Source organism: Dendropsophus ebraccatus, chromosome 4, assembly GCF_027789765.1.
Source record: "Dendropsophus ebraccatus isolate aDenEbr1 chromosome 4, aDenEbr1.pat, whole genome shotgun sequence".
In the NCBI taxonomy this organism is placed as follows: Eukaryota; Metazoa; Chordata; class Amphibia; order Anura; family Hylidae; genus Dendropsophus; species Dendropsophus ebraccatus.
The window spans coordinates 23,374,780-23,446,868 of NC_091457.1; the positions used below are offsets into that span (position 1 = coordinate 23,374,780).

A 72,089-nucleotide genomic window follows, 5' to 3' on the forward strand; every position below is an offset into this window, starting at 1 on the left:
CAAAAAAGGTTACAATAAACCAGCAATAAGATACCATGTCGGTATAACCATTGCAACTAAGTATTACCGGCTTCTAAGACTTAGATCAGCCGTGAGAACTAAAGGGGAAGAGAGAAGAGAAAGAAGAGTAGAATATGGAAAGGGTTGTAAGCAGAGCGAAGTCTAGGCTCAAGGCTACCACACAACTAGCCAACAGAACTAAAAAGATCAAGTCAGCCAAAAAGGGGAGAAACAGTGAAGAAGAGAGAGAGAGAGGTTGAGGAAGAGAAAAGGGAAAGAGAAAGAAAAAAAAAAGGGGGGGGGGGGGGAGGACGGGGGAGGAAAGCCTCTATAACCAGTCTGAAGGTCTGAAGGTGGTCCCTGGAACTATCCATCCGGCTGTAAGGCACCCTCTGTGCGCCGTGACCCTCCAGCAGGAAGCCTCAGGCCTCCCAACTGTCCCGCTATGTCTCCCTTAAGGTACCAGTCAGTGTGCCTGTATGGACTCACAAAAGTGTGTACCTGTTTAGTCGTAAAGTGTGTCAATAAAAAGGTTTTCCATTTACTGAAAAACCTTTTAGCATGTTTTTCCGTATTCCGGTCTGCCTCTAGCCTGTCAGCGGCCAAAAACAGTTTCAGATCCTCAATGACCCCTGACACAAATGGCACCTTGGGGCGGATCCATTCTCGTAAAAGGACTCTTTTGGCTATAAGCAAGATTGCATGGACAAGAGCCGTGACCGATTTCAGGCCAGAGACATCAGCTACCGACGTGTCAATGCATTGGAAGACAAAGGGCAAGGGCTCTAGCGGAAATTTGAGCTTCCAATGCCTGTCAACATAATTCACCACTTCCTTCCAGAAGGTTTGGGAATGGGTACAGGACCACATGCCGTGCCAAAAATCGGCCACCTGCGCCTTGCATTTAGGACAATGCAGTATCCTATTTGGAAACAAAGGTGTGGCCGGCAGATCAAATGCGAAGTATGCTAGGTGCATGACCTTAAAGAAGGTCTCCCTCCATACTTCGCACACAACATGTTTCCTGACCCTGTTCCAACCCTCTAAAATTTGATCTCTGGGGTCTTGATCTGTTTTATCGCTAAGAAATGTCGCTGATCTAGGTTGTATTTTGCTTGGACCTCTAGTTCATTGAGCCATCTCTTGTCAGTGTCATGCATCAGGTCCTTGGCCGACGTTACCCCTCTTACCCTCCAAACAGAAAAGAGGGCATTTTCTCTCCCCTGAGGGAACTCTGGATGCCCCCAAGGCACCAATCGTTTGGACATAAGAAAAGATAGCCCCAAAATTTTCCACACCGCTTTCCATGCCAACACCGTGTCCCGGATGATCAAGGATTTCCGGAGAAGGGGAGGTAGTAGGGGGATCTTAGTATGTAAACAAGAGACTAGGTTCCAAGGCACTGCCAATTCTGATTCCAGCAATAGATTAGAAAAATTGCTAATGTGGATCCAATCCAGGACGTGTCTCAATAGGCAAGCTAGATTGTATCCTCTAATATTCGGGAAGTTGACCCCCCCATCAAAGCGGGATAACATTAGTTTCTGCAGGGCTATGCGCGACCATTTGCCACCCCATATGTACTTAGTAAAGGCTGAGTTAAGTTTTTTGATGTCATTGTGTTTGAGCAAAAGTGGGATGGTTTGTAGCGGGTACAGTAGCTTAGAAAAACTGAGCATTTTTACCAAATGACATCTGCCTAGAAAAGAAATGGGCAAATGAAACCATCTATTTAGCTCTCCACAAATCTTTTCAATCAGAGGGGGATAATTCAGATTATATAAGGAGTGGGGGTCTGCCCCTATCTTGATGAAGTAGGTGATTTGTGGCTTCACTAACAGACCAACTGACGCCCAAAAGGCAGCAGGTAGTTTTTTTCCTAGTTGTAGTATTTCGCTTTTAGATGGGTTCATTTTGTATCCAGAAAACACGCCAAATTTGGTTATAGCCTCAAGGAGCGGCCCCAGCTGTTCTCTAGGTTTGGCCAAGAATAGTAGGGCATCATCTGCAAACAATGCCAGTTTGGTAATAGTTTTCCCCACCGCTATACCCTGGTATAGGGAGGAGCTGAGAAGAAACTGCGCCAGTGGTTCTAACGCCAGGTTAAACAACAGGGGCGATAATGACGTGTTCCCCTGCATAGGGAAAAACTAGAGGACAGCTGGGAAGGCAAAGCAATACGGGCTTTGGGGTCGGTATACAGACCTCCCAAGAATGTCCTAAACGCCCCGTGATCCTCACTTTGTCAAGCACCATCCCGATGTTCTGGGGAGAGAGAGGGCATAGAAATAGAGTCAAGAAATGATCTACTGTCCTCCCCCACTTCCGGAGGTTCCTTGTAAAGATCTGTATAGTATGTTTCCAAAAGCTTTAGTATCTTTGCCGGATCGGTGTGTAACTGCGCCCCATCGTCAGTTAGTGTGGCTATGAATTGTGGGGAAAACTGGCCCTTGGCTAGCTTTGCCAGAAGGCATCCAAATTTGTTACCATACCTAAGGTACTCAGATTTCAGTCTGTCTGCTGACGCTTTTACCTTACGCTCTGACCATAGGTCAAATTCTGACTTGGCCAGTTTCCACGCATCACAATTCACCGCAGTCGGTGTTGTGAGGTAGGTGGAGTACGCTCCCCTCAGTTTGACGCTAGCAGGTTTATATTCGGTTAAAGTGCGTTTTTTGAGTGTCGCCATATATCCCATTAGTCTACCCCTGAGTACCGATTGTGCCGTTTCCCAATAAAGGGATGGTTCCCCCACATGCTGTTGGTTAGTGGCAATGAATTCCGCCCACCACCCTTTAAGGATCCTCACAAATTGTTCGTCTCGAGACATATAGGTAGGGAATCTCCATACGAATTCTTGGATTTTTCTATAGTGGCTGGACACCACAATGGATATGGGCGAGTGATCTGAAATCACCAAGTCATGTATTGTGGACCCTTCCACCTTGTCTACCAGCTGGTCATTCACACAGAGATAGTCTATACTAGACCATGCTGAGTGGGAATGAGAATAATGTGTGAATTCTCGATCTGCAGGGTGCTGTAATCTCCATACGTCCTGGAGATTAGTGGTTTCCAAGAAGGAAGGGAGCACTTTGTCAGAGGTGCGGGTCACGAGCAAGGCGTCTGCAGGGCCCTTCCTATCCTCGCCCTTCAATACGGTGTTCAAGTCACCTCCCACAATTTTGTTTGTAACAGAATCACGCATGATGTTGTCTCTTAGAGTGTCATAGAATCGTCTATTCTCACCATTGGGTCCGTATACGTTGTGAATGCTATAGTCAATGCCTTCCACCTGGATAGTGGTTCGTACCCATCGTCCCTTAGCATCGTGCTCATGAGAAAGTACTACACAGCTAAAATTCTTGTTGAACAAGGTGAGTACACCTGCCTTACCACCCACAGCAGGCGAACCATATACGCTACCAACCCAAAGCTTATTCATGCGCGTGATGTCTTCTTCTGAAATGTGGGATTCCTGCAGGAGTGCCACATTGTCGTGCAGTCATTTCAGGTGGCGCAACACTTGTATCCGTTTACCTGGGGATTCAAGCCCCTTCACGTTCCACGACACCACCTTTATGGAAGAAACTTGGAGGGTCTAGATGGGGAATATGAAGGGTAAGAGGCTGAGGGGAGAACAAGGGGAAGGAAAAGGTGTAAGGGAAAATAAACAAACAAAAAAAAAAGTAGAGGAAGGAGACAAAAACAGAAGAATAAAGAGATAAAGGAAAAGGTGAGAGAAGACAAGAAATAGAGGGCAAGAAGCAGAGAAAAAAGGACACCTACTCCGTAGGAGGTAAGGGTCACACCAGGCTAAATAACGCCTAGCAGTCCACTTAAGTGCTCGTAGTAGAGGGAAAGATGGAAACCCTCGGAACAGTGGTTTCTGACTTCCTTTTTTCTGGCATAAGAAACCCCGCCCGCCTCCCAGTCCAATTGAATTGAAGAATTAGGAGCCCAAGTGATTTGAAAGGGTCCCGAGGCGCCCAGTCTCGGCATAGGCCAAATTACAAACAGTAACAGAAAGACACACAGATGCCAACATTACACAGGAATGATCTCTCACTCTCACAAAACAGGCTAGGGGAGTGAGGGTAAAGATATGGAAGAAGAACTCTCAGAGGAGAGGAATCCACCAACTTGGAACTCACACACAGGGGTACATTTAAACAATCACTCAATTTGCATTGCTCGGATGTTCTTGCTGTGGGGTTTCCTAACTATAACTGCCCGGCACTAATCGGGGAGAACTGGAAACATTAATCGCTGCCTATGATGCTGCTGTCACCATCCCCTCTACAAACTGGGCCCACGTTGGGGACTAGTGAATGCAGCACCACAGAGGAGAGGCCGCCCCTACTGGGACCACATAAGTACGTTCTCCGTCTGGCAAAGAGTATAAAGCAAGAGAAACAGCTCCCCCAGGCTTCGCTTCAAACTTAACTAGGAACTACCATTAACAACATGAATATCTGGTTTGGGGAGCTACCCCCCGGTTAAGTTCATCCTGTTCCCTCAAGGCCTGGGCGGCGAGAGGGCTCTCCCCTCGGACAGTCCCGGTCATCCCTCTGGGGCGAGTGTCGCAAGGGGGCTGCTCTGAAAGATGGTATCCATGTACGACTCGGCCTCCTCCAGGGTACGACAAATCAAGGTCGAGCCATCTTCAGCGTTGATTCTAAGGATAGCTGGATACGCCAATTGGAAGTGCACCTTGCACCTGTACAGTTCCGAGCACACCTTGCTAAAGGCTCGCCGACGTCGTGCCACATCAGCGGATAAAATCTTCAAAAAGGAGCACTCTGCAACACCTAATCAGCAGAGCGTTGTTGCGTCTTCTAAATGCACGTATGAGTACTTGTTTGTCATTGTAATCCAATAGCTTCATAATGACCTGCCTCGGCCTCATCGCTGCTGGCGGTTGTGCTGGTAATTGAAAATGCTGGGGGTCCGGACCTATCCTGTGGGCTCGTTCCACTCTACAGAAGTGGTCAGCCCTAACGCCTCAGGAAGCTCCCTCTCACAGATAGTATGCAGGTCGGCCGTTTTAACTGCCTCATCAAGTTCTACCATGCGCAGGTTGTTCCGTCTTGTACGGTTCTCAATATCCTCTACTTTTAGCCACAGTCTCCCATTCTCCTGTTGCAATGCCCGGATAGTCCCCGCTGCCTTATTCTGTGTCTCTTCCAGCTGCACCACTTGGCGGTCAGTGGATTCAACTCTTTCCGCCGTGGCTGTGAGGTCCGCCTGCATTTTAGCCAGGGTGGCCTGTATGGCCATTTCCACCGCCTCTTGCATATCAGGTACTAACTTCAGGGACACCTCCGCAGCCAATATGGAGTAGTCAAAATGTAAGACCTGTGATTGACCGCAGGCGAACATATCTTGCTGGGTGGAAGTCTCCCCCACGGTGTCAGAATCCCCAGCCATGGCACTAGGTGGAGGTGGATATGGCGCCAAGGTATGGCGAGTGGTGGATTCAGACTCAGGTTCAGGAAGGCTCTGGCTGCTCCTCAGAACGTACCTGTCCATGGGGGGTGGTGCTGTGTCTAGGTCTAACGCTCTCTCAATATATAGCCTGCGCCCAGTGCTCAATTTACGGTTTGCGGTTATAATACAGAAGATCTGGTCACACTGAGTCGAGTTGAGGCTCAGCATTTGGCAGAGTTCAGTATTCTTTCATACAATAGTGAAATAGATTGACGGGCAGTTAATTAAGGTGCTGGAAAAAGGTAGTATAGCAGGCAGTCAATCACCCTATAGGGGAGGTCACACCTGGGAAAGCGTCCATACAGATTGTGGGGATCCCCACAGTATTAACATACCCTATAAATAGTAAAAATCCACGGCACTCAATGTTATGCAGAAGTGAAAAAGTTTATTTTACAGTGAAAAAGAATAATGTATACTCCGACCAATATGAGATACTATGCAATAGAGATCATAATAGTAAGGCAAGCTTTCGGCCCTTCCCGGACCTTCTTCAGGCTAAAGGATCTCTGTAATGGATAAACATTGTATAAATACAGGATTTACATTATGTCGAAAGTATACATATTAAAGAACTAACATGATAAATGTGGAGAATATAATATAAATAGAGACGACAAAACATAGATATATACACTTATATATACAATAGGATGCAGAGGAAGGGGTACATAGTAGCTAATCAGCATCCAAGCAAAAAATCCACTTAAATAGTAGGTATATAGATTCAAGTAGCTATGGCATAGCTCTAAAGGGGTATATATATATATATATATATATATATATATATATATATAGGGTGGATGCGCAGAGAATGGTAACTGGCCAGTATCGAGGAGGCAGTAAGTCAGAGGAAGTAGAATATGACAAGACAGGGGTGACAGGACAAGGGTAACAAGACTGATGTGGCAGGATAAGGGTAACATAGATTCCAGCAGGATGAGGATAACAGAGATGGGGAGGACACTAAAGTATAGATAGGCAAAGTGTAGTAAATGCAATGGGGGAGGTAGTAGGAAGGTAAGGAGAGGCGGAGGTATGTCCAGTGGGATGGAGAGGACGCTACAAGTCTGGCGGCCCAAGGAGGTAGAGATGAATAAGGCAGAGGTAGGAGGGAATGTAACTGACTTACCGTGTGCAGTGTGTAGCTGGGGTCTGGTGGAGTGTGGGCTGAGGCGGCCGTACGTCTTAAATAGGACGTACTTCCGGGTCACATGATTGCGCGTCGTGTCACGTGTCGGCGTGCGCGTGACGTCATCGCGCAAGACGCGGTGGGCGGAGCTACAGGGAACATAATAGTATTATCGGGTCACATGATCGCGTCGTGTCACGTGTCGGCGTGACGTCATCGCGCAAGACGCGGCGGGCGGAGCTACAGGGAACACAATGATACAACACTGTGTGTGACCTGAACTAAGGGCAAAAGTGTGGGCAGGAAGAGGAGGACTATGGAAATGAGGATGTGTGTAGATGATGTACTGAGGATAAGCTGAAAAAAGAGGGAGGAGGGATAAAATAGATAGGAATAAAAGAAGGATAAAGTAGGATAAAATAAAAGCATTAAAGTAACAATATAATGGGAAAGAACGTGATGGGAAAGGACATAGCGGACAAAAGAAAGGGGTGAGTGCAGTGGGTAGGAGAACGTGGAGAATATAAAGGGATAATGTAAGAGAATAATAAACACAGGGAAATGATCAGTAGAAGACAATAAACATAGATAGGACATGGACGGTTACCATAGTTACCATCTCAGAATAAATGGAGCTATCATAGGAATGAATTCTAACCCTAGAAAAATATAATGGAAAAATGGTCAGTGTGAGATACATGGTAACCAAGGTATGTCAATTCAGGAGAACCTGTGAAAACAATATAAACATAGGATAAATACAACCTGTGATTAGATATTGTAAACTCTGTCATATGCCCGATTAAGGCCATGTGGTTCAATGGTTTGAAGCGTATGTATCCAAAAAGCTTCTCTGCGTTTGAGCAATTCCACCCTATTGCCCCCTCTTCTAGGTTGTTCTACTTGTTCAAGCACCTGGAAACGTAGTTGTGCTATGGTGTGACCCATAGCGTGAAAGTGTGCGGGGATGGGAAGTAGTAAGTTTTTACAACGGATGGTAGACTTGTGTTTGGAGATGCGGTCTCGGACACGCTGTGTGGTCTCACCAACGTAACCGAGACCGCAGGGACATTTGATCAGGTACACCACGAAATTGGAGTCACAGGTATAAAAGCCTTGTATGGAGAATTGTTTTCCTGTAAGAGGATGCGAGAAGTGCTCACCCTTGGAAATGGCTGAGCACTGGGCGCATCGAAGACATGGGAACGTACCCCTTTTGGGGGGACCCAGAAAACGTTGTTTTGTCGTGGTGAAACTGCCAATGTCCGCACGTACCAGGTGGTCCCGCAAATTCTTCTCCCGCTTATGGCAAACCATGGGGAGGGACTGGAATTCGCCGACCTGGGGGAAGGCGTTCCTAAGTATGGGCCAATGTTTCTTGATGATGCCTACTATCCTAGGGCTACTGGGATGGTATTTATGTACAAAAGGTAAACGTGGTGTGTCGTGGATCGCTGGTCTGGGTAATGGTGTTATGTTTGAGAGGACCCTGTCTGGATAGCCACGCTGTCGGAATTTCTGGGCCATTTCTTCGAGTCTGTTCTGTCGAGTGTGGGAGTCACTGACAATGCGGTTAACCCGACTATACTGTGAGATTGGTAAGGATTTTTTAACATTAGGTGGGTGGTTGCTGGAGAAGTGTAATAGATTGTTCCTGTCGGTAGGTTTACGATATAGATCTATGTGGAGATCGCCGGATGGATCTTTGAGAATGGTAGTGTCAAGGAAGTCTATTGAGGTGGAATCATAATGGATGGTGAACTGAAGTTCTGGAAAGATGGAATTAATGTGTGTGTGGAAATCCAGAAGAGAGTTAATGTTGCCCCGCCATATGCAAAAAATATCGTCAATGTACCGGTACCACGTATGGGCGTATTCCTGGAATGTCTGGAGACTGTATATATGGTCGTTTTCAAAACGATCCATGTAGATGTTTGCATATGGGGGGGCAACATTAGACCCCATGGCCGTACCTTGGACCTGTAAGTACAATTGGTCACCAAACATAAAGAAATTGTTGTATAAGATCAGATGTAATAGTTCCAAACAATATTCTTGCTGGCTCGGGGAAAACTGGTTGTCTAATAGAAGTTGTTGGACAGCTGCTATACCTTTTTCATGTTTGATTGATGTATACAGACTAGAAACGTCCCAGGTGACTAACAGGCTATCATGGGGAATGGGGGAAATGTGTTTGATGATGGTGAGGAACTGGGAGGTATCAAGGAGGAAGGAACGGGTTTGTTTAACCAGGGGGGTGAGTATCTTCTCTAATGTGATGGAAAGAGGAGCCAACAATGAGTCGGTGGAAGCCACTATCGGTCTACCTGGAGGATGATCAAGACGTTTGTGAATTTTCGGCAAAATGTAGAATACAGGTGTTATAGGATATTGATTGGTAAGGAATTGTTGTGTCTTGGAGTCAATAAGGCCTAAAGTGAGGTATTTGTCAGTAAGACATTGTATCTGGGATATAAGGGAAGGGGTGGGATCATGACTCAGAGGTAAGTATGTGTTTGTGTCAGAGAGTTGATTGCGTATCTCTTGTATGTAATCAGACTTATTCATGATCACCAGAGCCCCGCCCTTGTCCGCAGGTTTGATAATCAAGTCTTTAGTCCTCTCCAAGGTGTGAAGGGCCTGGTATTCTTCCACCGTCAGATTGGACCTATATGGTAAGCCCATCTGACTCGTGGTCTTGAGAAAGTCATTGACATCACGCTGGACAAGTTCAATGTATGTTTCCACAGCGTGTTGGGAATGGGGAGGATTATATTTGCTTTTCTGACGTAATCCAAGATTAGTAATGGAAAAAATAGGGATCGGATCCCTATTACGAGTCCATTCTGGAGGGTTAATGGTAAAGTGGGCTTTCAAGCGGATTTGGCGGAAGAACCTGTGCAGGTCCTCCTCCAATGTGAAAGTGTCCAGAGTCTTAGTGGGGCAGAACGAGAGTCCCTTGCCCAGTAGAGACATATCTACTGGGGTAAGGTTGTGGGAGGAGATATTAATAACTAAATTGGACTGACCTGTACTTGGGTCTGCGTCCCTGGAATGTCTCTCTCGGTGTTTGGTCCTTTGGCCCGCCTCGTGCGCCTCCTCGTCCTCTCGGTCGGTTGGGTTGGCTGGCTGGCTGTCTTCCTAAAAAACGACCTCTTCGGTCTCTGGGACGTCCTTCACTTGAGCTGGTAGATGGATCACGGGAGTGCTGGTCTTTGGGATAAAACAGCTGATCCTGCCACTTGTATACCCTGTCGTACAAGTAGTCCTCGGTATCTCGGATAAATTTATTTCTTTTCACGCTTTCTGTGCTAGACCGAAATTCTTCGATCGCTTTGTCGGTCTTTTCTCGAAGGGTCGTCCACTCGCTGGTTGACAATTGTTCTGATAATTGACTCTCGATGCTTTCCACCTTCTTGGTTGATTCCTCTATCTTTTTTTGAAGAGTTTTGATGGTTAAAAGGATAATATCGAAGGAACTTTTGTTTAGGATATTTTCGAATTGCAAACAAAATTCTTGGTCCTCCTTGAAGAGGGTAGGTCGAAGACGGCTGCGCAATCCTCTCGGGATTCTCTCAACTTTGTAATATTCTGTTAGAGTTGCTATATGCAGCTCAAACGCTGTTAGCTTACGCCGTTCGCGTTCGTAGTCTCTAGAGCGAAGGACAGTTGTGGGGATCTGCAAGAATTCCCTTGTCGCTTTCACGTTAGAAATGATATTTGCTGCTTCCTCTGCATCGAAGGATAAGGTTTGGGACATTATCAAGGTCTTGGAGGGTGCAATCACGGTAGTATTAGCAACGTGGAGCAAATCAGTGTTGCACACCTCTCGCTAGTAGGTGCTCAGTGGGTGCCAGTCCCTCCCAATGGTTTGCCATAAGCGGGAGAAGAATTTGCGGGACCACCTGGTACGTGCGGACATTGGCAGTTTCACCACGAAAAAACAACGTTTTCTGGGTCCCCCCAAAAGGGGTACGTTCCCATGTCTTCGATGCGCCCAGTGCTCAGCCATTTCCAAGGGTGAGCACTTCTCGCATCCTCTTACAGGAAAACAATTCTCCATGCAAGGCTTTTATACCTGTGACTCCAATTTCGTGGTGTACCTGATCAAATGTCCTTGCGGTCTCGGTTACGTTGGTGAGACCACACAGCGTGTCCGAGACCGCATCTCCAAACACAAGTCTACCATCTGTTGTAAAAACTTACTACTTCCCATCCCCGCACACTTTCACGCTATGGGTCACACCATAGCACAACTACGTTTCCAGGTGCTTGAACAAGTAGAACATCCTAGAAGAGGGGGCAATAGGGTGGAATTGCTCAAACGCAGAGAAGCTTTTTGGATACATACGCTTCAAACCATTGAACCACATGGCCTTAATCGGGCATATGACAGAGTTTACAATATCTAATCACAGGTTGTATTTATCCTATGTTTATATTGTTTTGACAGGTTCTCCTGAATTGACATACCTTGGTTACCATGTATCTCACACTGACCATTTTTCCATTATATTTTTCTAGGGTTAGAATTCATTCCTATGATAGCTCCATTTATTCTGAGATGGTAACTATGGTAACCGTCCATGTCCTATCTATGTTTATTGTCTTCTACTGATCATTTCCCTGTGTTTATTATTCTCTTACATTATCCCTTTATATTCTCCACGTTCTCCTACCCACTGCACTCACCCCTTTCTTTTGTCCGCTATGTCCTTTCCCATCACGTTCTTTCCCATTATATTGTTACTTTAATGCTTTTATTTTATCCTACTTTATCCTTCTTTTATTCCTATCTATTTTATCCCTCCTCCCTCTTTTTTCAGCTTATCCTCAGTACATCATCTACACACATCCTCATTTCCATAGTCCTCCTCTTCCTGCCCACACTTTTGCCCTTAGTTCAGGTCACACACAGTGTTGTATCATTGTGTTCCCTGTAGCTCCGCCCGCCGCGTCTTGCGCGATGACGTCACGCCGACACGTGACACGACGCGATCATGTGACCCGATAATACTATTATGTTCCCTGTAGCTCCGCCCACCGCGTCTTGCGCGATGACGTCACGCGCATGCCGACACGTGACACGACGCGCAATCATGTGACCCGGAAGTACGTCCTATTTAAGACGTACGGCCGCCTCAGCCCACACTCCACCAGACCCCAGCTACACACTGCACACGGTAAGTCAGTTACATTCCCTCCTACCTCTGCCTTATTCATCTCTACCTCCTTGGGCCGCCAGACTTGTAGCGTCCTCTCCATCCCACTGGACATACCTCCGCCTCTCCTTACCTTCCTACTACCTCCCCCATTGCATTTACTACACTTTGCCTATCTATACTTTAGTGTCCTCCCCATCTCTGTTATCCTCATCCTGCTGGAATCTATGTTACCCTTATCCTGCCACATCAGTCTTGTTACCCTTGTCCTGTCACCCCTGTCTTGTCATATTCTACTTCCTCTGACTTACTGCCTCCTCGATACTGGCCAGTTACCATTCTCTGCGCATCCACCCTATATATATATATATATATATATATATATATACCCCTTTAGAGCTATGCCATAGCTACTTGAATCTATATACCTACTATTTAAGTGGATTTTTTGCTTGGATGCTGATTAGCTACTATGTACCCCTTCCTCTGCATCCTATTGTATATATAAGTGTATATATCTATGTTTTGTCGTCTCTATTTATATTATATTCTCCACATTTATCATGTTAGTTCTTTAATATGTATACTTTCGACATAATGTAAATCCTGTATTTATACAATGTTTATCCATTACAGAGATCCTTTAGCCTGAAGAAGGTCCGGGAAGGGCCGAAAGCTTGCCTTACTATTATGATCTCTATTGCATAGTATCTCATATTGGTCGGAGTATACATTATTCTTTTTCACTGTAAAATAAACTTTTTCACTTCTGCATAACATTGAGTGCCGTGGATTTTTACTATTTGTTGGATACATGGTTGAAGAACCACAACCCACTGAGCACCTACTAGCGAGAGGTGTGCAACACTGATTTGCTCCACGTTAACATACCCTATGGCCGTGTCCCCAACTCCACAACTGAGCCTCCAGGTGGTGTCTCCGGGCTCCTGTGTGCAGCCGCGCTCCTCCGTGCTGGGATCATTGACGGCGGCAAGATGGCGGCGATCTGCAGGGCGAATGGCGCCGCTTCATCCTTCCTCGGCGAGCTCCGTACCCTGGAGGGTGATGGCACCGCCGCCCTCTGTAGACCCAGTGACCAGCCTTCAGCTGCTGCAGCTGCGTGTCCGGGTGATGCCTCTGAGATCCTGTGTGAGTGGCGGTATTTCTCCTCACCCGGTTCTCTGGGGGCGGCAAGATGGCGGTGGGCTGTGGGACCTGTGGCGCTGCTGCAGTCTCCTCTCGGCCGGCTCCACACCTCAGTTGGCAGCACAGCAGCCGTCCACTACCTGTCGGGCACCCGGGGGACCGATACCGCTCAGCTACGGTACGTTAATAGTGGTCGGGAAGCGGTCGGGTGTGGGAGAGCTCTCACCCGCGTCTGCTCATGCCAACGCCGGAACCGGAAGTCCTGCCCACACATTGAATTTTTTTCTGGTTTCCCAGTGTACTTAATGAAAAAATTCAGCCTGTCATTGCAAAGTACAATTAGTGACGCAAAAAATAAGGGCTCATGTGGGTTTCTAGGTGAAAAAATGCTATGGCCGTTTAAGGACAAGGAGGGAAAAACAAAAATTTAAATTGGCCGATCCTCTAAGGGTTAAAAGTTACCGGGGCACTATTGGAATAGTGGCAGCTGGGGTTTACTTAGTACAGAAATTTAATGCTATCCAATATTGCCAGGATATAACTACTCCGAGATTGTGGACTGTTATTAGACTTCTCAATGAACATCACTGGGGACTATTGTATGTTTTCTAGTGTATTGGGAATTCTTATATACATAAAGTCTGATTAAAGAACTATAAAGAGGAATAGCACAATAGAAAAGTGAAATTAAAGCTGAACCTTGTTCTGATGGTTTTTATTACACATCTATAGACCAGCACTGGAGCCCACTACTGTGGGGGTTCTCTGATCAGCGATCTCTGGGTTCTCACTGCTGCTCACTGTGTTGTCAGGTAAGTCATGTATCATATATATTATTGTAAAGCTCTTCTGAAATCCCTCTGGGACATAGAGAAGACCGACTAGACGGAGATTTTTGAGGTCAAACACTCACATGCTGCTTGCTCGGACCTCTACAAGTTGGACGATAAAGGTGCTCATGGCATCCTACTGAGTTTTATAGGATTTTAGCATGCTATCTGTCAGGAACTTACCTCACCAGGTTCCTGCGGCATCTTCTTCTAGCTCGGCGTCCCTGATAACCGGGGAGGCCACGGTGACGTGACTGTCAGCCGGCCGGCACACAGCTGAGCGGCTTCTTCGCAGGCTGAGTGACGGATCGCTCGGCCACTCAGCCTGCAGTGCACCAGCTGCAATGTGGCTGGATTCAGGAGGCCGGACCAATCAGCCCTTGGTCCGGGCTCCTGATCCAGTATAAGTGTCAGTCAGAGCCAGCCTACAATCGCTGGCTATTAGGTTAACTCCTGGTCCCAGCTCCCCCCTGTCTACTCCTGCGAACCCCATCCTAATCCCTTCTGCTTGTGATTCTGACCTCCGCCTGACTTTAGACTATCCCATTGTATTGCTGATTCTATACTGCGTGCCCGTGTGGTTTGACCCGGCTTGTCCACTACTCTTTATTGTGTTTTGTTTGTCCGTATTGTTCTGTGTTTCCCTTACATAGCGTAGGGAACGTCTTTGTGGTTGTCCGCGACCGCCTAGGGTCGATTGAGGCAAATAGGCAGGGTCAGTGGGTGGATTCAGATCTAGGGCCCACTGTCTCTGTCCTTTCTGTACCTGCCAGTCCTGACACTATCTTTATGAATTCCTGTAATATTCAGTATGTGGTTTCTGACATCATATAACCCAATGATGTGCAGTAAAGGTACAGTCACTGAACAAGTATATAGGATAGAAGTAGTAGAAAGTATTCACTTAGGGTATGTTCTCATTGAGGAACAAGCAAGAAATTGAAGAGGAAAATTTTATGCTTGAAATTTCCTCTTCTTCAGTTCTGGAGGAATAAGGGCGAAATTTGAGCAGAATTCGAGTAGAATGCGAGGAGAAAGTGGAAATTCAAAGCCTCATTGACTTCCATGGGATTTCTCTGGCGTAATCCACCCAAAGAATTGACCTTGGAAGGAAAGCGAATCCGCGATGTAACTTTGTATAAACAACAGAGTGGAAATCCCATTGAACACAACAGAACATTATTATCCATACACAAATACTGTGGCTATGCTGGTAACAGCTGTAAATGGTATACATGATATATATATATATTTATATATATATATAAATATATATATATATATATATATATATATATATATATATATATATATAGGGGAAACAAAACGGTGTAAGCAAAAAGACCAAAAAAAATAAATAAATAACCAGGATTGATGATTTTTTAAATACATTTTATATTAAAAAAAATAATAAAAAGTGATCAATATGTTTGATCTACACAAATAGTGTACTAAAATAAACTAGAGATCATTGCAGAAAAAAATTATGCCACATACAGCCCGGTAGGGGAAAAAATAAAATTGTTATAGTAGTCATAATAGGGTTATTTTTAATCATACCTATTTGCAAAAAAAAAAAAGTTTTACAGTTAAAAAATATGTATAAAGTAGACCTTTAGAACCATCTAGTGGCCAACTTTTAGACTGCTATTATACTCTGATAGGGCCCTTGCACACCGTGCGGAACATCAAGCGGGAGCATGGGGGGGGGGGGTGTCGAGTGATGCAATTCGCAGCAAGTTTAGGCTACATTCACACAGTGTATGCTGCTGTTAAACAAAGCCATTGTTACAGCTTGCAGCAGCGGCCGTTGTTTAACAGCAATAAATTACATTGTAATGTATGGAACACCGGCCGTGGTGTATATACCCTGTGTACACTACAGCTGGTGTTCTTTGCGGACGCATAAAAAATAGACTACAATATTTCTTTTGTGCTGCCGCTATTCACTGAACAGCAGCCACAGAAAATAGACTGTGCACACAATGTAAGGTACAGCTTTACATTGACATTAAAATGAAGTGATGCTCACCCGGCTGGGTGAACATCGCAGACAGTGGCCGTTCTGTGACAGGCCCATGTGACAGAACGGCCGCTGTTTCGCCATGTGTGAACATGGCCTTATACTGTATTTATACCTCTACAGAGGGAGAATTCTCTGTTTGATATCCATCAGGGCTCTGCGATCACATCACAGAGCCCTGATGGTAGCCATGGACACCGGAAGCCTGCTATGGAGGCTGGCGGAGGAAGAGCGGATTCCGCTGCTTGTATCTGCACGCTCCCAATTCACTGTCCACTTGTCCCATAGACTCCATTCTACGGTCGGGCAGATTCTGCCGCCCGACCAAAGAATGAACAGGTTCATTCTTTGGGCAGACAGCGTGATCTGCCTGACCATAGAATGGAGTTTATGGGACGGGCGGACAGACAAGCGGGAGTGTGCATTGATGAGCGGCGGAATCCACGGGGAGTTCTCTATGTGATTTCCTTAGTGTGATATACACTCACCGGCCACTTTATTAGGTACACCATGCTAGTAACGGGTTGGACCCCCTTTTGCCTTCAGAACTGCCTCAATTCTTCATGGAATAGATTCAACAAGGTGCTGGAAGCATTCCTCAGAGATTTTGGTCCATATTGACATGATGGCATCACACAGTTGCCACAGATTTGTCGGCTGCACATCCATGATGCGAATCTCCCGTTCCACCACATCCCAAAGATGCTCTATTGGATTGAGATCTGGTGACTGTGGAGGCCATTTGAGTACAGTGAACTCATTGTCATGTTCAAGAAACCAGTCTGAGATGATTCTAGCTTTATGACATGGCGCATTATCCTGCTGAAAGTAGCCATCAGATGTTGGGTACATTGTGGTCATAAAGGGATGGACATGGTCAACAACAATACTCAGGTAGGCTGTGGCATTGCAACGATGCTCAATTGGTACCAAGGGGCCCAAAGAGAATATTCCCCACACCATGACACCACCACCACCAGCCTGAACCGTTGATACAAGGCAGGAAGGATCCATGCTTTCATGTTGTTGACGCCAAATTCTGACCCTACCATTCGAATGTCACAGCAGAAATCGAGACTCATCAGACCAGGCAACGTTTTTCCAATCTTCTACTGTCCAATTTCGATGAGCTTGTGCAAATTGTAACGGTTGGCTATTTGAGTCACTGTTGCCTTTCTATCAGCTCGAACCAGTCTGCCCATTCTCCTCTGACCTCTGGCATCAACAAGGCATTTCCGCCCACAGAACTGCTGCTCCATGGATGTTTTTTCTTTTTCGTACCATTCTCTGTAAACCCTAGAGATGGTTGTGCGTAAAAATCCCAGTAGATCAGCAGTTTCTGAAATACTCAGACCAGCCCTTCTGGCACCAACAACCATGCCACGTTCAAAGGCACTCAAATCACCTTTCTTCCCCATACCGATGCTCGGTTTGAACTGCAGGAGATTGTCTTGACCATATCTACATGCCTAAATGCACTGAGTTGCCGCCATGTGATTGGCTGATTAGAAATTAAGCGGTAACGTGCAGTTGGACAGGTGTACCCAATAAAGTGGCCGGTGAGTGTAGTAGAAGACTAAAAAAGTAAAAAAAAAAAAAAAATTGCTAAAAAGTAAGGTGCCAGGAGAGAAAATAGCAATTTCACAGTTCTTATCATGTAGCAGTGACTTTGTTATATACGTACTGGAGTGCCCTTGTGGCCTACAGTACGTAGGTAGGACGTGTCAGACTCTGAAAAAGCGAGTAAATACACACAGATTTAACATAGCATACAAATTTGCCAAGCATAGTGTATCACGGCATTTTGCTCAGTTCCACAATGCTGACGCCAGCCTGCTAAAAGTGTATCCAGTAGAAAGAATAGAAAGCCAGTTACATAGATTTGCAAAGTTATGCAAACGAGAGAGTTATTGGATTTTTAGGCTAAACACACTAACACCAAATGGTCTAAATTAAATGTTGGAAAGAGTGTAACCACATTGATAAGAATAGAGATTTTTATTGTTTTTATGTATTTATACCTTTTTAACATTGTGTTTTGTTTTTTTTTGTAAAATGGTTCCAGTATGAGGTCATGAGGGGGAGGAGCAAAGGGAGGGCTTTTTAAGCTTGCATGTGTGTTTGTTGAACATTGTCCTTGAGCAAGAGATTTGATATCTCGATACGCGTTGGGCTATGAATAAAACCTAGTAAAGTGTATACAGAACCTTAATTTACTTGAGAAATCGATACAGGAATCCCAGTGTTTCTCTCCAGATGCTGAAAGGTAGCTACAAGAAACAAAGATTGATCTGGATGCCTGCTGAGATCTTTCTGAAGGAGAACCTGGAGGTGGAGGGGAGCCAGGCCCGCTTCTGCCATGAGCCGGAATGAGCCTTCCGCCTCAGGCAGCAGGATTTGCGGTCCGGCAGGGGGCGGCATTATGTCCCCCCTGCTGTCATTTTTGTTAAGTATCACTTAACAAAAATGACAGCGGCCGCTCACCTGTCCCGTCGCCCGCGCTCTCCACATCCCGTCAGGTCCCGCGATATCACCCTGCAGCTGTCACGGACCTCCAGGCTGTGGTGAGTGCCCGGGGTCGGTGGGGGACGCGCTGGGGTGATCGGGTCACGCGGGACCGCCCCGCGCGACCCGATCACCCCACTCACTCACCACAGCCTGGAGGTCCGTGACAGCTGCAGGGTGACATCGCGGGACCTGACGGGATGTGGAGACAGCAGAGATCGCGGGCAGGCTGCGGTGTGGGACAGGTGAGTAGATGGCTGCTGCTGCTGCAGCGGCGGCGGTGGCGGCGGGGGGGGGGGTGTTTACCGGGGGGATGCCGGCTATCACTCGGGGCGGCCGCCTGAGGTTTGCCTCAGGCGGCAGAAACCCTTGAATCGGCCCTGAGGGGAGCGTTCCAAAAACTCCCCTCCTCAGCGTGAGTAACATCTGTGCTCCCTTTTTAACTATACATATATTTATGATTTTATCAGATGTAACGTTCGCTCTCCTATTTTTTTATATTTTTTTGTTTGGTATAGTAGAAGACGGCACTCTGTAGGTTTGTTAGTGCTCGTGGTAGGACTCGTCCCAGAACAATAGAAAGGTAAATCCTGGCACAAACAAAGTAGAATTATGCTTACTTTATTGGCTCAACATAAACAGAAGAGTGGGGGAAATCTGCCATGAAAAGTGGCAAGCTGTCCCTTGACTCAGTCATTCCAAAAAGATAACCTAAGAGGGAATCAACCAACCAACCAACCAACCCATATGTGCCGTTTTTCAACATACATTGGGGAAATACATGTGATACGTTTTATGCCTTTATTAGTGCCTCCATTGTCACTAATACTCTCCCCCTTTTGTGTTCTCTCCCCTACCCGTACTTGACCAATATAAAAAAAAGTTAAAAATGAAATGTTAAACATAAAAAAAAGTTTATTTTTGTTAAGTAATTTTTGAGCTTTGTTTTATTAATTGGCGGCAACAATCTGGTCCACCCAGTCACGGAGCTCAGTAACGCGGGCATAGACACCAGGAGAAGATGTTGAGCATGTGCTGCTTCCCCAGGACACAATACCAACCAATGTCCAGGCACCATCTCTGTCACACACAAGGGGTCCACCGGAATCACCCTGTATTGGAAATCATAAGAATAATTTAAAAAAATCTTTGAAATATATTAATTACATTTACATGGCAAAAATAAAAAATGCTAACAGTTTCAGATGTAGTGGCAGCCGACATGATTGGTGGCATGATAGGTTCTTTCTGTGACGCTTACATTATCAGCATAGTATACCATGGGATGTACATTATGGAGCGGGGACTCCTGTTTCTTGCCAGATTCCCCGCTCTTATATATATATACTGAAAGGTGATGCATAGAGTACTATATGCATCAGAGCCACGTGCTCTTTGCCCTCCACTGTCACTGCATTCCCATAGCTCCCATCTCCAGCACAAGAGCCGATGTAATGCAAGTTGATGGGTCTCATGTTGGAGAAGGTAGCTATGAAGATTGAAGCTTCATCTCATAAGGTTAGATGAGGTAGGGAATGGGGAGAATGGGTGCCCTGTTCTGGTGCCAAATTGATAATTTTGGCACAAATTCTGGTGTCACATTCATAGAGTTGTCATAGAGTTGTCACAAATTTTACTGGCTTCAGCATGTTTTGCTTGAGTTAACCCTGAAAGGAAGTTGTGTAGTTCCTTCATTTTCAGTGTGATGTAGCCTCCAGCTCCCCAGCTCCTCCCTCCATCCTGAAACAACGCCTAAGGCTGCATTCACAGGTCCGTATATTCTAATGGAGCCGCATCACAGTGGGCAGGGGATATGGTCAAACTGAGGGGTGGCGGGCATGCCCCCAGTGCTCCAAGCCAGTGCACGAAAAAAGAATGGCATTGAAAGTGGGAACAGGGCAGCATTTCAGAGAAAGGACTGTGCCACTGATATCGCCACTCTGGCACCGATTGGCTAATGTAAAAATAAAAAACAATGTACCTTATGGTACAGTTGCTTTAAAATCAGTTGCATATCTGCTGCAGATCAGTTGCAGGAATCTTTTTGAGACATTTCGGGAAGAATAAGGTATGTTTACAACATGCTGCCTTGTCCTGAATAATAGCACAGGCAAAAGAACCAGACAAGGAATACTTGAGGTGTAATATTCTGCACTAGGTCTAGGCAGTGATCTGGTAGGAGTGCTGTGGGAGGGGAGTAGGCAGGGTGGGAGAACTGTGATGAAGAGATGAGAGAATGTTATGCATTCTGAAAATTGTAGTACTGAGCATCTTCTCAACCATAAGATAATGATTTTCAACATGGAAGAAAAAAGGGCTACAAACTAAATAAATGGTATTGTTGCAATTTATTTTTTCTAAATTAGTAATTGGTCAGTATTTTGATCAGTATTTCTAACCAAAACAGACACAGAGAAAACAATTTGAATTTCTTTCTCTGTTTTGGACCCACTCCTGATTTTGTCTAAAAATACCAACCAAATACTTTGTGTGAATCCAGCTTCAAATTAAAGTGAAAACCTTCACCTTCTTATCCTAACTGTAAAAATATTTCCAATCTTTAGTATTATTGCCTAAAAAAGCAAGGAATCATAATAATACCAACCATACAAGAAGATGAGCCGGCAGCTCCAGCACAGACCATGACATCACTGATGTTACTTCCCCAGTAGGTCTTACATTGCTCATTGGACAACACAGGCAGGGCGGTCTGCTGCAGTTTGCTGGGGGTGTTGAATGCTGTGTGCAAACAAGTAATATTTAGCTGTTTAATTCTACTAAATATCATGTATAAAATATGCAATCATTTAAACATTGACTTAAAGCGAATGTACCATGTACCTATTCAAATTAGATTCCACCCCCCCCCCCGCCATCTTGTCAGCGGTTCCCACACTCAGCAGTTTCTTCACGCACATCCTATGTACTGGAGGCAGGCCCGGCACCCACAGTGTAATGATAACCCCACCCCTTGGTGACACGTCTCCATTAGAATCAAGCCTGGCCATATTAGCCAGAGGAGGGAATATCATTACACTGGGGAAGCTGGGCCCGCCTCCAGTGCATAGGGTATGAAGAAAGCGACGCCAGAGCTGACAAGGTAGTGAAGAAGAAAAAAAAAAAAACATAAATGGGAAAATATCTTACTAAATACTTACTAAATATCGTACTAAATATTTTTGATTTAATGGTAATACCTTTGAGTTTTTATAGTGTAAGGAATATATATAAAATGACATTTTATAAGGTGGTCTTAAGACTTTTATAGATTTGTGAGTGTGTTTGGAGTGTTCATCTGGTTATACATGATAAGCAACATAACTCACTTGTGTACAGATTTTTGCGCACATTTCCTATACAGAAAATTTTGTAATTTTTACAGGGCTTATGTCAGTTTTTTAAAAGTAAATGGGGAATATTAGGAGGGCATAACCTACACATTTTCTATAATTTACATCACAAATTGATGGTTAATTATGCCACGATTTCCCTCCAACTTCTAGTCAAATATGTGCCAAATGGATTAAGAACAGCCCCTTCTAACCCCTCCCCAATCTATGAAGTACAGTTATGGGTTGGGTGGAGCAGTATGACATGGACTCAGGAGCAAGGTCTGAGTCATACTCATTGGGTGCTGCCTAGTAATGACAGACATCAGCGATCACTCCCATGTCAGTCATTTAACTATATAGTGTAGAAGGCTCGGCACTCACAAAATCTTCTTATGCAATTAGACTTTTATTTTCATCATCAGAAAAGAGTATACAGACAGGACGCGTTACGGCCCATCCAATGCCTTTGTCAACTGTCAGCTGACAATGGCATTGGATGGCCCGAAACACATCCTGTCTGTATACTCTTTTCTGATTATGAAAACAAAGGTCTAATTGCATAAGAAGATTTTGTGAGTGCCGAGCCTTCTACACTACAAGGTACATTGTGGTTTGCCAGACCTCCTAGCTACGAGCACCACACACGGAAGTGGCAGTGCCTATCCTATTTGCTATTGAGTCATTTACCAATAGCGATCACAGCATTAAATGGTATTTACTTGTGTCATCTGTGATCCAGATGAGGTGTGCCTTGGCTGAGCCAAGTATGCATGTATAGGTGTGAACAGGGTGAAGAAGAATACCCGTCGTGGCAAACACTCATTGTATGGTCAGCCTTAGTGGGAGTAATCATCATTTGTTATAATCATGTGACCCCGTTGTCTCACCGTTCCATCTTGTCTTTCCCCATCCACTTGTAACACAGGTGCGGCCATCGTCATATACTTCACCGGGGTTAGCTAAGCACACTGGGGATACAGTGGAGCTAAGAACAGCAGGAGTGGCCAGTTTTACCAGGGAAATGTCATTATTAATGGTGTTGGAATTCCACTCTGGATGAGTAAAAACCTTAAAAAGAGAACATGTATATAAGATTCTTGTCCGCTTTGTACTGATTAGTTAACTTAGGGGTCGTTCGACCGTTCCGTGCACAGTCCATAAGTAAAAAAAACGTACTACGGGAGCTCCAAAACTGTTTAAATCTTCTCGCTACTGTCCTGACATTTAAACTGTTTTGGAGCTCCTGGCATCATAATGAATCGTGGTGTCAGATGTTTCAAAATACGTTATTATGGGACGTGTTACTAAGCCCTTATGACAAATTCTCTCATTGTTCGTAAATAAAAAGTAAGCTGGATATAGTAGTCCATAGCTATGTCTTCAATCATACTTGGGTTGCCAGGCTCCTGATATACTGGAGTTGATAAGTTCAGCAAGAAAAACAGAGCGCCTTGTTTGGCAGTAGGGTCCGTCAGACTCCAGTGGTCATAGACAAACACAAGTGTGAACCTTATCCAATTCATTCTACAAGTATTCCCTAAAAACCTAGAAATTGCTTCGCATCATCACGTCTGTAACTTAAAAAATCCAAAATGTGAACTCACTTTTGCAACTGCCAGAGATTGGATTTGTTCAGCAGCCGAGCTTCTGTCATGTTCTCCGAGAACAACCCGGTCAGTTGCTCTACAGATGAGAGTGAAACACGTTGGGTGAATCAATTGCCCCATTTTTATAGCATGAAGTGAGTTATAAATGGGCAGGGGGACACCTAGGCTAAGAGGAATCCAAAGGACAGGACACAAAAGAGATAAAAACATCCGGGGATATGGTAAGAGATGAAACCAGGGTTGGATTTTTTGGCTACTATGCCACGACTAACTCCATTAGGAGCATCACCATTTGGTCCAAATTCTAAATTCGTCCAAATGCACACAAAAAAAAGCAAAAAATCATGGAATCATAATCTCCCAGAAAATGGATGAAAAAAGGCCTGAATAACAGTTAAAAGGGTATTGCGCTCACTAAAACATAGCTCTCTGGCCCCATCTGACCTTTTTGTGGCTACAAGAGATGGCCAGGAAGCTGAAAACTGTTAGATAGCTATTAGAGCAAGGAGTACCTTTCATATATCCGTCTGTACTTGCATCATGTAAAAAATAAATGCTATAATTGTCAAAGACATGTTTCCAAACCTTCCTGAAGAGCTGAGGTCTGGAAAGCCTCCTAGCTTTTCTGGACTAATATCTGACTATTAGTCCAGCTGGAACAGGTATGAAAGAGGGATTGAAGAGGCAGGCCAGACTTAAGCTACTTGGGAATGCCTCTGGCACCGTGCACCAAATAATACATTCTGGAAGCACAGACAGATATATGAAAAGTACCATGGCGTCTGCTTACCCTAACAACTAACAGTGTCAGCAGTATGGAATGTGAATTGCAAATGACAGATTACCTTTGGGCTATGTTAACACTACGTAAAAGTACAGCCGTTGTTGACGATGGCAACAACGGCCGTACTTTTGGCCCGGTGGAACAATGCCTTACTTTCAATGGGATCCCGGCCGGAGCGTACACATATCGTATACGCTCTGGCCGGGATCCCATTTGGGGCCACAAATGACTGACATGTCAGTTTTCTGCGGCTGGAATTCAGTGAATTCCGGACGCAGAAAGCCCTGTCAGTTCAAACAGTGAAGTGTGCGCCCGCATCAGAGCTCTGCGGCCGGAAAGATCATCCGGCCGGGGTCACGGAACGGCCGGTCTCTTACGTAGTGTGAACATAGCCTCGGATTGTATGACAATTTTTTTCCCCCCTCATGGATACTTTTTATTTATTGTGATTGACTCACACTAATCTATTTTTCAAGTGTCCAAAAAAAAAAAAAAAAAAAAAAATATATATATATATATATATATATATATATATATATATATTTATTTATTTATTTATTTTTTATACTGCTGTGGTAAAGCAAAAATGGTGCCCACCAATTACCATGCTGGGAGCGGCTGCCTGCAGCACTAGTGATACTGGGCCACCCCTCATGTCTATTCTACTATTGGCATTGGAATAGACATTACACTATAGCAGTCTTTATAGCTAGCACTGCAGCTAAACTAACCCTGTCACTGCACCAGGGAGGCTGGCAAGCCATGTCCTGGGAGCCGAGGGTAATGACGGGCAGCTGCTTGTCATTAACCTCTTAAACGCCACAATCTATAGCGATCACGGTTTTAAGGTACTCAGTAACAGGACAAGCTTGTACCGACAGGTGGGGGTAATCCACTTACCTCCGTCCTGTTGGATCGGCCATCTATGGATAGAGTCTGCTCTCAGGCAGGCTCTATGTATAGATCGCAGATAACTGATCTATGCTATGCTATGGCATAGCATAGATCAGCATATGCAATCTAATGATTAAATGTTTTACTTTGAAATACAAGTGTTTTAAAAAAAAGTTTTTAAAAGTATTAAAAAAAAACCTTATAACCCACTTCCCAATAAACGTTTGATATACCTCCTCACCCATTATAAAAATATGAAAAAAAATAAACATATTGGGGGACATTTATCAGACATGGTGTAAAGCAAAACTGTCTCAGTTGCCCCTAGCAACCAATCAGATTCCACCTTTCATTCCTTACAGACTCTTTGGAAAATGAAAGGTGGAATCTGATTGGTTGCTAGGGGCAACTGAGCCAGTTTCACTTTACAACATGTTTGATAAATCTCCCCCATTATATATCGTAGAGTGCAGAATTGTCCAATCTTTTAAAATATAACATTATTGTTCCTGCACATTAAACAGTGTAAATGAAAAAAAAAACACCAGGATTGCAGTTTTTTTTTTCTAAATTATATATCCGATAAAAAATAATTGTGCGCTTAAAATTTTGCTGTTACACGGATATGTTATTAATAAAAACTAGAGATCATTGTGCAAAAAATGCCACCCCAACCAGCCCTGTAGGTGGAAAAATAAAAGCGCTATGGCTCTTAAAAGGTGGGGAGGAACATTGCACTAATTTGGCTCCGACATTCTTGCATCAATGGGCTCGGTCTTGAAGGGGTTAATGCATCCTGCTCTTTCAGACCTGTTTGTCTGGTGGGGCTTATGACATGGGTACAGATATAAAAATACACAAGTCTTCAAACTCAACATTAAAAAACATTTTAGGATAAAGGACGTTATCTTTGACTGATCTAAACGATTATACTTACCCGACGCTGCAGTGAGCTGCTGTCACCACCCACTCGCTGCTGATCAGGGAACCGCCACAATAATGCCATCCAGTTCTGTCCTATAATATATAAAGCAATGATTTATGGCAGCCTTCTGCTTTGTGATGAGGGTACAGTACACCCTTCCCAGCTCCTGTTTGGGAGGTAGCAAAAATCTGCCTGAAATAAGATGATCAAAGCGGATTCTTTATTGATTTGTTTAAAATGTGGCTGCATGATGACATAATGACTTTCCTGAGATTCTTTTTTCATAATGAACACCAATTCAGATTTGCTCCTCAACACCTAAAACCCATAGATTGTAATGAGTTAAGTGTGATTTGTAATGTAATTTTGTTTACTCTAAAGGAGCAGGGACTCCTGTCAAAATGAGGGGTACTCCAGAGGGGGGAAAAAATGTGTTTAAATCAACTGGTGTCAGAAAAATAAACAGATTCTACTTAAAAAACCTAAGTCTTCTAGTACTTATCAGCTACTGTATATTCAGCAGAAAGCTGTGTTTTTTTCCCAGTCTGACACAGTGCTCTCTTCTTCCTCGGTGGAACTCTTTGCCACGGGATCCCGCCAACCTCCGTTCCATACTGGCAGTCTATAGGAGGGCTTGCACCTCCTCTCTCCGTGCGAAAAGAATTGACATGTCGGAGAGGCGCGAAGAGAGGAGGCGCGTGAGCCCTCCCATAGACTGCCAGTATGACACGGAGGCTGGCAGGATTCCACGACAGAGAGTTCCACTGTGGAATTACACCCGTTTTACTTTGTAATAACTGGCCCTTATTGTTTCCTTTAATATGTGTTATTACCTGCAGAGAGACTTGCCAGGGCCAAGATCCTGGGACTGCCTCCTCACCATTGACTATCCTAGCATAACCAGTGACAACTGGGGAGATACTGGGGACACCACAGCCTGGTAAAGAACAAAGAATTGATATAATAACATGCAGAAATATATGTGTTCAGTATCATTTAGCACATTTGCAACCTAGAAATCTCTTCTTAGGCTAGGTTCACACTGCGTTTTCAGCATCCGTTTAACGCATCCGTTTTTTGCAAAAAACGCATGAAAAACGGATTTTTTTTGGCGGACCAAAACGGACCAAAAAACGTTGCTGACCCTATTTTTCTGGACGTTAAAAAAAACGGATCCGTTAAACGGATGCTGAAAACGCAGTGTGAACCTAGCCTTAGTAGCTTTTTTTCTAACAAGACATGTAAAATACATTCGATACATTTGTAAGTTATTAAACATAAAAAACAATGATGAAAATGTAATAACTCTAAAATCCAGTCATACAATTAAATGCGATTCTATACCCTACCATTTGCGGCAGCGGCCAAAGCCAAACAGGAGATAAGCAGAAGGAAAGCCATAGCGAGTACTGACTGTATTCACATGGGAATCTTATATAGTGGAGGAACTCAAGGTGTAAGATATGGGTTTACTTCCCGATTGGTTCAAATGCACAAACCAAGGTGAGCACTGACTAGCACTGACCTTTATCTGTGGGCTCTTTCTAAATTTGACCCGTTAGTATAAAAATAGCCAATATTTGTTGGCTGTAAGACTGTTATCTGGAAATTCTTGTTCCAAGAAAGCTTGTAGGGAACCTGTCAGGTGCTTCATGCAGCCTAAGCCATAAGAGGCTCCATCTCTACAATGAGCTATGAATTACTCAGAAATACCAAGGCGCTTCAGAGAAATAACAGTTTAAGGCCAGGTTCACACTTTGTATGACACCGGCCATACTGTGACAGAGCCATGTCACAGAACGGCCGGTGTCAGTGAAGTTAATCCCGGCCGTACTGCAGTACCAGCCAGATGAACATCATTTCTTTTTAATTGGCTGCAAGGAATCCCAGACGGAGTATATACTATGTGTATATGTGGTGTCCCACCATGGGTGTTGCTAGTAGTTACACCCTTCACAAAAGCCTGTATTTTTTGTATGTAAGTGGTGGTGATGTAGTAGTGTTAAAGTTTCACCAAAAGATGTCTCTGTTGTAAGTATATGTACTTAGGTATTGCACAGCTGTATTATTGAAAGGGTCATTGTTTATTTGTATGTCTCATGGATCAGTAGACCAATGAGAGTACTTTCTTCTTCTATCCTATCATTTCTCTCTTTACTTCATTTACTTCATTTCAATCTTCACCCATTCACAGTCACCTTACAGGGGCTGTAGATAGGAAGTTACATGGGTAGAGGAAGTGTAGTGTCTTTTGTCGCTAGACTCGGTAGAGGAAGGACACAAGCCAGAACGCTCTCTCCAGTCGGGCCCTTGTCCTCTGCCAGGTCCTCAGTCTCAGTGTGCAGTCTAGAAGCAGACCTAGGCACATGTAACCTACAGATTCTTCTCAAGAAACTCCACTTGACACTATGTAGTGCTAAACCCTTCACTAGAGAGGACAAGTCAGAGATCACCTCAACCCATGCCGTGGACAAGGAAAGTCACAGTGCAGGACAGTATCCATAAAGAAAAGTCAAGGAAATGATCAAGATAGAGCAAAGTTGCTAGAAGCCTATGAACTCTATTTCGCAGTGCGGGTGTAAGCAGGGAACCCTCAGCATTCCGCTCATCCCAGGTAACAAGGTCTGGGGCTTGTGTCACCCACTAGGATGGGTCCCCCGACACTGGTAGAGCAAAAGGTGGTGCAAAGACTAAAGAGTCAAAACACAGGCACAAGTATTCTCTCTCTTCTCAAGTATTCTTCTATTTCTACCTCCGACATCCCGGCAGAGCACAGTACTACTTGGGTTGGGACTCTCACAACATCCTCCTCTCTACTCTTCTGATTCTTCTATATACCTCTCAGCACGCAACTCAGTCAGCACGACTGTACTACTCTCTATACTCTCAATACAGATCTGGATCCTAAGCTATCAAGTGTCTTATCAAGTATAAAGTGTTCTATCAATGCAAAGCTGTATGACCTGCTGTATACAAGTATTTTTGGAGTAAACCAGATTCTATTTATGATAAAGAGACTCTGTAATTCCTCGTCAAGCACCAACACAGTACACACACTCCTTGGGTCATCTCCCCTTTCTGTGGCTGGCAGTGCCAATAGTCCAGGTGGGTCACTACTCCACTCTGGACCACCGTGACAACAGCCCAAGGGACCCTTCAACAACCTAGCAGGTCACTGTCCACAGGGGAACAATGTATAACCGGCCCTTTAAAATAAAAGCAGGTGTGCCAACATACCTGAGTGCCCAACCGGCACTGGCGTCACAACATAACATCACTGGGCCCGGGTATATCTCGGCCAACCACCATAGAACTGGCGTCCCACTTTACCATCTGCCAAGTGACCGGCCGTACCCTCACATCGGGGGTCACCACATATACAGCCGGGATTCCATAGAAGTCAATGCAATGTATTTTTTCAATTAATAATGGTCGGTGTTGCAATCTGCAATAACGGACTTTATTAATAGAATAAATACGTTGTCTTAACTTAACCTCAAGGTGAATTGGAAATGGAGCAAAAAGTCAAAACGGTCGACTCTCCACCGGCTAAAAAGTTTAGTCTTGGCTTCATCAGACCAGAGAATCTTAATAGTTGTTGATGATGAAATATATTATTATTATTAGAGATGAGCAGGTAGTACTTGATCGAGTAGCTATTCAATCGAACACTACACTATTCGAAATACTTTTCCAGCCTCCGATCAAAAACACAGTAAAAATTTGTTTTTCCTCCTATGCCAAGCTTGGAGTATACAGTATAGATATGAACTTTGGCAGCAGGCAGTATGTGAGAGTGAGGGTCCTATTACACGGAGCGATTTTTCACGACTAACGATAAACGATCGCAAACGAGATTGTGTATTTTTAACCTGAAATTGTTCGCCCTATTACACAGAACGATAGTCGTTAGATACGATTGTTATTACAATCGATTGCAATCGTTATTGAGATCGTTTATTCCTTCTGATCTCAGGAAAACAATGGGCAATGTGCTATTACACTGAACAATTAGTGAAAAAGTGCAGAACTTGAGCGAAAGAACGTGGAATTATAGCGAACGATTAGCGAACAATTAACAATAATTTTAGGTTCAGATCTAATGGTGCTTTTACCCGGAACAATTATCGTTCAAATTTTCGCAATATCGATTGCATTTTAGTGATAATCGGCTTGTGTAAACACAGCAAACGATCAAACGACAAGCAAGAAATCGTTACATAGTCAATACGGTTGAAAAAAGACACATGTCCATCAAGTTCAACCAAGGAGGGGATGGATACAGGGAAGGGGGAGGGGTGATAGGTTCTATACATATGCATTTATATTATTTTGGTCTAAGAACTTGTCTAGCCCTGTTTTGAAGCCCTCTACTGTTTTTGCTGTGACCAGATCCTGTGGTAGACTGTTCCACAGATTCACAGTTCTCATGGTAAAGAAGGCTTGTCGCCTCCGGAGATTGAACCTTTTTTTCTTCAGGCGGAGGCAGTGCCCCCTTGTCCTTTGAGGGGGTTTTACCTGGAACATCTTTTCCCCATATCTCTTGTAGGGGCCATTTATATATTTAAATAAGTTAATCATATCTCCCCTTAAACGTCTCTTCTCTAGACTAAATATATTTAATTCTTTTAATCTCTCCTCATAACTAAGATGCTCCATTCCCCTTATTAGTTTAGTTGCCCGTCTTTGTACCCTCTCCAGCTCTAGAACATCCTTTTTATGAATCGGGTTCCAAAACTGGACGGCATACTCCAGATGAGGCCGCACCAAAGCTTTATAAAGCGGTAATATTATATCCCTGTCCCGAGAGTCCATGCCTGTTTTAATGCATGACAATATCCTGCTGGCCTTAGAAGCAGCTGACTGACATTGTGTGCTGTTCTGTAGTCTATTATCTACAAGTACACCCAGATCCTTCTCCATCAGTGACTCTCCCAGAGTAACTCCCCCCAGGACATATGATGCATGCGGGTTATTAGTACCCAGGTGCATAACTTTACATTTATCCACGTTGAACCTCATTTGCCAAGTGGACGCCCAAACACTCAGTGTGTCTAAGTCATCCTGTAACATATGCACATCCTCCATAGACTGTACTGTACTACAAAGCTTGGTGTCATCTGCAAAGATAGAAACATTGCTGTTAATTCCATTCTCAATATCATTAATAAACAAGTTAAACAGAAGAGGGCCCAGTACTGACCCTTGGGGTACACCACTTATTACCGGGGACCATTCGGAGTAGGAATCATTGACCACCACTCTCTGGGTACGATTATTAAGCCAGTTTTCAATCCAGTTACACATTAAATTTTCCAAACCGATAGACTTTAACTTACCCATCAGACGTCCATGAGGAACTGTGTCAAACGCTTTTGCAAAATCCAGGTACACGATATCCACAGCCGCGCCGCCATCCAGGCTTCTACTTACCTCTTCATAGAAACATATTAGGTTGGTTTGACAGCTTCTGTCCTTAGTAAAACCATGCTGGTTATCACTTATAATACTATTAGCCACTACATATTCCTGGATGTAGTCCCTTATAAGCCCCTCAAATAGTTTCCCCACAATGGACGTTAAGCTTACGGGTCTATAGTTACCTGGGGAAGTTCGAGAGCCCTTTTTGAAGATCGGCACTACATTTGCCTTACGCCAGTCCCTCGGCACAATACCAGTAAGCAAAGAATCACGGAATATTTCATACAAGGGTAGTGAAATTACAGAACTGAGTTCCCTAAGAACTCTGGGGTGCAATCCATCAGGCCCTGGAGCTTTGGTTACATTGAGTTTGTTTAATTTATCTTGGACCATATCTATAGTAAACCAGTTCAGTACATTACATGTGTTAGCAGCACTGGCCCCACCCACCTCAGTACTGGCCCCACCCACCACAGCTCCATCCTCTTTTGTATATACAGAACTGAAGAACCCATTAAGTAACTCAGCTTTCTCCTGATCCCCAGTTATTAATTCCCCGTCACCATTATTTAGGGGTCCTACATGCTCTGACCTTGGTTTTTTTGCATTAATATATTTGAAGAATTTTTGGGGGTTTCTTTTGCTATCTATAGCTACCTGCCTTTCATTGTGAATTTTTGCTGCTTTTATTACATTTTTACAGGTTTTGTTCACTTCTTTGTAATGTTTAAATGCTACAGCTGACCCCTCTGATTTATATTTTTTGAATGCCCCTTTTTTCTCATTTATAGCCCTTCTAACCTCGGTTGTAAGCCATGTGGGATTGGATTTTAACCGTTTATATTTGTTACCCATAGGAATATATTTGGCAGTACAGTTATTTACTGTGGATTTGAAGATTTCCCATTTATTAGCTGTATCCGTATGTGACAGCAGCCGCTCCCAGTCTATGCCCTGAAGTTCTGCCCTTAACCCAGAAAAATTGGCCCTTTTAAAATTAAGAGTTTTTGCTCTCCCAAAATGTTTTTCTTTTCTACACTTTAAGCTAAAAGTCACTATATTGTGGTCACTATTACCCAGGTGTTCATGGACAGTGACATCCCCAACCAGCTCAGCGTTGTTAGAAATAACCAGATCCAACAAGGCATCACTTCTAGTTGGCTCCTCCACAAACTGGCCCAGAAAATTATCCTGCAGGAGGGTAAGAAATTCCCTCCCCTTTGTGGTTTTAGCTGAACCGTGACCCCAATCTATATCTGGGTAGTTGAGGTCCCCCATTATCACTACTGTTCCCTCCCGGGCAGCCCGCTCTATTTGTCTATTCAACTGGCCATCTACCTCCTCAGTAATGTTGGGGGGTCTATAGATTACACCAAGAATAATTTTTTCACTCTTTACCTCCTTCTGTAGTTCTACCCATAATGCTTCCACATCATCACAGTCATCGCCCACTATTGCATCTTTTACACTCACTTTAATATCATTTCTGACATACAGACATACTCCTCCTCCCCTTCTGCCCACCCGGTCCCTTCTGAACAATGTAAATCCCTGAATATTGACAGCCCAGTCATGTGAGGAGTCCAGCCATGTCTCAGTCACACCAACCACATCAATGGACTCCTCCAGAACCAAGGCCTCTAGCTCCCCCATCTTGCTGGCTAGACTTCTGGCATTAGTAACCATACACTTTATATTACCATCGAGTTTAACCGCTTCATTATAAGAAATAGGATTTATTACTGTGCTGTGGCTACAATCATCCTCACTGTTCATCCGCAACATATGGATCTCCCTATGCACTGTTTTTATCCTCCCCCCACAGGACCCTTCTCCTCCCTCCTCATTGTTCTGTCCCCTCTCTAACCTATCTGCCACTACATTACACACTACATTGTCCTCCCTCCACATCCCTAGTTTAAAAACCCCTCCACCCCTTCTAGGATTCTCTCCCCCAGCACAGCGGACCCCCTTCCATTAAAGTGCAAATTATCTGCGGAAAACAGATTGTACCCCAATGAAAAGTCAGCCCAGTGCTCTAAAAACCCAAACCCTTCTCCTCTACACCACGACTTGAGCCATGCATTTAACTCCCTAAGCTCCCGCTGTCTTTCCTGCGATGCGCATGGTACAGGCAGTATTCCAGAGAATACCACCTTGGAGGTCCTCCCCTTCAACTTAGCACCTAGTTCTCTAAAATTATTTTTAATAGACCTCCACCTACCTTGTATCCTGTCATTGGTTCCCACATGGACCACGACAGCTGGGTCATCCCCAGCCCCCCCAAGTAATTTATCCACCCTTTCCACCACATGCCGAACCCTGGCACCAGGGAGACAGCAAACCATTCGGTTGAGGCGGTCTTGGCGACAAATTATTCTATCCGTCTTCCTGATTATAGAATCCCCTACAACCACTAGCTGTCTAGGCCTACCTACAATACCATCCCGCCCACTACTAGTTGGACTGTTCCCCCGGCTGTTAGGGAGAACAGGTTCCACTAGAGCTGCCATTTCTGACACGGATGCCCTTGCATCATCACCTAACTTGGCAATTTTGCTTGGGCATATAGTAGGAGAAGTGGCCTTCCTTTTCTTGGATCCCTTACTGGTCCCTCTAACTACATTAACCCAGCTACTTACTTGGGCCTCCTGATCTATATCACCACCCTCCATCTCTAACCCACTAACTTCCTGCTCAGTGAGCCGAAGTTCCCTCTCAAGGTGGCCAAGTTCCCTCAGTGTTGCAATATGCTTCTCCAGATCTCTAACTCGAGCTTCTAGATGGGCAACATGCTCACATCTGTCACAGTGGTACTCACCCTGGAACACCTGCACCAGTTGTGCGTACATGCGGCAGACTGCGCACTGAATGAATCCTTCCATCTCGCTAGCCATCATCCTCAGTGCAACAAAAACAGTGAAAAAGAAAGAGATTTAGCACTTACCAGAACTTGAAACTCCTTCTTTTAACTCCTTTTTTAAACTCCACTTATTTCCAACCACTTGTCAGCAAGCACAGTGAGCAAGCACACACAGTGAGTGCTGAGCCTTGATTTAAGCACCTGAGATCAATTAACCCCACCGCCAGGTGCAGAGCAGACCAGAGAAAAAAAAACTGTTTGGACCTGTTTAACTAAGCAACTATGGCACTAGCTATCTATGCACTGCAGCAATGCACACCACACAATTGCCCAAAAACAACAATATATCAGTCACTCCAAACCCACAGAATCACCAACAACTCCTTTTTTAAACTCCACTTATTTCCAACCACTTGTCAGCAAGCACAGTGAGCAAGCATCTTTCAACAAGTTCTCAAATCGTCGTTGGTTGTTCGCAAAAAATTCGCAGATCGCTTTGTGTAAACGGTCTTTCAACGATTTACCCTATGTGTGAGATGGGCTTAAGCGATCTTAAAATGATCGCAATAACGATTTTTTTTAAACGATCTATCATTCTATCTAAACGCTGATCGTTATAAAAAACACATCGTTACTTCAAAATCGTTAAACGATCGATTGGGTGAATTATCGCTCCGTGTAAAAGGACCATAAATCAACGATCAACGACATACGAATGATTTTTCGATCGTTGCCTGCAATTAAACAGAACAATTATCATTTAAATTCGAACGATTTAAAATTTTTCGCACGATAATCGTCCCATGTAATAGGGCCCTTAGAATTAGAGTATATAGAAACACTTATGGATCTGCTTAAGGAACCAGAGATCAGACAGGTAAGCTTCCGATTACACTACTACAAAAATCGATCAAATTTCCCCAGTTGTCACAGTTTCCTGAAATTGAAATTGTTAGGTTAGTAAAGCAATTGTTTAAATCTATTCCTGAAACTCAGGAACAGCACAAGGGCCTTAGGGGAAATGAAAAAATGGAAGGACGTTGTTTTCAAGGCATCCAACAAGAGTAGTACTGTTGTTATCTGGTCTACCACACTATATGAAAGATAAATGTTCTGTCAATTCAGAATTAGAGATGAGCGAACCGGGTTCAGGTTTGAGTCGATCCGAACCCGAACGTTCGGTATTTGATTAGCTGGGGCTGCTGAACTTGGATAAAGCTCTAAGGTTGTCTGGAAAACATGGATACAGCCAATGACTATATCCATGATTTCCACATAGCCTTAGGGCTTCATCCAACTTCAGCAGCCACCGCTAATCAAATGCCGAAAGTTCGGGTTCTGATCGACTCGAGCATGCTCCAGGTTCGCTCATCTCTACTCAGAATGTCTAAATGTTATAAAAAAAAAAACCTGACCTTCAAGCCACTGAAGAAACATCTTAGATGAGGCATTAAAAAAAGGAGTTTTCAGAAAGAAATAGAGGCTTTGATTTCAAATTCGTAAAGTTCCACCAGGGAGGCCCATAGTTTCAGGATCTAACAACTTATGCAAATCTGTCAGTAAACCTATTGACCACTATCTTCTTCTCCTCTTAGTGGAAATATTGCCTTCATATAGAAAAGATAAGAATGACATCTTACGCATGATTGACGGATTGGAATTGAAGGAGAATATGATCTTCATCACGTGTGATGTTGAATCACTGTATACATCCATAAGACCGGAAGATAGAATCAACATGGTTATTTCTTAATGCTTAGTAATCGTTAAAGGGACTTTGGTGATTTTTTGGTACAGGCCCTTAGGTTTGTGCTAACACATCATTTTTTTTGCCTTCAAAGAAACCTTCTAGCTACAGCTCTACGGAACAGCAATGGGTGTGTCTTGTGCGCACTTTTAAGGACGCTACGTTGACGACGTTCTCATGATCCTGCAAGGTCCGGTAATGGATTTGGAGATGTTAATTACAACATTGAACAACAATACTTTGAACATCAAGTTGACACATTCCATCGTTTATGGAAGTATTGATTTTTTGGATGTCCTCATTAAGGTTTATAATGAAGGATTTTTTTTTTGACAGATTTTTTTCATAAGAATACCACGGCCAACATGATCCTCCATATTCAATGTGGAATATACTAGTCAGTCATTTCTTGCTTGGCCAAAAATATAAAGGATACTTTAATCCATAGCTATTACCAGGACATGGTGCCAATGTGAGCTTTTAAAAGTAAAGGCCCAACGTGGGGGTGCCAAAACTGTGAACACTGTGTTGCTTGTCCTAATATTAAACAGTCAGATTCTTTTACAGAAGACACGACAACATATCACATCACACATAGTATTGACTGTGCCACAAAATGGGTTGTTTACCATGCTACATGCCCTTGTGGCAAAGTGTACAGTGGTATGACAAGCAGAGAGCTAAGGAAATGTGATGAGAGAGAGCTCAGCACAACGTGATGATGTTTCTCTTACCATGAAACTTGTGTGTGTACCATGTTACTTTAGACTTAAACGCAATTGTGATTTTTCTTTGCTGAATTACATATAATCGACTGGGTGTATCCTGGCATATGGGGTAGTTAATGGAAGAGATCCTTGGCTCCACATCATGACTCCCCAGGGATTAAATGAAGCTTGTGTCTTTCCTGAAAGTATGTTTGCGTCTCTGTACTCTGAGTAGTCCCGTCCTGTTTTTAATTACAGTCTGTTGACTTGTCTTAAGGCCCTATTCCACGGAATGACTATCGTCCGTAATCGGCCGATATCGGCCGCTACGGACGATAATCGTCCCGTGGAATAGAGTGTAACGATCAGCTGACATAGTTCATGTCGGCTGATCGTTGCAGTCGCTTGTTTTTCAACATGTTGAAAAACAAGCGACTGATAAAGCAACGATCTGCTGCCGTTGCTTCGTTGAATAGGAGCTTCGGCAGCAGACGCTACTGTATCCTATGGGCTGCCCGGACGATCAACGATCAGCCGGGCAGCCCCTCCGCAGCTCCCCGCCGCCCCTTCCGCACTCACCCGCTCACTGCAGCCGCATCGAATAGCGGCGGCAGCGAGCAGGGAACGAGGAGCAAACGAGCGCTGAGAGCACTCGTTTGCTCCTCTAAACGACCCGTGAAATAGGGCTTTTAGACTAGTTTTATTTTTAGGTTGTAACTTATATAACGTATTTAACATTGTTTTTTTGTGGATCTACCTATTATTTCTTTTATGTTTTAGCACTTAAAGGAGAAGTCCAGGGAACATTTTTATTAGAGTATTAAATTGCCCCCAAAAAGTTATACAAATTATCAATATACACTTATTATGGGAAATGCACATAAAGGGCTTTTTTCCCTGCACTTACTACTGCATCAAGGCTTCACTTCCTGGATAAAATTGTGATGTCACTTCCCGGATAACATGGTGATGTCACTTCCTGGATAACATGGTGATGTCACTTCCTGGATAACATGGTGATGTCACTTCCTGGATAAAATGGTGATGTCACTGCCCGACTCCCAGAGCTGTGCTGTGGCTGCTGGAGAAAATGATTGGAAGAGGGAGACTGAGGGACACAGGGCATTGGAGGGACACTGAGCATCACTCTGCCATCCTCCTCTCCAGCAGCCACAGCCCGCACAGCTCTGGGAGTCGGGTCGTGCCATCACCATTTTATCCAGGAAGTGACATCACCATGTTATCCAGGAAGTGACATCACCATGTTATCCAGGAAGTGAAGCCTTGATGCAGTAATAAGTGCAAGGAAAAAAGCATTTTACATGCATTTATTACAAGTGCATTGATTCATTGATTTCTTGAGGTACCGATTTCCACTTTGAGAAGATGTGACATAATCATCAGCTGTTGATGTCTTGTTTATCTATATTTGCATAATACAACATAGTGTGGTATAAAGCACACAGTGTGGTATATAGTCATTGCCAATAATAGGGCTTATAATTATTTATCTATCTGATTAGCACTTTATTATAAATATTGCTATTTGTAGCGTACATAATATTTTGCACATCATTATGCTGTTGATCTTTATATATATATATATATATATATATATATATATTATATTTTTTTTTTTACTATAATATCTCCTGATGAAGTCAGCAAAATGTACATTGGGCAGTTTTGGTTCCGGAGGAGGGTAAGATACTGGTGAGGTTCCTACCAGGGCTGTGGGGTCGGTAAGCCGCAGCTCCGACTCCGACTCCTGAATTTTATCAAGACCGACTCCGACTCCTGAATTTTATCAGGACCGACTCTGACTCCCGACTCCTGCTCCTTCATAAATGGCCGGTCATATACCAGGGGAGTTATTTATCACACTGGCTCAGCAGCTTCTCCCTAATGTCCTACATGATCCTGGGGCAATTTCTGAAAGATATAAAGCAGCTTCTCCTGTGTGTGCAATGGATGCAGCCAGTCTCCAGCCTCCATGTCCTGAACTACTTACAACTAGACTAGATGGAGCAAGTGATCTCTGACAGTCTTTTATGTTTCTAACTAAATATTCGCCACTGCTAACAATGCCAGATACCTGTGAAATAGAGGTCAGCCATAGTAATATAGAGAGGGGTCACACATAGTGATATAGAGAGGGGTCACACATAGTGATATAGAGGTCACACATAGTGACATAGAAGGTTAATGTGGGGGCACGCAATAGCACACACACACACAGCCTGCTGCAGCCATAGCACACACACACAGCCTTCTGCAGCCATAGCACACACACACAGCCTGCTGCAGCCATAGCACACACACACACACACACAGCCTGCTGCAGCCATAGCACACACCACACACACACAGCCTGCTGCGGCCATAGCATACACACACATCCTGCTGAAGCCATAATGTGCACACACACACACAGCTTGCTGCAGCCATAGCACACATACACACAGCCTGCTGCAGCCATAGCACACACACACAGCCTTCTGCAGCCATAGCACACACACACAGCCTTCTGCAGCCATAGCACACACACACACACACACACACACACACACCTGGCTGCAGCCATAGCACACACCACACACACACAGCCTGCTGCGGCCATAGCATACACACACATCCTGCTGAAGCCATAATGTGCACACACACACACAGCTTGCTGCAGCCATAGCACACATACACACAGCCTGCTGCAGCCATAGCACACACACACAGCCTTCTGCAGCCATAGCACACACACACAGCCTGCTGCAGCCATAGCACACACACACACACACACACACACAGCCTGCTGAAGCCATAGCACACACCACACACACACAGCCTGCTGCGGCCATAGCATACACACACATCCTGCTGAAGCCATAATGTGCACACACACACACAGCCTGCTGCAGCCATAGCACACATACACACAGCCTGCTGCAGCCATAGCACACACACACACACACACACCCTGCTGTAGTCATAGCAAACACAGCCTACTGCAGCCATAGCATGCACACACAAACACACACACACACACACACACACACACACAGCTGAAGCCATAGCACACTGAAGAAAAACACACAATCTTCTCCCAGAGAGAAAAACACCACACTGAGGACAGAAGTTACACCTACACTACTTATGTCTTCTCCTCCTCCTCTATATTACACAGGATATCTTCATATTACACTGCTGCTCATATACAGTCATCCAGCATCCAGGAAGAGAACAGCACAGATCTCCCCCCACACAATGGACTCTTCTAGCTCAGAAACAAACTGCCAAATAGTGACCGACAACTTTTCCCTGACCACCCTTATGTAATAGGGCCAGTGTCCTATTACTGATATATTCCCCGACCACCCTTATGTAATAGGGCCAGTGTGCTATTAAAATGTTGCTCATAATATATATATATTCATGAGAAAAACTTGTAAAATTCATATCAAAATTCAATTCTCCAACTCCGACTCCGATTTCAGCCAAAGCTAGCTCCAACTCCAGCCAAAACTAGCTTCAACTCCGACTCCGACTCCACAGCCCTGGTTCCTACAATCACTGCTGTTTGCAGATCCATGTATTAGGGTTCGATTCTCTGTGTAGGGGCATTAGCAAGTTCCTGAAATTTAGTTGGACTTTGCTACAGGGACCATTATAACTATTAATGGTGTTTCTGTTACTTGATACACTACTTTAGTCTCTACTTTCTACGAGTAAAATAGTGATAATCAGTTGCCAAACACATAGTGACCGCTAGGTGGTGCTGCCACTTTGTTCCTTGCCCTCTGCAGTACTAATAAATGTCTGTACTATATATGTGGCTTTGAAATTAAAGATTCATACAAACCAGTGTTGGTAATTGGCAGGTTCCTCTTTTTGGGTTTCTGACACGAAAGATATCGACAAGGTTAAAGAGATCATGGACATGAAACATTTTAGAGGCTGAATTTACCATCTAGTAGATTGGAAAGGCTGTGGACCAGAACAGGGAACCTCAGGAGAAAATAAATATGCCAAAGTTGAGGGGGAGGTACTGTAATGGCTCGCGGTTGTGTCCGTTATCCTCTACCTGTTGCAGGTCGCTCTGTCCTGTGGTCATCTGTACACTCTCCTGCTCTGAGTTGGCCTCCTGAAGGATTGGGCTCCCTCTAGTGGCAGGCATGCGCCTGTTCACCTGTATTTATAGCTCAGCCTAGAGGTTCTGAAGAATTCCAAACTGTTCACCTGAGGGTATATAAAGCCACCACCTTCACACCTCTGCGCTCAGTTGTTGGTGCATTTCAGTCAGCAAACTGCATCTGTGCTCCCTGGCTTCTGCCACTTCCTCACTTCCTTCTAGCCATTTAGATCTTGTTCCATTTCTGATTCTCGGCTCAGCTCCAGTCTGAACATTGCCTTCTAATTATATTTTAAGTGTGACGGCAAAAGAAGAGCATCTATTTCCAGGCTCCTGTACTTTTTCACTACCATCAGTCGCTTGTCATAGGGGACCTTCTCTGAGGGTAGCGATCTGAGAGTTTCCCACAGTGAAGCCCATCCCACCATGGAGCGGGTTCTGGTGAAAACTGCATGCTCCTAAGACTCCGCTCCTTGGAAAAGTTACATCAGCACTCCTCGGTGATACAGGAGATCCACCCCCTCGTGCGAGGTCCATCCTCTACAGCTTTACAATAACATCATAGCAGACAGTGACATCTAGTGACCAAAATTCAGTATGACCTTTACCATCCACAGAATACCCAATAGTACATTTACCTTTTGTTCCGACCTACATATGCAAAAAACAGCAGTGGCACATGGGTTTTGGGACACTGCACAAAAACAAATGCAAAAAAAAAAAAAAAAAAAAGTGCATCGGTGTACAGGTGTCAATAATACAAAAATCACATCAAATACAAACAGAAAGCATTTTGTATTATAGATTTTCAATTTGTAATATATATTTGTTGAGTCCCTCAAGTTATAGATTAGTTGACTGTTAACTCACATTACTAAACATTGTTATCCTAATGCAAACCTGATCAAGTGAAACCTCATGTGTACACAACTCCTACAGTACATACAGTGCTAAATAAACACTGCAATAAAATATACCCATAGTGGCAGGAGATGACTCCTTAGTCTTAGGGTACTATAACACCAACAGATCTGACGACAGATTATCTGTCAAAGATTTGAAGCCAAACCCAGGAATGGATTTGAAAAGAGGAGAAATCCAGTCTTTCCTTTATGACCTGTTTTCTGTTTATAGTCTGTTTCTGGGTTTGGCTTCAAAACTTTGGTAGATAATCTGTCGTCAGATCTGTTGGTGGAATAGTACCATTAGTCTTAGGGAAACCTTAGGCCTTAGGTTTTTATTGCCTGCAGCTATGTTTAAATATTTTAATGCTGGCATCTAGGGGACATGTAAGGGATCTAGACCCCACTTATCTCACCCCACTTCTGTCATTCCACCTATACCATGACTGCCATTGGGTGCTGACATGTTGGCTGTACCTGGTCCCCTCTGTCTGAACAGATTTATTTGATGCTGCACCTGAAACAAGGAACACTGCCATTTTGTCCAGCTGATGATTACAACAATCTCCTTGATGTATCATATGAAGAAACATGTTTCTGTTGGAGACAGCCTTACTAACTGATATTTTATCTCTAGGGCGTAGGAATGTATTAGGTTCCTGCAGTATAGGGGGTCACCCTTTTTAGGCTATGTTTACACTACGTAAAACTACAGCCGTAGTTCTCGCCGCAGAACTACGGCCGTAGTTTTGCGGTGTGTGACATACCCTTATGTGCAATGGGATCCCGGCTGGAGCGTACACACATCGTATACGCTCCGGCCGGGATCTATGCCGGATCTATTCAGTGAATTCCGGCTGCAGAAAGACCTGTCAGTTCAGTGTGAAAGGTAGGTTGTACCTGGTGAGTTTAGCACTGGTGAGGCTTCACATACAGTACAGTACTGTATAAGACTGCTGGAGTGCATATACAGTACAGTAGTAGTACAGTCAGTGCACCATCGTCTTTAATCCTCTACAGCGCTGGGATGGGGTGGGCACTATACAGTAAAGGATGAGTAAGGAGTTGGTGACTACTGTACTATAATTGCTGGTTTTGTTGAACACTCTTCCTTTAAAGAGGACCTGTCACCCCTGTGCCTGGGCAGAGCCCGGCCGACCCTCCCGTGGAGACCCTTATACTTACCCCATGCACGAAGTCCCGCTCCCATTGCCGAGAAATTGCCGTCAGAAGCCCAGTGCGAGCTCATCAGAGATGAGTCTGACGCTCATAGAGAATGAATGGAGCCGTCATTCTCTATGAGCGTTGGACTCATCTCTGATGAGCCCGTGCTGGGCTTCTGAGGGTGATATCTCAGCAACGGAAATGGGGCCAGGAGCGGGACTTTGAGCACAGGGTAAGTAAAAGGGTCTCCACCGGGGGGTCGGCCAGGCTCTGCCCCGGCACGGGGGGGGGGGGGGGGGGGGGTATCAGGTTCCCTTTAAATGGACTCTACTTAAGCTTTAAACTTTTCTTAAAAGTATCAGTATTTGTAACACCTTTAGAGCCCAGGGAGATGTTCTAGCAGTTTGGCCAGGTTCAGCCGTACGGGAGTGGCCTAGATTGTGTATGCATTAGGCTGACACACCCTCTCTGTCCCTCCTCTCCGCCCTCCTCATCATTAGGAATGCTCCAGGCAGATTGCCTACTATTCGTCAGCTGTGAGAGGACTGCACATGGGCTGGATCGTTAAGGCACCTGTGCAAATGTTCAGCATGGAAAAAATGTTCCAGTGGCATTCCTAATGATGAAGAGGATGGGTAGGAGGGACGGAGGGGTGGTGCAGAACTGCATCACCTGCCAAACGGACCCCCGGACAGAACTTGGATTAAAAGCAGCTATCCGAAAGTACAAGCTGTTTGGGGGGTCAGATTGTGGGTACAGATGTCGATATGTATCCTTCTCTGTGGTGGCTCTGTAGCGGCTTTATGTAGACAGAGGGGAGATGATCAGGGCCGGACTGGGACTGAAAATCAGCCCTGGCACTCACACCCCTCCAGCCCACATACCATATCACACTTAGGTCCTTAGGTTGTTCTTAGGTTGTGTTGTGTTGTATTGCAGCTCAGTTCCATTGACGGGAATGGTGCAAAGTCTATTTATCTATCTATCTATCTATCTATCTATCTATCTATCTCCTTTCTATCTATCTATCTATCTATCTATCTATCTATCTCTCTATATCCTATCTATCTATCTATCTCCTATCTATCTATATCCTATCTATCTAAACAGACACACAAACAGAGATATAGCAGATCTCCCCTACACTACAGCCCATGTGTGTTATTATCCTGAGAAGGGGATATAGTATTGGTTTAATATCACTGGGTTCTAGTTACAAGCACCACACCTATAAAGAAACAACTGAACCTCCATAACTTATTACCATACAAAAAATACTTTATTGCATAAAAAAACATACATAGAGAATCGTACTGTACAGTGAACTGCGACTGAGAAAATACATTAAAAACCAACAAAGAAAACATACAAATGAGGGGTGCTGCTGTCAGGCAATGTTTGGAGAGATGGTCAGGGATAAAATACAATTCATAGGTATACTGCCATAAACCCACCCTAAACCAACTCCATAATAAAAATAATCATACAAAATGTATTATCTTACCCAAATGGAGGTGATGTACCAGCCGGACAGTTGCCCCCACCCCAACGCACGTTTCGGTGAACAACCTTTATCAAGGGGTCCAATGTATTTTCTCAGTCGCAGTTCACTGTACAGTACGATTCTCTATGTATGTTTTTTTATGCAATAAAGTATTTTTTGTATGGTAATAAGTTATGGAGGTTCAGTTGTTTCTTTATAGGTGTGGTATCTATCTAAACAGCAGAATGGAGTGCACTCACAGAAAAAGTGATTGGAGTGCCAACAATGGAGACTGGAACCACGTCCCCTATTCAAACAAATCCAAGAATTCACAGCGCTTCCATATGGTGAAAAAACTTGTGGTATTTTATTTCAAAAATTCATCAGCTAGTGCAACATTTCTGTCTCATCATGAGACCTTTCTCAAGAATGCTTGAGAAAGGTCTTATGATGAGATAGAAATGTTGCACTAGCTGATGATTTTTTGAAATAAAATACCACAAGTTTTTTCACCATATGGAAGCGCTGCGAATTCTTGGATTTATCTATCTATCTATCTATCTATCTATCTATCTATCTATCTATCTATCTATCTATCTATCTCCTATCTATCTATCTTCTATCTATCTCCTATCTATCTATCTATCTATCTATCTATCTATCTATCTATCTATCTCCTATCTATCTATCTATCTATCTATCTCCTATCTATCTATATCTATCTCCTATCTATCTATCTATCTATCTATCTATCTATCTATCTATCTATCTATCTATCTATCTCCTATCTATCTATCTATCTATCTATCTATCTATCTATCTATCATCTATCTCCTATCTATCTATCTATCTATCTATCTATCTATCTATCTAGCACAAGATAATCTCAGAGCAGCACTACGTAGTCATACAGGTAATGCGGTGCCAGTAGACAGGTCTCGACCACGGACCTCCAATATACAGAGTGATGTATTCCACGGCACACAGCTGAAGTTCCAAACAAACGTGTTTATTCCATCAAAGGTGATAACATAACTTAGTGCAGCACAGCAGTCTTAAAGTAAGTGCGACGTTTCGACGGCCTCAACGCCGTCCTCCTCAAGCATACAAAGTGAACAACATCATATCCTTATATAACAGGTGCTTAATTAACAGTGACCAGTGATAGGTTCATTCAAGTGTCCATCATGTTTAAGGTTTGTAAACAAACATAATCTCTTCAGTTAGTGATAGTGTCCATGTGAGTCCCAATGTGCAGTGAAAAACTGCTCGAGATAGACAGGTTTCCTCATGTATAGAAATAGTAAATAGTTTAAATTATAAAGTATCCAAGTACTACGACTTGGTCTGCGGCGTTGGATCTTGACTTCCAGAGGCGGACTCAGGACCAGTCATGTGCTTCAGAGCTGATGACGTGGGAAGGAAAACCCTCCTCTAGGGGATGTCCCCTGGTGACGTGTCTCCAGACTTGAGACCGCCCGCGGCTGCAACTCGTATCCATCTTTTAATAAGTACTGGAAAGGCCATAGGAATAAATCATTACGTATGCGGTGACCCCGGTCTCACTGCATCATGACAAGCAGTCATGATCAGAGATTCCACGGGTCTGCTCACCAGATCACTCCAGATCCTGTATTCCTAATGTGTCCGGCCATGGTAGTATGCCGCAACAATGTGAATATGCTCCAATTATAAGAACTTGGTCCGTCTAGGTCTCGCCCCGATCAGTCAGATCCTCCGCCTTAGTATAAGTTAGATCTATAAAAAAAACGACATATAGGTAAGTATCAAACGGTAGAAACTTAATTACATATATTTTTGTTGTTCACCATGTTTTCAAACAAAGATTAAACCAAGAAAACACAAAATTGAGTATTGTAGCATAAATTTATTTCACACCATATTAAAATACAAAAAGAATCTAACAAAAATGTGATCAACACTAAAAGCAGGGCGGCAATCCTGGAGAGATATCATGTGTAACAACCAAATGTAAAAACAATTCATGAAAAAGAACACTGAGACTGGACAACAAAGTGCTAAGTGCAAGATAGTAATAGTGATTTTGGTTAATATTTCAAACAAAGATTGTACGGCGACAACCGAGACAACACAGAGAGGACACTAACCACATGTAAACTTAGAAGTCTTATATTCAACATTGAGGCCACCAGGTCCCAGGGCCTCAGTTTTGTAGATCCATTGCAATTCACGCTTTTTAAGTATCAGTTGACGGTCACCTCCTCTTTTTGGGCAAAAGACCTTGTCTACCACCATAAACTGTAGATCACGCTCTGTATGTCCCATCTCAGAGAAGTGTTTTGATACAGGAAGATCTGGTTTTTTTATCCTGATTGTGTATCTATGCTGGTTCATACGTGTTTTAAGGTCATGAGTGGTTTCTCCTACATAGATTTTTTGTCCGTGTAAAAAAATCTATGTAGGAGAAACCACTCATGACCTTAAAACACGTATGAACCAGCATAGATACACAATCAGGATAAAAAAACCAGATCTTCCTGTATCAAAACACTTCTCTGAGATGGGACATACAGAGCGTGATCTACAGTTTATGGTGGTAGACAAGGTCTTTTGCCCAAAAAGAGGAGGTGACCGTCAACTGATACTTAAAAAGCGTGAATTGCAATGGATCTACAAAACTGAGGCCCTGGGACCTGGTGGCCTCAATGTTGAATATAAGACTTCTAAGTTTACATGTGGTTAGTGTCCTCTCTGTGTTGTCTCGGTTGTCGCCGTACAATCTTTGTTTGAAAACATGGTGAACAACAAAAATATATGTAATTAAGTTTCTACCGTTTGATACTTACCTATATGTCGTTTTTTTTATAGATCTAACTTATACTAAGGCGGAGTATCTGACTGATCGGGGCGAGACCTAGACGGACCAAGTTCTTATAATTGGAGCATATTCACATTGTTGCGGCATACTACCATGGCCGGACACATTAGGAATACAGGATCTGGAGTGATCTGGTGAGCAGACCCGTGGAATCTCTGATCATGACTGCTTGTCATGATGCAGTGAGACCGGGGTCACCGCATACGTAATGATTTATTCCTATGGCCTTTCCAGTACTTATTAAAAGATGGATACGAGTTGCAGCCGCGGGCGGTCTCAAGTCTGGAGACACGTCACCAGGGGACATCCCCTAGAGGAGGGTTTTCCTTCCCACGTCATCAGCTCTGAAGCACATGACTGGTCCTGAGTCCGCCTCTGGAAGTCAAGATCCAACGCCGCAGACCAAGTCGTAGTACTTGGATACTTTATAATTTAAACTATTTACTATTTCTATACATGAGGAAACCTGTCTATCTCGAGCAGTTTTTCACTGCACATTGGGACTCACATGGACACTATCACTAACTGAAGAGATTATGTTTATTTACAAACCTTAAACATGATGGACACTTGAATGAGCCTATCACTGGTCACTGTTAATTAAGCACCTGTTATATAAGGATATGATGTTGTTCACTTTGTATGCTTGAGGAGGACGGCGTTGAGGCCGTCGAAACGTCGCACTTACTTTAAGACTGCTGTGCTGCACTAAGTTATGTTATCACCTTTGATGGAATAAACACGTTTGTTTGGAACTTCAGCTGTGTGCCGTGGAATACATCACTCTATCTATCTATCTATCTCCTATCTATTATGCAACAACAGGCTACAGCAGCAATCAGAGGTGTAAGTAGGGTCCTAGGAAAATTTTTAGGATATGTAAAATAATATTACACATATCCTGTATAATGTTACCACTGGTAAGACAATTTTCTATGCATGATAATACTGTATATCTCTAAATAGCTATTATAGTTACCAACTAACACCAGTATACAGGAAGCGAATATCATCATTATACATATTACCGCCATACTGTTACTGACCAATCCTTTATAAAGGGACTGATACTACCATTATTACAGTATACAAGTCACAGACAATATCTCAACACTGTGACCACTACCATCATCACAACAACATGACTAATACCACTATGCTGTCACTGAAGAAAATCCACTACGTGAACACAAGTATTACCAATAAAATGAATATACACAGGACAAATAATACCATGACCACCGCCGTCATCACCATACAGTGACTGGATAATACTGCTGTACTGTCTATTAATAATATTCCCTTTATAGCACCAGTATATAAAATACAATATTCTACCTCAGCAGGATTTGGGTTAATGTGAACCTAAACTTACGGTAAGGTCTCTCATCTCTAGCCGTGACCACATAGAGGTAAAGATCCAGCTATACAATGGATCTACAGGCCTTAAGAGTGTATTCACACATATAGGATCTGCAGCAGATTTCATGCTGCAGATATCTTTGTTACTCAATGACGGAACCCAGCATCAAATATGCAGCAGATCCTGTACATGTGAATGCACCCAAAAAGTGATTATGCATGATTGTGCAGTTGCATCTAGTGACTTACAGGAGGCGTCTTCCTACATGAATCATAAGTGACGTTCTTGGTAGTCAAAGTTGTCTGTTTTTTCCTTTTCTTTCCATCTGGCTCAGCCCATCATGAAGATTTCTTGAGCCATGACTCTTCTCCCCAGAATCTGCGAGACAAACACTTTAGGCTCCATGCTCCAGCACCATCCTAACCTTATACCTCATCATAAACCTATATTCCCCATTGCTTTACACAGTAACAATGCCCCCTCTGATCTCCCACATAAGCAGTCAGGCCCAATATGTGCCTCCAAATAGTAGTCAAGCAGCTCCGTGTGCCTATATAGTATTAGACCCTCTGTGCTATGTCATTATATAGGCAACTTCAATGCTCCCCTATAGTAGGCTCCCCTGAGCAGCAGTCCCCATATACCATAGGTCCCACTGAGCAGAACTTATATAGCAGAGGTCCCCATGTGCAGCCCATAAATAATATAGCCCCCCACACATAATATAGATGCCCTGTGCAGTCCCACATAATATAGCCCTTTCCCCTGTGTAGCCCACAAAGTATATCCTACCTTTGTAGCCCCTACATAGTATAGGTCCCTGTGTAGCCAGCCCCCACATAGCATAACCCCAATATATTACCCCCTCCCCATGAAGCCCCCCACATAGTATAGGTCCCTGTGTAGCCAGCCCCCACATAGCATAGCCCCAAAATATTACCCCCCATGTAGCCCCCCACATAGTATAGGTCCCTGTGTAGCCAGCCCCCACATAGCATAGCCCCAATATATTACCCCACCATGTAGCCCCCCACATAGTATTGGTCCCTGTGTAGCCAGCCCCCACATAGCATAGCCCCAAAATATTATTCCCGCCCCGGTGTAGCCCCCCACATAGTATAGGTCCCTTTGTAGCCAGCCCCCACGTAGTATAACCGCAACCTATTATTCCCGCCCCCTGGAGCCCCCCACATAGTATAGGTCCCTGTGTAACCAGCCCCCACATAGTATAGCCCCCAAGATATTACCCCCCCCCCGTAGGCCCCACATAGTATAGGTCCCTGTGTAGTCAGCCCCCACATAGTATAGCCCCCCAACATATTATCCCCCCCCCGTGTAGGCCCCCACATAGTATAGGTCCCTGTGTAGTCAGCCCCCACATAGTATAGCCCCCCCAACATATTATTCCCCCCCCCCTGTGTAGGCCCCCACATAGTATAGGTCCCTGTGTAGTCAGCCTCCACATAGTATAGCCCCAACATATTACCCCCTTCCCATGTAGCCCCCCACATAAGATAGGTCCTTGTGTAGCCAGCCCTTACATAGCATAGCCCCAATATATTACCCGCCCCACATAGTATAGGTCCCTGTGTAGCCAGCCCTCACATAGAATAGCCCCCAACATATTATCCCCCCCCCCTGTGTAGCCCCCCACCATAGTATAGGTCCCTGTGTAGTCATACCCCACATAGTATAGCCCCAACATATTAACCCCCCCGTGTAGCCCCCCCCCACATAGTATCGGTCCCTGTGTAGTCAGCCCCCACATAGTATAGCCCCAACATATTATCCCCCCCCCATGCAGCCCCCCACATAGTAAATTTGGCCTTCTGTACAGCCCCCACATTGTAAAAAAAAACAACAAAAGTATACTCACCTCGGATGCAGCAGATTCTCCCTGGTCCTCTCTGGTCCGGTGCCGTTAGCTGCTTACATATTCCGTCATCAGCAGCCCGATGCAGACCGGCCCCGGAGTCTCCCAGCTCCAGCCCCGCGGCGCCAGCACCTCTCTCATCTACTGCACGTCGGCGGACGTGTGACGTCATCCGTTACTGCCGGCCACAGAGCAGTAGATGAGGGTGCAGGCGCCGCAGGGCTGGAGCTGGGAGACTCCGGGGCCGGTCTGCATCGGGCTGCTGATGACGGAATATGTAAGCAGCTAACAGCAGCAGATGCAGAGCGGACGCACCAATTCCTTGACCTGTGCGACGGCGGCGGCCGGTAGGGCTAGCGGAGGGGGGTTGGTCGGCGGCCCTCGGATTGATAATCTGAGCAGCCCAGCGGGCATTTGCCCGGCCTGCCAGATTATCAGTCCGGGCCTGGAGATGATACAGTTATATCACTACTGCAAACTCATTCGCCTGTGCCTGCACTTACTGTACTTTCCTTATGGTCTCCTATAATTGCTCGATTCTGGTAACCATCCAGGTCACAACAGAGGGACTTAGAGCAGGTACAACTTTTTTGTAGGTTATATACAGTAGATAAACTGAGACCTCTAGTTGTGAAGATATTTCTGAATTACGATGTTCTTATGTAGGATGTAGGACCCGAGAAGTCTGGGTCGGACATATTTTCTAAAGAGCTGGGGAGGAGGTGGCTGAACATAACAACATGTACCTACCTCCCCGGCTCCAGCACAGGGGTCCGCTGTCCTCTGCTCCGCTTCCTGGTCCCCCAGCCGCTTCCTGGTCTGGTTGTGATGTGTCAGGCCTGTTCAGCCAGCCAACGGCTAGGTAACTGCATGTTGGAGTACTGGCCCCGCAGTGCATGTTGTTGTGTTCAACCACCCCCTACCCGGCTCTTTTGAAAAAATGTCCAATCTCGGACATAAACATAAAAACATAGAAGACTGTTGTCAGAGAAAGACCACTTAGTCCATCTAGTCTGCCCTTTTAGTGTTTTCCTTCTTATTATCTTAGGATAGATATATGTTTGTCCCAGGCGTGTTCTTCTCCTTTAAGCACAAGGAACATGGACCGATGAAACAGCAGCTGCAGGGCATCAGGGCAGGAAAGGATGGATTTGTCTTTATGTTTAAAATTCTATTAGAAAATTGTATTTAAATAAAACTATTACCCCAGGATATATAACTTGTATATAACTGATATAATGTTATCACTAATAGTTGGCTTCATTGTGCTTCCCATGCTTTTCCTTACGTCACCACCGACAGGAAATAAAAAATAGAAGGACACAAAGTGTATTGTCTACAGCTCCTCCCAATGAATCCTCCTCTAATATCACTGGAGACTCGGCTGGATCTTGTCTCTGAGCTCTAGCCCCACCCTCCTGAATGATCTCACCACCTATCACCAGCCCCTTCAGTCTACATCATCATCTTCTTAAGCAGACAGGGAGTGAGAGAGGCAGGGGCTGCAACTTCACTAGTTTTTAGTGGAATGAAATTTTCTGCAACGGCTTTGGGCAGGGAACTGGCAAGTGTGCTGTAGTGGGAGAGTATACGAAATGGGAGGTCTGTGTTAAAGAGCAGAGGAAAAGCAATGCATGCTGGTACCAAGAAGGACAATCACAGATTACAGAACTAAGACCCCCAAAAACAAATGGATTTTGGTATTTTCAGAATTGGGCCAGACAGGTTAGAAATGCCATATGCTTTTGCAGCTGGTTTATTTATTTATTTATTTATTTATACCTTGATGTCAGAGTACCCCTTTGAGTATGAGTATAGATACCAGAAGCCTTTTTCCCTCTGAATGGGACAGGTCCTGTCTATTGTTCCTATAGCCCATGGGGCTTGGTGTAAAGCATATCTCTAAATGCTGTTAAAACTGCTAAGGCATAATAACTGCCCCCATAATAATGGACCAAAAAATAAAAATGGATTAGAAAAAAAGAACATGTTTCAGTACCTGATCAGTATAAAAAAATCTAGATGATGAATTCCCTATAATGTTGGAGGGTCATGTGTCATGTTAAAGGGGGGTGCTCTGTGAGGCCGGTACTCCTAAGGACCTCATTTACATATGTGGTGTGCATTAAATATTCCGAAACGGCAGGACAGACAGAAAAGAAAAGACCGGGGCATCAGTTAAAGAGCTAAAGGGGAGATATTGTCACCTGCTGATAGGTCCCCTTTAAGAATGATAAATAAAGATCATACAGATCATAAACATTCCAGTTCCTGACACAAGGAGCCAACCTGACACCGGAATTTATAGTCCACTACACGGTTTTCAACGCACAGCAAAATGGCCCCAGATCTCTGGCCTTCATCATCATCCCCTTTGCCCTCATGTCTTTAACAAAAGCCCAGTTTTGTTGCTTTGACATATATGATTGATATATCCTCCTCTTAAAGTGACACTGTCACCCACTTTTTGCATTCTGACTTCTCTACACAGGTGTAAAAGTAAAATTTAGCAGTTTTCATACTTTATTTTATATCATACGTCATGGTGCTTGTTCAAGTAATAAGAGATCTTTTATCAAATGCAGATTGTGCTAAGTGGGTGGGGCTTCACAGCAACAGTGCCACTTAGCCCCGCCCACAGCGTCACCATTAGCCACAACCCTCCATGACGTCATGGATACATAGGCCCCACCCCCTTGTTGACCATTTAAACAGGCTGGCCTAAAGGCCCCACCCCCTCTAGGGCGGCCCATACCAATGGGCATAGAGGGTGCGGGACCTATGTGACAATGACATAGGGGCGGGGCGAACGGTGGAGCTGTGAAGCCACACCCATTTAACACAATCTGCAGTTGATAAAATATCACTTTTTACTTGAACAAGCACCATGACGTATGACATAAAATAAGGTATGAAAACTGCTAAATTTACCCATTACACCTGTGTAGAGATGTCATAATGCAAAAAGAGGGTGACAGTGTCACTTTAAATAGCGTGCCAGTGTTTCCGCCATTCATTTATAAATTTGCCTAATAAAGAGGCATCTGTGTACCTAAAGCCATCCCTTTTTTTTTTTTTGGTTACCCAATAGGTGTCAGTCCTAGAATATATTTTTCTTTTACACAAAATACTTTACTATCAAATAGAATTTTTAGGCTAACCTGGTACCACACTACTTTCTGCTGCACCATCTAGTTATATATAGGTGGTATAATCCTTCTATCGTAAGTACAGTGAAACAAATTCTGTAACATTTTTCAAAATATAATAAATAATAATCGCACAATGGTAAAAACTGCTTTTATTTCAATGAATTCTTGAGTTTTGTTCCATTAATTGGCAGCAACGATCTGGTCCACCCAGCCCCGGAGCTCAGTGACGCGGGCATAGACAGCGGGGGTAGAGGTTGAGCATGTGCTGCTTCCCCAGGACACAATACCGATCAGCGTCCAGGCACCATCCCTGTCACACACCAGGGGTCCCCCAGAATCCCCCTATATTGGAAATAATATTAATACAATGATTGCTTTGGTCAGGATTCCATGTAACATGTTTGATCTATACCAATTACTTTACATGTATATTAAAGTGTCACTGTGGTTAAAATTTTTTATTTTTTGCAAAAATCAATAGTACAGGCGATTTTAAGAAACTTCGTAATCAGGTTTATTAGCCGAAAATTGCATTTTTATCATGAAAAAGCAGTTTGAAGCTCTCCCCCCTGTCTTCATGGTTTTCTATGGAGAGGGGAGAGGTGGAGGGAGATGAAGCACCAAAACAGGAGAACAAAGAGTTAATTTACAGCAACATCACTGGGCTATCTCCTCTGAATTCAGCACTGACCTCTCTGACCTCTGAATACCGGCTTTCATACAGCTCCCACTGTGTAATCCTTTGTTCTCTGTTCTCTGCCGTTGACTAATCTCCCTCCTCCCTCCTCCCCTCTCCATAGATTACAGAGGGCTCGAGTGATGTAAAAGAGTCGAGATTTCCTGAGAATGAACAATGAATGAGAGAGAGGAGAGGAGGGGGGGGATGGGGAATGGCTTTTTGAATAGAGATAATGACATATTTGCCTAATAAACCCAATTACAAAGTTTCTTAAAATCGCCTGGACTATTGATTCTGCAAAAAAAAAAAAAAAAAAACAACAGTGAGACTTTAAATAAAGTCATGGACACCATTCTGTTACTATGTCTATGCAACTCCTATGCACACAGTAGCTGTTGATGCTTGAGGCATAGATCCACATTGTTTCTGAATACGTAATTTCTCTCTGAGTTACCCCTACCTCCTCTCACGGTAGCTTTAAGCGGCACAATGGCCAGTGAACCTGCTGATATCCGCCAGCAGCTTTTTACCTTATGACTTCAGTGCTGTTCTCCCTTAAACTCATTTTGTCCGCATTGTGGAGCTTCGGACTAAATGTCGATATGCTAATGACAGGCTTAGCAGCATTATGGGCGTCGCTCGTCTGCCCGTTGTCAGTGACGTCCGAGATGCTTACAACAGTGCTGCCGCAGGATTCTTCGCACCAAGTCAGTCAGGGGACCAGGGAGAATCATGCATGCGCGTTAGGCAGCCTGTCTCTTGCACATGCGCGGTAACTAGAGGCCTTACTATGCATATATGAATAGTGGGCGGGCCAAAGGGGGTGCTGCGGGCAGACGGGTGATGCCCATAATGGTCCTAAGCCCGTCATTAGCATATTGACAATTAGTCTGAAACTCCACAAAGTGGACAGAAAGGATAGAAAGAAGAACACCACTGCAGTCATAAGGTAAAAAGCTGCCGGCAGATATCAGCAGGTTCACTGGCCAGAACCTGCTGATAGTACTGCTTTAAGGTCCCCATACATTTTATACTTTTGTTGGCCAACAAAATAATGTACATGGCGCCCTACGGACCGTCCAGATAGTGTCGGTAGAGATAGGGGTTGGGCATGCTGGAAAATCACTGCCAGACCCTTTGGTTCTCTGAGAGATAAGCAGCCACCAGAGTAATCTTCGATTAAAAGAAGCTGAGTCACAAAGGCTGTGTTATCAGTAGAGATGAAGCGGAAGGCACCCAAGGCCGCTGAGAAAATCACCTTCTTATTCTAACTGCAAAATGTGGACATTATTTAGTATTATTGCCTAAAAAAGCAGGGAATACCAACCATACAAGAAGATGAGCCGGCAGCTCCAGCACAGACCATGACGTCACTGATGTTACTCCCCCAGTAGGTCTTACATTGCTCATTGGACAACACGGGCAGGGCGGTCTGCTGCAGTTTGCTGGGGGTGTTCAATGCTGCTCAGAATAAAAAAAAAAAAAAAATAAATAAAAAAAAAAAATATATATATATATATATATATATATGAATAATAAATAGTAGATGGACGGCACTGTGCTGGCTTAAAGTCAAAAAACAGCTTAGAGCTGGTGGGTGCACGTCCCAATAAAAGTCGATCCCCGACTCCTCTGGATAACCAAAATGGACACGAGGACGGCACTCCAGTAGTGTATAGTGAAGATTTATTCACCCAATCACAAACAGCTGTTTGTGATTGGGTGAATAAATCTTCACTATACACTACTGGAATGCCGTCCTCGTGTCCATATATATATATATATATATATATATATATATATATATATATATATGTGAACAAGTTACATTTCGCTTTGTAAAATGCATCAAACTGGTTATCCGACTTTTTATTAAATAAATGGTCTATCCTCAGGACAGATCCATCTTTATCAGCTGTTTGAGGAGAACATGGTGGAGTTACAGTATATTGCCGTGTTACATTGTATTTGTGGGATTAAAACATAAAGACTGACATTTTTAAGGCTCTGGTCGGTTCCTGACATGGACAGAGGTGGCAGCAGAGAGGGATGTCTCACACTGAAAAGAATATACCACTTCCTGCAGGACATACAGCAGCTGATAAGTACTCGAATATTGGATTTTTTTTTTTAAATAGAAGTAGTTTGACTACACTTGATAGATTAGAGGTCAGCAAGAGGTATGTGTGTGTGTGAGGGGGCAATAAAAAGTTTTCTATGGGGCCTAACTATTTCTAGTTACACCCCTGTTGACATCAGTTGGCTTGAAATAAATTTTCTTTCTCCAGAGTACCTTTTTCAGTACATTAATATAAGCATCCATTTAAAGGGAATCTGTCAGCTGCATGTGACGTATAAAACCTCAGGAAGATAAACCACTGGCAAATGTGGTGTGAGGTAATGAGATGTGGTGTGAGGTAAGGAGGAATAGCTGTCAAGCAGTGTTAATAATAATCACTAATTCTAATCATGTGACCCCATTGTCTCACCAATCCATCTTGTCTTTCCCCATCCACTTGTAACACAGATGCGGCCATCGTCATATACTTCACCGGGGTTAGCTAAGCACACTGGGGATACAGCGGAGCCAAGAACAGCAGGAGTGGCCAGTTTTACCAGGGAAATGTCATTATTAATGGTGTTGGAATTCCACTCTGGGTGAGTAAAAACCTTTAAAAAGAGAGAACATGGGGGAGATTTGTCAAACATGGTGTAAAGTGAAACTGGCTCAGTTGCCCCTAGCAACCAATCAGATTCCACCTTTCATTCCTCATAGACTCTTTGGAAAATGAAAGGTGGAATCTGATTGGTTGCTAGGGGCAACTGAGCCAGTTTCACTTTACACCATGTTTGATAAAGTTCCCCCTAGTGTATAGGATTCTGATCAGCTTTGTACATACAGTATTATAAATTAGTATAATCAAATTGACAGAAAATGCAACCATTTGTTGGTCAGTGAGGTCTATCGGTGCCCATGGTTTCCATCATAAACAGAAAACCTTATTTAAATCCATAAGATAAATCCTGATTCTGAATCATCATGTCTATAACTCATAGAAACCAAAACATGTGAACTCACTTGTTCCACCGCCAGAGACTGGATGGCTTCAGCGTTTGAACTTCTGTCGTGTTCTCCGAGAACCACGCGGTCAGTCAGACTACAGGCGAGAACGATGTGTGAATAATCTGTCGGATTTGTATATTGTATGATCACATGTATTTGTGTCAGGCCCGGAGGGGTAACAGTGACCTCTAACGGCACCCAGCCCACTGTCCCTGGCTTGGTTCTACACCATTTGAACGTCACAGAACATTATTTTAGTCAGTATGATGTCAGAAGTTTTTTTGAGGACACCGTTATTTTTTTTTTAATTACTTCTCACATGGTTATTATATTATATTGTGACCACCGAGACAATTAAATATGAAAAGTATTTAAAATAAAAGCAGCCATTGGAATGGGCTAACCTAGGGACCTGGGCCCCACCCCCTCTAGGTTGGTCTATCCCCATGGCTGCAGAGGGGGCAGGGCCTAGATGCTGATGACGTCACCGATGGGTAGGGCATACAGTGTCGATGTGGGCGGAGATATGGGACACCACTGCCATTAAGCCCCGCTCCTATGGCACTGTCCACCAACAATAACATGCATTTCTGAGGGGAGAGACCACCAAGAAACCCTTTATACTGTAAGTTATGAAAAGTCCAGAATATAAATTAAGAATGGTGCTGAGAACTACTGATATGGAAAGAAGGTGGTGGTGGTGGGGGGGGGGGCAATATCACTTTAAGACCTGTGCGCTTATTACCTCTTATGAAAGATTGGGTCTAGTGGTACTTGTGACCTTAACCTTACCTAGTTACATGCATACATATGACAAAAAAAGACACTTGTTCATTAACATCAGCATTAAAGGGGTTATCCAGCCTTAGAAAAACATGGCCACAGCACGGCTCTTGTCTCCAATTCAGGTGCGGTTTGCAATTAAGCTCCATTCACTTCAATGGAACTGAGTTTCTAAACCTGCTCCCAAACTTGAGACAAGAGTGGTGCTGTCTTTGTAAGAAAGTGGCCATGTTTTTTTTAGAGCTGGATAATCCCTTTAACTAAGACTTCATCAATAAGAACTAATATACTTACCCAACGCTGCAGTGAGCTGCTGTTACCACCCAGTTACTATTGATCAGGGAACCACCACAATAATGCCATCCAGTTCTGTCCTATAACATATACAGTAAAGCAATGATTTACTATTTAGAATTTATGCTAAATGGGCATGGCAGTAGTTTCAGCCTGCCAGGTCATCATCAAGGTTTATCTCTTTAGGAGTTAAAGGGGTTATCCAGCGCTACAAAAACATGGCCACTTTCTCCCAGAGACATCACCACTTCGTCTCCAGCTTGGGCGGGGTTTTGCTTCTCAGTTCTATTGAAGTGAATGGAGCTTAATTGCAAACCGCACCTGAACTGGAGACAAGAGTCGTGTTGTCTCTGAAAGAAAGTGGCCAAGTTTTTGTTGCACTGGATAACCCCTTTAAGGGGGTTTTCCAATGATATACATTTTGGCACATATTGGTAAAGAAAGGTATTTTACCATCTTTCTGGACCATCTTTCATGCTTTCCTGGATGCAAATTGTCTGCAGTGTTGTATGGAATACATCCTGTAATAGACTTCTTTTTCCTGTACACAGAGCACTCTAGCCAGGAATTCAGCCAACTCTATCCCCCTCACACTATGTAGCAAGAGACATACCAGACTTTAGGACTCCCTAAGGCTGCATCCAATTTCTGCAGTCATTGGTAATTAAATGGCGAATGCTTGTACGTACCCGAACATGCTCAAGTTGCGCTTATGTCATATATATATATATATATATATATATATATATATATATATATATCTATATATATATCTATATTTATATATAGTCATTTTTTTCACAATAAACACAATTACTATTATTTGCATTAATGTGTTATTACCTGCAGAGACACTTGCCAGGGCCAAGATCCTGGGACTGCCTCCTCACCATTGACTATCCTAGCATAGCCAGTGACAACAGGGGAGATACTGGGGACGCCACAGCCTGGTAAGAACAAAGAATTGATATGATAACATGCTAAAGTATATTTGCTCAATATCGATTAAAAATTTGCAATTTGGAAATCTTTTAGTATCCTCCTTTTTTTTTTTTTTAACTAGACATGTAAAATACATCAGATTTGTAGAATTAGTAACCATAACTAATCATGATGCAAATATAATATCTGTCAGCAGCTGTACAGTCCAGGCATAAAAGCACATGTAACAGTGGAATTTACCATAGGTGGCACTGGCCAGAGCCAAGCAGGAGACAAGTGATAGGAAAACCATAGTGAGTACTGACTGTATTCATATGGGAATCTTATATAGTAAAGTACCCAAAGTGTAAGATATGGATTGACTTCATGATTGGTTCATGTGATGACCTTCAGTGTTCCAGCATGACCTTTATCTGTGGGCTCTTTCAGCCAATATTTGCTGGTTCCTATGCTGTTATCTAGAATTCCCTATTCCAAGGAAGCTTGCAGGGAACCTGTCAGGTGTTTGATGTTGGCAGTGATTTGGTTCCCTTTAGGCTTCAATGTTACGATGAGCTATGATTTACTCTGTTAGGGTATGTTCACACTGAGTAAAAGAGGCAGGAGAGCTCCGGCGTGGAATCCCCCCTGCCTCTGTGTTTCACAGTGTCTCTATGGGAGCGCTCACGCACCTCTGTTTGTGTGGCTCTCCGCTCAAAAAATTGACATGTCAATTTCTTGCGTGAAGAGCGGCAGGAAGGTGGGATTCCACCGCTTTTACTCAGTGTAAACATACAGTACCCTTAGCGTGGGTTCACACTGTGGAAAACAGGCGGAAATTCCAAGTGGAATCCCCGGGACACTGAGGCAGGTGGGATTCCTTGCGGAGTTCAACCCGGGGATTCCACTCGGAATTTCCGCCTGTTTTTTGTGTGAATGCACCCTTATCCTGCAGTATTTCAGTTCAAAGATATCACATAAATGGAGGGAAGAGTCAAGGAGGCTGGCCTTCTCCCAACTAATCCCTGCCCCTCTGGGATTGATTGATTGATAGTTCTTTTTGTGTATCCGGAAATATGTGTCAATCAAGCACAAAAGGGTTGAGAGAATCCATAAAAGACACAGCCTACTTGACTTGTGTGAACAAACACTGAGGAATCTCAATTGGTTTCTAGAATGGATGAACACATTCATGTTTTGTAACATAATCACCTAAAAAGGAGGGTATTCACACAATATTCTGGATCTTAACCCTTAACCATCCCCCAATTGCTTAGGTTATTCCCCCATTAGGTATGTATCATTAGATACACCTTTATTCTTAGGTAGGTAATTTTCCCAATTAGGGAGGTAATTCCCCCCATTAGGTAGGTATCTGAGTAGGTAGGTAAACATCCCCATTAGGTAGGTGCCACCAGTAAGTAGACAATTTCCCCCATAATGTAGGTGCTCTTCCACACTAAGTAAATCCCCACATTAGGCTGATCATTCCTCCCATTAAATAGGTGCCCCCAGTAGGTAGGTATGCTCCTCCATTAGAAAGGTTGCCCTTTATCAGCTAAAAAAAATAAGAATAAAACATTACCGTCTGTCTTCTTCCACATAGCTGATCAGCTCTTCTTCCACTCCTCCATCCTGGTACAGACCACACAATGAAATGATGCCCCTGTGTTAGTCTTGCACTGCACTACGTCTTGCAGGTATTTGTATGTGGCCTACAAGTGATGGGGCAAAGTAATACCGGTCTCATTTCTCCATCGCACAATTTTAACTGTATGTGCGATGCCCTGGCCCCTGGGGGCCACTTCCGCAGTGCTGATGTTATGAGCGGGCAATGACCGGGGCAGCTGCAGAGGTTATACTTGTCACGGTATAGGCCTGAGGGCGGCACAGCTGTAGGGCCAGTCTGTGGAATCTGCGGGTGATGATGGGCATGCGATTCTTCGCTGCACCTAGTCAGGGCGCCAGTTAGTAGACACCAATGCCAGGGTTCAGTAACAGCGGTTTTATTAAAGTTGAAGTAATTTGTAGTAACGAGTTTCTCCGGTTGCAACCGGGTATATAGCAGGCTTAGACAGTTAGTGCAGGAGTGATGCTGCATAGGCTGCGGAGATACGTGCCAAATGTTGGGAGTAGTAGTATGAGAAGAAACTAGCGTTGCTGGGTGGACGAACTTGGGAGTAATACTTGCTGTGGGTACTTGTAGAGATGAGAGAGATATCCGCACGACACCCAGATGAGAGAGAAGATGACTCCGGACATTTGTATAGGCAGGCAGCCGGTTACTGGAATGCAGCAGCAGAATCAGTCACTCTTCTTATGGTGAAAATGCTGCAGAGACACTTCTGTCCCCTTCTGAGGGAGAGGACAGAGCAACACAACCTCCTTGCTTGAAAGCAGGGGCTGAACTCTCTTGTCAGCAGGAAGTGGGAAGTCACATGGTTGCTCCTGGCCAGAGCTAGTCGGCCATTGGAGGAACCATGGTTACAGGGCACTGGCACGTGATCCGCAGCCTTGCATACCACTGTACAAGGTAATAATAATACACAGGAGTATATATATATATATATATATATATACCAAGATATACATGAGAATACACATAACCAGGGAATATCAGGGGGAAAACTAGCAGCAGTTGCAGTGTGCACAGTTACCAGAACCAGCATGGACTAAGTGATAGAAATGAGAACGATAGGAGTAGTAGTCCTTGCATTCTGGGACACTGCATATGCACATCCCAAAGATACACCAATGCATTACTGTACAGAACCAGGAAGACCAGCTGTTCGTGTATTGTGCCATAGTACAGTATGTGTATATATCGCCACACTCCCTGCTACTTACAGTACTGAGCTCACTTTATACTCATATGCAGGGCCGGCGTCAGCACAAAGCTTACCCGGGCCTCTAAAGGCCCAGAGAGGGAGAGGGGCCCGGGGTTCTAATGTTCAGCCTGCTCACTGTAGTACAGAGTGAATGGGCTAAGCATCAGAAGACACAGGAGACAGAGCAGGACCTGCACAGAGAGAGAAAAGGGTGAAGGACCTGATCACATGACCCGAAGGTCCTCAACCATTTAGTGGGGAGAGCAGCCAAAGAGGCGAAGACTGAGCTGTAAGTGCTGTGTGTCTGTGTTAGTCAGTATCTGTGTCAGTCTGTTAGTGTCAGGCTGTGTCAATAATGTGTGTTTGTGTATGTTAATGGTGTCTCAGAGTGCATAGTATGTGAATGATGGCGCATAGTGGATGGATGAGGGGCCCGCTAAGGCTCTGTCACCGAAGGCCCTCCAGAAACCTGAAGCCTGTCCTGCTCATATGGCTGGAAAACCTAATGATCACATTTTGCACCTTTGAAAATTTATCATCTGGGACAATCCCCCCTGTGGTCCTTCTACATTACCCCGACAATATGTTTTGTGAGCCACTCACCTCTCGCCAAGGCCACCTTACCAGTGGGTCTAATAAATTAACTTTGCATCCGAGTAGGCTCTCGAGTTTAGGTACACAGGTCATCCTCCCAGCAGATAACATCCAAAGCCTCAGTCTGCAAAACACTATTCAGAACCAGCTGAATGCTGTACTATTCTTTTCGACCTAAGGGCATAGTTGCACTAGGATATTCAATAAACATTATTAAATTTACAAAAGGAATGTAATACCCTAAGGGATAGAATGTAGAAAAAATATATTCAATAAGCACCTAAGCATCCTACCTAAGAGTAATATTACACAAAGCGATTTTTTGATGAGCAACGATTAACGATAAACAAACTCAAACGACCGCTATGGCAAACGACCTGAAATCGTTCATCCAATTACAGGGAACGATGATCGTAACTTTGCGTTCGTCCTGTCGTCACCACTGCATTCGCTGCTACAGTGAACCAAGGATTGACGCCTTATTACATGCAAACGATTTTCGAACGATCAAAAATATAAATAGGTCCAAATTCTATCACACGACCGACAATTTCTCATTGGTTGTTTAATCGTTGTCTGCTATTACACGAAACGATTATCGTTCAAATCTGAATGATTTACCGATTTTTCGAACGATAATCGTTCCGTGTAATACCACCCTAACACAGGCGTAGTACAGGACTCAAGACACAGCATACTTTAGACTCCCAGAGCAGGGCGCCCTGCACACCCATGGTATTATACTGTATGCATCCCTATTTTAGGGCCCTACTCCACCGGACGATTAGCGTTAAATCGTTCGAATCTAAACGATAATTATACGTTTGAATAGCAGTTTACTACTAATGACCGAACGAGAAATCGTTGATCGTTTAATTAAGAGCTGGACTTATTTTTATTGTTGCTCGTTCGCAAATCTTTCGCATTGAATAAGAAGTCGTTCGTAGTAGTGACGAACGCAATAGCGACAGCAAGACGACCCCAAGAACGATCATAAGTAACGATTATCTTTCCATGTAAATGGGCGAACGATTTCAGGTCTTTCGTAATAGCGGTCGTTTGGATCGTTTATCATTAACGATTATGCGAATGATAATCGTCTGGTGGAATAGGGCCCTTACTGTCAGTATCATGAACTGCAACAGTCCAGTCATGGTGTGTACAGTGTTGGCTTGCTGTCAGCTCCTTTAATAATAAAGAAAATGAACATATTCATTCTTCAGCGCCAATAGAGGAAGCGTGCGAACCTCTCATAAGCTGTCATTATGACAGAGAGGCTGGCGGCATTCTCCGAAGTGAAATTTCACCACTTTTGCTCTGTGTGCACGGAGCCAAAAGCTAAAAACCATATTTACCTTTCCAGCCTTGTCTGTGTTTACTGCTATAGGATTTCACGGACAGAAGGTTTTAGCACACAATGTACCAAAAAGTGGAGCAATGTGCTCAAAACGTTTTTATTAGAGATGAGCAAACCGGGTTCGAGTCCATCCGAACCCGAACGTTCGGCATTTGATTAGCTGGGGCTGCTGAACTTGGATAAAGCTCTAAGAGCCCTATTCCACAGTAACGATAATCGGCCGGATCGACCCCATTTGACCCGATTCGTCCGATTATCGTTCGTGGGCTGAGTGTGGCCTGTCAGCTGACCGGCCAATCTGAAGATAGAACGCGTGGGACCCGGGGATGAAGACAGCGCGGAGAAGAAGCCTGGACAGGTAATGTATGCTGCAAGGGCTACAAGGACATCGGTAACGATGTCCCTGCAGCCCTCGCTCAACGATCATCGGGCCGTGGAATAGGCCCAGTAAACGAGCAGCGATCTAGCAGATCGCTGCTCATTTACATCGTTGATCGGGCCCTCCTCGGCCCGTGGAATAGGACCCTAAGGTTGTCTGGAAAACATGGATACAGCCAATGATTATATCCATGTTTTCCACATAGCCTTAGGGCTTTATCCAAGTTCAGCAGCCCCCGCTAATCAAATGCCGAAAGTTCGGGTTCGGATGGACTCCAGCATGCTCGAGGTTCGCTCATCTCTAGTTTTTACTTCTTTATGGGAAACCCTACGGCAGTAGGCAGTTGGCAGCAAGGAAAGTCTGTATTTCATACAGGGTCTTCATTTCCCGTGTGTCGGGCCCTGGGAATCTACTGACAGTAATAAACTAGGGATATGTGAAGCACCTCTAGTTTACTGTTTCTATTGTGGTCTCCACAGCATCTTACACTAATAGCATGAAGACTACGCCAAAAAGTTACTCACACATAGTAATGTTAGTTCAGCACTAGAGATGAGCGAACCTCAAGCATGCTCGAGTCCATTTGAACCCGATCGTTCAACATTTGATTAGCGGTGGCTGCTGAATTTGGATAAAGCTCTAAGGTTGTCTGGAAAACATGGATACAGCCAATAACTATATCCATGTTTTCCACATAGCCTTAGGGCTTTATCCAACTTCAGCAGCCACCACTAATCAAATCCCGAAAGTTCGAGTTCGAACGGACTCGAGCATGCTCGAGGTTCGCTCATCTCTATTAAGCACCTCTGTACTATATACTATAATAACGCTCCATCCCCCTTATCCCCCAGCTGGAAGGCTCCTTCGCCCATAAGATGGCTTCTAATGGAGGGGCATATGGTGTACACTTTAAGCTGCCACCTCCATAGCGACATACTGCTTCCAGAAAACAGACGCAGGGGCAGTGGAGAAGCCAGAGCGACATGTATTAGTCACATACTCCTCCATCAGAAGCCATCATATGGATGCAGGAGCCATTCAGACGACAGCAGGGGATGGGACATAAGGGGGCAGAGCTATAATATATAGCATAGAGATGCTCACCTAATGTCATTATACAGTATGTTAATAGATGCAATATTTCCAGCAATGCTTTGTTTATTTAAAAACAGCTATAATGTGCCCAACCGCTTTATCGTAACAATTTAAAAGTGCAAATGATTCAAGACTTCTCTGCTGTAAGACTGCAAACCTTGACCCAGTTTACTTGGAAACAGCAGGTTCAAGTGAGCACAACATTGTGAGAATGGTTAGTAAGCTAGCAGGTGAAACTCAGGGACAAGGGTAAACACTGTCAAGGGTACATCAGTCACTGATGGAAAAACAATACAAAATATACTTATTGAAAACAATGTCCACCAGCTCAAAAAAAAATTTCCTACTCAAAAACATGGTGGAAACCAAATCCCAATATCACGACCCACACTACCCTCCGATTCCACTTCTAAGGGGATTCACCCTCGTCAGTCAAGAGACTACTGTTAGCCGGATCAGGCAGGAAAATGAAGGCGGGAAAGAGAGAGAGAAGGTGCCTCACCTGTGGGGAGAGGGTTCTGTACACTAGGGGCGCCAGGCCTGCCTCCAGTGCATCAACAGACCTCATTTGCTTATATGGATAACAGCAAAGTCCTGAGACCTGGGTGACCTATTGAAAAAAGGACCACATCGGCTCATTCAGTGCAGCTGTGCCTATTAGGTTGTATGTAAAGCTTATTATTGTAATTGATAAGTGGTACATTCACTTGGGGTTGTTTGGTCATACTGGATAATTATGCATACTGCTAGGGCTGCAGGGTACATAACAGACATGTGTACTGATCACATATTCATCATATAATGCATATACAGTATTAGGCTATGTTCACACTACGTAAGTTTCCGGACGTAGCGCGTTCCGTGAATAAGCGGCCGGATATTTACGTAGTTTGCATACAATGGAAAGTATACAATCTACGGCTGCACAGTTCACACTACGTAAGAACTTACGACAGGATCATACGCGGCGCCGTAAAAAATGAACCAGACCATTGTTTGAGGACGAAAATGCTGTAACTTACGCCCGTAGCGTAACATGCGGTCCCGTACGTAGTGGTGATTTCTTCATTTTTGGACTTTTCTTTGCCAATCCAAAAGGTTCTGTGGGGTGTCCGGGGCTAGGCGAAGATTTCCAAGTAAAAGACCGCTTTCAGATCGCTACGTAGGGCACTCCGGAAGCGTAAGTAGACTACGGGGGTAAGTTCGCGGACCATACGTAGCCGGCCGCAACTTACGTAAATCCCCGGCCGGAGATTAACACGTATATGTCCAGCTGCGAAAATATGCGGCCGGACATATACGTAGTGTGAACCCAGCCATAATCCAGTAGAAGTCCCAACACATCTAATTTTATCCAAGTATATATCTACGAGGTGATACTGATATCGATTATTACATCAAACTAAATCCAGATGAGCTGCCATGGTTTCTCCAGCTCCATCAGTTTCTATTCTGTTTTGTTACTGCCAGGGATGTAGCTAGGATATATAGGGCCCAATAGCAAAATACTCCTTTCTCCTCTCTCCGCGCCAGTCCGCTCGGAAGAATTGACATGTCTATTCTTCCACGCGGAGAGAGGAGGAGCTCAAGCCTCCCATAGATTGCCAGTATGACACAAAGGCTGGCGGGATTCCGCCGCGGAATTCCACCAGTTTTACTCTATGTTAACTGGCCCTTACCTGGAATCTGGTGTCCCAGGCAACTGCACTCTCCGCTCGGTAGTAGAAATGGCCCTGATCACAGCTGGAGCCAATATCTTTGTTATAGTTGAGATTCTTGGCTTTATAATAGGACCTGGATAGTAGCTCTAATTGTCATCTAGCCTGAGATCCAGTATTAGCAACAGAGGTGAAAGTGAAAAGCTGCGATCTACAGTTGCCTAAAATAGAGCACTTAGTAGCAAAGATGAAGCATTGATGATTTGCATAAAAATCGCTGCTTTTTACCGCAATTTTGCACAAATCAGAACAAAACTGCAGCCAGGAGACAATGCAGTAACATTAGAGAACATACTGAAGGACCTTATCATGTGACACAGGTCCTTTACAGGCTGCATTATGGAAGAAAAAGTGCCGCCATAGTTACATTGGGTTGGGGGTGGTGGTGGGCCCAAGCTTGGTGAACAGCCCGGGGCCCATGGTAAAGTTAATCCACCCCTGATAAATATAAGTTTACACACATATTTGGTATCAGCACCTGCTGCCCAAATGCATGTGGTCCACCATTACACTTCCCTTTTACCCAGGGTTGCCAACCTATTATTCAATTTCAGGACAACTTGATCAGAAATCATGGACAGACAATCATTTTCATGGACATACTGTATGCTCCACTTTTTAAAGTCACCATTCCATGTAACCTGATTACATGGAATTCTTATATGTTACATCCCTGCTGCTTCAGTGGGTGTGAGTGTGAGGTGACTGACTCAGGAGTGAGGTGACTTAGAGGTGTAGTAGTATATTTGTAGTATATATAAATGTAGTAGTATAATGGTGATTGAGATAGGTGTAGTAGTAAATGGGGGTGACTGACGCAGGTATTAGTAGTACACTGGTGATTGATACAGCAGTAGCACAGTAAGATGACCGATAGGAGTTTTAGTAAACTGACTAAAGTAGTAGCAACATGGGGTGATGGACATTGAAGAGTAGTGAAAAGGCCCTTTAGTCAGGAGATAAAGGTAGGAAATATAGTGGGACTATAGCAGTGGGAGCACAAAGTTCTTGCTTCTCAGCTCATCCTCCTCAGAAATTGAAGGTGCCTCTGTGCAATAAAATAAGATGCTACTGAATTGTGACCTCTGACCTGATGTGTACCATATAGAAGATTGTTGGCAGAATTTTATCGTAGTTGTCGCAATTATTCTGGGGCAGTCACTTTTGGCACACACATTGTGCTCACTTATTGTTGGATTAAAGAATAATAAATCGTAGATACTTCTCTTTTCCTGCCAGATGGCAGAGAAGGGAGCCCCATTTTTATAGTAAACAGTAGGATAAATGGGCTCACCTGGTAGATGCACCACCAAAGGGATTCTCAATGCATGCAACCATATAAAGAAGATGAAGAGGAAGGGTTGGCACATCCAACATAAAACTTTTTTTTTTTTTATTTAGAATCTATTAAAATCCATATAAAGAATGCCCAAACAAAATACACGGGCACGGTCAAATCTTGCACTTCTTTGCATTTTTGTATGGAAAATTTTTATATGGATTTTAATGGATTCTAAATAAAAAGAACATTTTCTCTTGGATGTGCCAACCCTTCCTCTTCATTTTCATCACCTCATTTTTGTAGACTAAGGGTAGGTTCACACAAACAAAATCTGCTGCGATTTTCTGTGGGTTTACATACTCTGATTTTTTATGTAAAGCTCCGCCCCACTTAACCCAGCGCTGCCCGGCTAATACGTTACCTGGCCACTCTCCTGTTTTCATCTCAGGTTCCTGGATCCATGGTGTCCTGCTCAGCCAATCAGTGTGCAGCCCCACCACAGTCACTGATTGGCTGAGCGGGATGTCAGGAAGGCTGGAGCCTGAGAAGTAAGCAAGAGCAGGAGTAAGCACAATGACTTGTTACAAAATGTAATTTTGTTGTAGTAACTTTATTGATGTCAATTGTTACAATTATGTATTTAGTTGGCGGCAACAGTCTGGTCCAACCAGGCTCTAAGAGCTGTCACACGAGCGTATACAGCGGGAGTAGATGTAGAGCAGGAAGAGCTTCCCCAGGATACAATACCGACCAAGGTCCAGGCTCCGTTTCTCTGGCACACAAGAGGTCCACCGGAGTCACCCTGCAGAAGAATTACAGGTATTTTTGTAAATTTTACATAATAAGGTTATGTTCACACTATGTATATTTTCGTCCGTAGTGCGAACCGCGAATATACGCCCGTAGTTTTGAGGTTGATGCGTTCGCTTGAAAGTATACGATATACGGCCGCACAATGCACACTACTTATGAGCTTACGGCAGGATCTAATACGGCGCCGTGAAAAATGAACAAGACCATTGTTTGAGGATGTAACTGTTCCAACTCACGGCGGTGGATTTCAGTGCGGTCCCATACGGAGTACTTATTTCTGCCAAATTAAACTTGATTTTTAGATCCAAAAGGTTCTGTGTGTTTTATTGGGCTGGGCGAAGATTTCCAAGTAAATGACCTGTTTCAGGTCGCCTCGAAACAAGCTAGGGAAGCCTAACTGTACTACGGGGCGTATGTTCGCGGTTCGCCCACATCCGGCTGCATGTCTATTTTTCCCACGGCCGTAGTTTCAGCCGCACATGTACGGCTGCGTACTAACTACGGACGGACTCATACGTAGTGTGAACTTAGTCTTAAAGTAGAAAACAAGAATACATATATTTATTATTATTATTTTTTTTTTAAAGCCAACCAAAAATTTACATCTCTCAATAACTTATGCCATTGAGCATCAATTACAGCTTGATGACGTTTCTGTTTACAAGGCGCCTTATTGTCTGCTGAGACATGGCATCCCACTTTTCTTGAAGGGTGGCCCTCAATTCATTGAGGTTATGGGGTACAGAGTTACAAGCCTCTACAGGTAATTTAGATGATCCCATAGGTTTTCTTTGGAATTCAGGTCTGGAGAAAGTGCTGACCACTCCATTTGAGGTTCCCCAGTCTCCAGCAGCCGTTGACCAATGATGTGACCTCAATAAGCTGAAGCATTGTCATCCATAAAGAGGAAATTAGGCGACTGTGTTGTTCATGCAGAGGCACAATGACTGGATTACTAATGTTATTTAAGAAGTATGGGCTTATCATTGTACCGTTCACAAAGTGTATGCCAGTTCTGTATTGACTAGACACACCTACCCACACTGTAACACCACTAAAGGCTTAGGGCCCTATTCCACAGTAACGATTCCCATTTGGCCCGATTCGGCCGATTATCGGTCGGTGAAATAGAGAGAACGATCAGCCGATGATCGTGTCATCAGCTGATCGTTCATTTAGGGCCAGACCTAAAATCATCGTTCCCCCACCGCGCATCGCTACGGTTGAATAGCGGTGCGCGGCGGGCGACCGATGATTTGACAAGCAGCAGCAGCATACATTACCTGTCCAGGCTTCTTGTCCGCTCTGTCTTCATCCCCGAGTCCCGCGCACTCTATCTTCAGAATGGCCGGTCAGCTGAAGGAGCGCTCAGCCAATCACAGGCCGGGACCGCCGCGGTCTGTGATTGGTTGAGTGTGGCCTGTCAGCTGACCGGCCATTCTAAAGATAGAGAGCGCAGGACCCGGGGACTAAGACAGAGCGGAGAAGAAGCCTGGACAGGTAATGTATGATGCTGCAAGCGCTGCAAGGACATCGGTAATGATGTCCTTGCAGCTCTCGCTCAATGATCATCGGGCTGTGGAATAGGCCCAGTAAATGAGCGGCGATCTAGCAGATTGCCGCTCGTTTACATCGTTGATCGGGCCCACCTCGGCCCATGGAATAGGACCCTTAGTCTTATGCATAGCACACTTCTTGACATCTCCAACATCATTGGCGGTCATCATTTCTGCCAATGTGAACATCACTAAGGCCCACTGGTGCCTTTTTAAGCATAGAAGGAGAGGCTCGTAACTCTGTACCCCAGAACCCTAATGACCTGAGGGACGTCCTTCAAGAAGAGTGCGATGCCAAGCCTCAGAAGATAATCAGACGACTTATTGACACAGTGACATTATTTGTTAGAGTATTCCCAGCACTGGTGTTGGCTTTTGTTGCAAAAAATTGAAGGAAACCCTCATTGCATGCTTCAACTTAAATATGATATAATATCACTTTTCTAAACTTCTTACATTTACCATAAATTTCACCCATGAGCCAAATATCCTCAACTTTTTGTGATATATATATATATATATATATATATATATATATATATATATATACTGTAAAATGTCATACCATGCAGGAGGAGGCTCCAGATGCTCCAGCGCAGATCATGGTGCTCTGGATTTGGCTTCCCCAGTGTTTCTGGCAGTCAGCGGTGGTCAGAAGAGGCAGAGCCACCTGTTGCAGTTTGCTTGGGGTGGTTTGTGCTAAAAAAACATAAAGACATTTAATGGTTAAAAAATACAACATTGTAATATAGAGTTTAATTTTAAGCATCATAGTGAAGACATACAGATGTAAAAGAATCATTAAAGGGGTTGCCTACTGAAGACTCGCGAAATCTTGGTATCAAATAGACCTCCAGTCATGCATGCCATTGATTGCCATTGAATATTTGGGTATGTGCACACTACGGATTTCGAGTTGAGAACTTTAAGCGGCTTCCGTTGCGTGATGCAGTGCACCCCCGCTTGAAAATTTACCCGTCCCATGGATTCCATTCATGTCAATTCTTTGGGCAAACAGTAGAATCTGCCTGAGCTTAGAATGGGATCTATGCTAAGGCAGATTGGATCTATCTTATGGGATGGGCTGAACTTCAAGCCGGTTCTCCGCCCAGAATCTGTAGTGTTCACATACCCTTACATTTCCTCTGCAAAGGAAAAGCCTCGCTCCCTAAAACTCCCTACAGCAAAATCTGGGATTTCCAGATGGTAAAAAGAGCAGGACCTAACGGTAATAACCT

The 72,089-nt window shown here is 44.0% G+C and overlaps 3 protein-coding genes across 3 annotated transcripts in view; all 3 read right to left on the reverse strand.

Moving 5' to 3' along the window:
- Positions 1-19,185: 19,185 nt before the first annotated feature.
- Positions 19,186-27,283, reverse strand: LOC138787938 (chymotrypsin B-like). Its single transcript, XM_069965263.1, has 7 exons — positions 27,180-27,283; positions 26,664-26,767; positions 25,843-25,922; positions 23,225-23,303; positions 22,508-22,688; positions 20,894-21,027; positions 19,186-19,400 (listed from the first exon to the last, which is right to left on the reverse strand). Exons 1-7 carry the CDS (start codon positions 27,229-27,231, stop codon positions 19,239-19,241), a joined length of 792 nt encoding a protein of 263 aa, XP_069821364.1. The 5' UTR covers positions 27,232-27,283; the 3' UTR covers positions 19,186-19,238.
- Positions 27,284-53,619: 26,336 nt separating this feature from the next.
- LOC138787936 (chymotrypsin B-like) lies at positions 53,620-59,574 on the reverse strand. Its single transcript, XM_069965260.1, has 7 exons — positions 59,491-59,574; positions 59,152-59,255; positions 58,309-58,388; positions 57,247-57,325; positions 56,657-56,837; positions 55,495-55,628; positions 53,620-53,830 (listed from the first exon to the last, which is right to left on the reverse strand). Exons 1-7 carry the CDS (start codon positions 59,540-59,542, stop codon positions 53,669-53,671), a joined length of 792 nt encoding a protein of 263 aa, XP_069821361.1. The 5' UTR covers positions 59,543-59,574; the 3' UTR covers positions 53,620-53,668.
- Positions 59,575-69,106: 9,532 nt separating this feature from the next.
- LOC138787939 (chymotrypsinogen A-like) overlaps positions 69,107-72,089 on the reverse strand; it is a 5,647-nt gene continuing 2,664 nt past the window's right edge. The window contains exons 6-7 of the mRNA XM_069965265.1: positions 71,417-71,550; positions 69,107-69,284 (exon numbers count right to left, since the gene is read on the reverse strand). Of these exons, the coding sequence (XP_069821366.1) occupies positions 69,123-69,284; positions 71,417-71,550 (296 nt within the window). The 3' untranslated portion in view covers positions 69,107-69,122. The remainder of the gene's footprint in view (positions 69,285-71,416; positions 71,551-72,089) is intronic.

Bases quoted from the DNA above. Each gene is read 5' to 3' on its own strand.
- LOC138787938 (XM_069965263.1), bottom strand. From the start codon at position 27,231: ATGGCTTTCCTTCTGCTTATCTCCTGTTTGGCTTTGGCCGCTGCCGCA. The intron at 25,923-26,663 runs GTAATAACACAT...TATATATTATAG, and splicing joins CCTGGCAAGTCTCTCTGCAG to GACAGAACTGGATGGCATTA. The intron at 23,304-25,842 runs GTAAGTATAATC...TCTCATCTGTAG, and splicing joins GCAGCTCACTGCAGCGTCGG to AGCAACTGACCGGGTTGTTC.
- LOC138787936 (XM_069965260.1), bottom strand. From the start codon at position 59,542: ATGGTTTTCCTATCACTTGTCTCCTGCTTGGCTCTGGCCAGTGCCACC. The intron at 59,256-59,490 runs GTAAATTCCACT...TGTTCTTACCAG, and splicing joins TCTGGCCAGTGCCACCTATG to GCTGTGGCGTCCCCAGTATC. The intron at 57,326-58,308 runs GTAAGTATATTA...TCTCGCCTGTAG, and splicing joins GCAGCTCACTGCAGCGTTGG to TCTGACTGACCGCGTGGTTC.